Here is a 72,089-nt window from a genome sequence, read left to right on the forward strand (position 1 = left end):
TTTATCTGGCTCCAGCTAAAGATGAAAGGCTGTTCACCTATAGCCTTTATTCTACCCTTTCTAAGAAACAGGTGAATGTGTTTTTCCTAAGTTCTGAGGTGTTACAGCAAATTACCAAACCCGAGGAAGAGGTTGTGAGAACCCCGACTTAGAGCCAGTCAAAAGTCCAGGTGACAGACAGCCTGGGACTTGTGACTGGCGTCTGAAGTGGTGGGACTGAGTCCTTACCCTGTGGGGTCTGCGCTGACTCTGGGGAGGTAGTGACAGAACTGAACTGCAGGACAACCAGTCTGCAGAGTTGGAGAATTGTTCAGTGGGGGAAGAAGCCCTACACGTTCGGTGTCAGAAGTGTTGTGAGTAGAGAAACAGAGGGTTCCCTTCGCTTCCTCAAATGGTTGTGATCATAACCTGCAACCCTGAATCGAACCCATCCTTTAAGTCTGTCCTTAGAGAGACCTCTTCGAGGTCTTCTTGACCCCAAGCCCCACAGCCTTCTTTAAGTGTAGGAACCACGGCCTGTCTCTCTTGGATCTGCACCCCCACCCCACCCCCAGGAGGTCCCTAGAATTAGTTTTGAGGCGCTGCGGGCTTTGCGAAATCAGGAATCATACCATTTCGTACAGGATGGTTACCACGCGAAGGGACTGGGGACGGGCAATGAGCGGGACTTCTGAATTGTATTCACGTATTATTATCTGAGTCTTTAATAATATGACTATTTTTTTTTTAATTTTTTTTCAACGTTTATTTATTTTTGGGACAGAGAGAGACAGAGCATGAACGGGGGAGGGGCAGAGAGAGAGGGAGACACAGAATCGGAAACAGGCTCCAGGCTCCGAGCCGTCAGCCCAGAGCCCGACGCGGGGCTCGAACTCACGGACCGCGAGATCGTGACCTGGCTGAAGTCGGACGCTTAACCGACTGCGCCACCCAGGCGCCCCATTGTTTTAAAACGTTTATCTTGCCAAGAAAGCCGGCAATGTGAATAATTGAAGAGGGGTGGTGAGCTGGCCAACACTTCTGCACGGCTTTCCTCCTCCCCTCGAACCCGCCATCTTCTGTGGGAACCCCACGCTCGCTGCTTCCAGGAGAAGACCAAAGCACCGAACCAGGGCCTTGACCTCGTGTGGGAAGAACTGAGCAGTGAGACGCAGGCACAGACAAACTGCCTCATGAACACTTTATCCCCCAGAAAATCCCCCGCCCCAGCATCCCGGGTGCTGCCCAGACTCTTCAAATACAAGGGCAAATAAAATAAATAAGAGTAAATATTGTCCTTCTAAGCAATAGAATGCCTAGCAACCAAGAACAAAGGAGGGTTGAAAGGAGAGGGTTGACTTTCTCAGGTTCCTTGTGTGTAAACGGCAATAAAAGTCTTTTCTGTGCGAATAATGCATTTTTGAGTGTTAAATTACAGAAGGTATACAGGACACCAAGGCCAACAACGGCCACCAGTTGATGTGTGTAGGCCCCACCCTAGAGGAGAGGTCAGGGGTTACCTTGGCCTGCCTGGCATTGGTGAGGGGAGGTCTCCCCAGTAGCTTGGGGACTGGGAGGTTGGGACCAGGGCTCTTAAATGACAGTGGCCCAACACAACCCCACATATGATTCAAAAGAAAATGCGAAATCACAGAATAAATGTAAGAGCTCTGATGCTTCTCTCTCATGACCGTTTCAACGCTTTGTTGGAAATAATGAGGAGAAAGCACGTGACCTTGTTCTTATTAAATTTCTTTGATACGAAACTGTTCTAACACGCTCCCTGGCTGACTCAAGGGGGTCATTTTCATCTGGTCTTTGTTCTCTTGTTTTAATGCCCCTTCTCCATCAGTGCCCTAGGCCTGTGTTTAGATTGACTTTTGGAAATCTAGGATTATCTAGGATAGATTGAAAGCAGGGGAGAGGCCAGAAAAAAAAAGAAAAAAAAAACAACCCAGCAGTGGTATCTTTATAAGATCCGTGAGAAATCTTGCGGGCCATTAGCTTTGCCCACACGGGACCCCCAGTTGGATGGGACAGGATGAAACTGCCCCTCCGAGGAAACAGGCTTTTCTCTAGCGTCTGACGTCCCTGGAGAGCTTCTAAAGATTTAAGGTGGACGGTGGATAAAGGGTTGTTGTCATTGTCTGTCACCATGGCAACTCCAGCCAGGACTTGGCATTGCTAGGATTTTTCCAGCAGATTTTGAAGACTCCTAGCCCTGGGTCAGCATGAACGGGAATGTGGATTCACAGGTATACAGCTGCTCCCTGGCACGGATCCCTGCCTCCCCAAAGAAGAAGGAAAGGGGATCCTCAGAGCCAAAGCCAGTAACAAATGTGAGGGAACGGGAGAGGGGGCCACTGACAACTCACTTGACTCAATAGGCTTCCCTGCCATGGCGGCCGCGGGACGCATCTCACTCCCGAGAACTGATGGGTCTAAGAACAAGAGTGAAAAGCATTCATACTTTATGACCTGCAACCCCACCTCCAGAAATTCCTTCTAAGAAAAAGCCAAAGTGTGCACAAAGATTTATTTTGTTGGAGGGTGTCCCCGCAGCATTATTTATAGCAATAAAAAGGGCAGGGAGGATTACCTTAAAGTTCAACAATACAGGATGGGTTTAATAAAGTATAGCTCGGCCCTAGAGGGGAATACGAAGCATCCATTCAAAACATGTTGTGGAAAAATAGCCAAAGATATAGGAACTTTACGGATGGCCACAAAACACTAAGTGGGGGGGAAAAAAAAGAGGTTGTAACATTGGTATGTTGTCCATCTCATGTTTAAAGAAAAGAAAAAAAGGGCGCCTGGGTGGCTCAGTTGGTTGAGCGTCCGCCTCTTGGCTTCAGCTCAGGTCATGATCTCATGATTTGTAAGTTTCTCTCTCTCTCTCTCTCTCTCTTCCTGTGCATACTCTCTTTCTCTCAAAAATAAATAAATAAACTTAAAAAAAAGAAAAGAAAAAGAAGGAAGGGAGAGAATGAGAATTCTACACATTAAAATGTTTTTTAGAATACATACATATATAGTTTTCTCAACGAGGGATTGGATTTTTGCCTTTTTTCCCCAAATTTCTTACAATGAGCTTCCGTCGATTTATGGAAAACAGAATTTCCGGAAACAGAACTCCAAGCAAGGAAACAGCAAGTGCAAAGGCACTGGGGCGGCTTGTTCCTGGCACAAACCAGATTTAGGCAGTGTTTCTCACCATTAAAAAAAAAATTATTATAAATTTCATCAGAAGAATGGTAAATATAACAGAGAGGCAGAGGAAAGGGAGGAAGAATGGCATGGGGGTGGAGAGGACGAGAAAGCAATGGTCTCGAAAGAGACAAAGAGAAGGGAAGAGAAAGAAGGACAGCTGATTGGGACTGGTGGGACGTGAAACCACTGTTTCAAGGTTCACTAGGGATAAACACGATTCTTGTACGAGAGAGGAAAAGGAAACAAAGACTTAGAGGGTCTAAGTAATTATCGACGAAGTTGCTGGCCTACACACGTTGACTGAACAACTTCGGGTCCGAAATGTCTTCGGAGAGCGTGTGACTCCCTTCCTTGGTAAGACGAACTTAATAATGAACCCTGGCTTTTGAGGTTGTGAAGGATTATAAATAATTCATAATACGGTAGAAAGAAATTGGCGTAGTTGTACCGAAGGACCATGAATCAGTCCGAGCCCGGCCTCGAGTTTCCCAGAATTTGATCAGCTCACAGGGGCCCGGCTCGAGGCTTCCTCTTGCTCGTTACAAACATGACGACAAAGTTGAGCCACAGGAAGTTTTCACGACAGTCAGGGAGTGGGCTCTGTGCTCAGCTTACAGAGGAAGACGTCCAGGTCCTGACGACAAGGACTGGCTGGCGAGGGGTGAACCTTAAAGGCACACGTGTCTTGGGGGAAAGTTGGCCAGCGTGGTCTGTCAGCAGGGGCGGTGGGGACCTCCTGCCTGTAACCTCTGTCCCCAGTTCTGCGCTATTGCTGGGCTTCGTGGGTGGGGATGCAGGAGTGGGCCATTACCAGGGCCGGGGGGAGTCTCCCAGACCCTTCCCGCAGCCCCTGTTGCCCACTCCCAGCACAGCCAATGGCGGGGGGGGGGGGGGGCGCGCAGGCATCGAGAACACGGCACCCAGCATCCATCACACCTTAGGCGACAGGACGCACTCGGTTAATTCTCAATTGGCCAGGGCTGCTTGTGTTTTCAGAAATCTCCACCCGTCTTCCTCTCTCTGACCTCAGGTCACCTGTGCTGCCTGCTTTCCAGCATTTCCCCAGGTCACAGCTGGGGAGAACTTTGAAACAGGCACGAGGACGGGCCTTTCCGGTCACTGGTACCCTAAGTACCCATCCCACGCCTGCCCCGTCCCGGTGGTCGTGGAGCAACCACTGGCTGAGTGCCCGCTCTGCCCCAGAGCTCATTCTAGGCACTGGGGACAGAGCTGTGAACAAAACGGTTTACCTCCCAGGTAATATACAAGAAAAATAAGTAAAATATAGCAAAATGCACGGTGTGCCAGATAGGCTAGGGCTACGGGGGACGAAAGTAGCAGATAGGAACAGGAAATGTGAGACACCGCTATTTAGCTGTGTGGCTGGGGAACATGCCCCCAAGATGGGATTTGTGTAAAGAAGTGAAGGAGGGGAGGGAGGGAGCCAGGCACGATTCTGAGCAAGGCGACAGCAACTGCAAAGGCCCTGGGGTGCTTTGTTCCTGGCATGCCTTAGGCAGTGTTTCTCAACATTTTTGTTTGTTTGTTTGTTTGAATTTTCACCCACCTAGGGAGCCATTTTAGACTTTTTAAAAATTGCTCCCCTAGTGAAATTTTAAAACCACAGCTATATTAGTGTTCTGTTTACATGCTGGGTGTATATATACACTTTTGTAAATCAAAACAGTGACATCTTTTTTGCTCTCAAGAACCAATTTTTGTGCCTTTGGGGGCGGTATCATCCCCACAGAGGGCGCGGGTGCTGCAAGGAAGCCAGTGGGTCTGGAGCAGAGGGAGGGAGAACATTCGAGAGGTGAGGGGCAAAGCCAGCTCAGGTGGGGCCTTGTCGGGAGACAGGGAGTCATTGGTGAGTTTTAACTGATGAGGTACATGGTCTGACTTAGGTTCTGTTAGGATTTCTCTGGCCGTGGTGGGGACATATTGTGGGAACGCATGACAACTGCCATGTGTTAATAAAAGCTACGGTAGCGGGGGAAAGGGACCTCTCTTTCTCCTTTTTCCTTCCCTCCCTCCCTCCCTTCTTCTCCCATTCCTTCTGTAAATATTCGCTGAGCACCAGTTCTGGGCAGGGAATGAAGACATCTGTCAGTGGGAATAAGGGTGGATGCAGGTCGTTGCTGGAGCACAGAGAAAGGAGAACCCGCTCCGTGGGAAATGGAGGCTGGAGACGGGTTCCTAGGGAACAAGGCATCTGAAGCCAAGTCCTGAAGGAGGCTTACGGCTTGTCCCGGAGAAGGACTCCAGGGAGAGAGGGCAGCAAGGCTGAATCCAGAGACGAGGTCAGGGGCAAAGGCGGGAAGTTCCAGGAGTTGTGCTTTGGCAGAGGGGGCACAGGGGGCAGGAAGGTGGCAGAGAAGCTTGACTGGATGCCAGGTGGGGGAAGATCTTGGGGGACCTTACTCCCCACATTCAAGATCTTGGACTTAGTCCCATAGCTGGGGATCATGGAAGGGTCTCGAGCCACACCGTCACATGAGCACTTCAGAGCACTTGCACGGGCAACCCCATGTAGAAAGTGGATCTGGGGGGAGTCCAGATGGGGGCAAGTGGAGACCAGGAGGCACTAAAGAGTTCAGGCGAGAGATGCAAAGGGCCTGGGGTAGGACCCTCAGAGTTCCTATGCCCTATTCTCTCCATCACTGTCATTATTCATCTGACTCTCAGGCCACAGGTTGGAGTTGGCGACTGCCCAGTATCTGGAAAACCCAAATCTGTTCCAATATGGATATAACTGGATAGACAGTTGACACAGACCATCACTGTCTGCCACTCTTCTCCTTTCTACTGTGGACACTGTGTCCAAAATTCCCCTGTAGAGTTTGAATAATGATAGAGCCAGCGAGAGGGAGGTCACAGACAGGACCCTCCCAGGGGCCTGGGCAGGCGGGTCAGGCCCATTTCCCAGCGGATCCTTATGAAGGGTCCCTTGGCACAGGCATGCTTCTCTCTGAGAATGCAATGTTCTATGTAGCCCTGTAACCTCCAGGGCAGGCAGTTCAGGAGCCCAGCCTGAACGCCTCCCAGTCTGTCTGCCTCTCCGCTCTCCTCTCTTCCATTAACTTTAACTACACTTGGGCAGATCGGCAAGGATAAATTAAGAACAGAACAGACAAGGACCTGCGTCCAAAGCGAGGACTGACAGTCCTTCTGGGGCCAGGGCTCATGAGGAAAATTGCTCTGCTCATCATTTTTCATTTTCTAGCAGCCCTGTCTTCTCCAGTTTCTAAATCCCAGGAGAAGCCAGTAGCAAGAATGTTCCAGGGTCCAAGTTTCAGTGTCGGAGGAAAACAGACCTAGTGGCCGACCCCTCCCCGCCTCATATTCCGTACCCGCCACCTACTACCTGGGGTTAAGGACGAGAATGCAGAAAGTTGACCCTCCCTCCAAGGAGAATGGAGTTTAAGTTACCAGAGACTCAGATGGCTGCTTTCAGCAAAGCTGATCGTGGACGAGAAAGGGCTTTGCAGAGGCCTGGCTGCCTGGGGAGATTTCTTAACACTTGCAACCTAAGGTCTGCCTGGCCGGCTCCCGCCTGAGCACTCCTGTTCGGTCGTCTTACCCAGACAGAGGTTGTCTTACCCACGGCAGAGAGGACGGTTGGCTGGAGGCCACACTATTATTTGAGATGCCAACCTCAGAGACGGGGGAGAATGTTCAGACAGCCCCAAATCGTTGTTAATGCCCATCTCTTGCCCAATTCCTGTTGCCTTCCTGGGGACTAACGCTATATATAGGAAAGGCAAACAATACTGTGGTCAAGGGGCCGGCTTTAGGGATAGATCGGTCCTGGGTCATATCTTGGCCTCCTCTAATGTTATACTATACCACATTATACTGCACTGTACCATATGGTACTACACTATACTATATATACTATATTATACTACACTATACTATACTTTACTATACCACATTATACTATGCTATGCTACACTGTACTGTACTATACAACATTAAGCTATACTAGGCTGTATATACTACACGATGTCATACTCTACTACACTATACTATACTGCACAGTACTGTACTGTACTATGCTATATATACTATACTATGCCATACTATATGCCACATTATACTAGACTACACTATACTGTACTATACTACATTATACTGTACTATACTATACTGTATTATATATACTATATTATGTCATACTAGACTACACTATACTGTATCGTACTCCATTGCACTATACTCCATTATACGACACTCTACTGTGCTGTACGATACCACATTGTCCTATACTATAGTATACTATACTGCCTTACGCTATACACTACACAACACTACACTGTACTACACTACACTATAAACTACAGTATACCGTACTATACTGTATTGTACTATACTATATTATACTGGACTATACTATCCCCTGTACCGTATTATACTATATTGTACTATGCTACACTCTACTGTATTGTATTATACTATTGTATTATACTGTATTGTATTATACAATATACTGTATTGTAGTATATATATTGTATATACTACAATACTACTGTATTGTATTGTATTGTATTGTATTATACTGTATTGTATTGTGTTATACTCTACTATACTGCACTACACTATACACTATACTACACAGTACTGTACTATACTATATTATATTATAGCACAAATACTGTAGCATGCTATACTATATGCTACGCTATGCTGTACTGCACTACACCATATACCACACTCTACTGTACTGTAGCATATACTACACTGTGCTCTACTCTACTGTACCACATACTATACTATGCTCTACTATACTGTACTATATATTACACTATACTCTACTGTACCGCATACTACATGATACTCTACTCTACTGTACCGTATGCTACACTGTGCTCTATTGTACCATATACTACACTATGCTCTACTCTACTGTACCATTTACTACACTATGCTCGACTGTACCATATACTACATGATACTCTACTCTACTGTACCACATACTACACTGTGCTCTACTGTACCATATACTATACTATGCTCTACTCTACTGTACCATATACTACATGATACTCTACTGTATCATACTACACTGTGCTCTATTGTACCATATACTACACTGTGCTCTACTCTACTGTACCATATACTACATGATACTCTACTCTACTGTACCATTTACTACACTATGCTCGACTGTACCATATACTACATGATACTCTACTCTACTGTACCACATACTATACTATGCTCTACTATACTGTACTATATATTACACTATACTCGACTGTACCGCATACTACATGATACTCTACTGTACCATATACTACACTGTGCTCTATTGTACCATATACTACACTATGCTCTACTCTACTGTACCATTTACTACACTATGCTCGACTGTACCATATACTACATGATACTCTACTGTACCATTTACTACACTATGCTCGACTGTACCATATACTACATGATACTCTACTCTACTGTACCATATACTACACTGTGCTCTACTGTACCATATACTACACGATACTCTACTGTACCATATACTATACTATGCTCTACTGTACTGTGCCATATACTACACTGTGCTATACTGCACTATACTGTACACTATCCTATAATACACTACATAACACCTCACTACACTATCCCGTACCATACTATACCGTATGCTACACTCTGCTGTGCTACACTACACAACACTACACCATACTATACCGGACTACGCAGTATTAAACCACATTGCTAGCGCAGTGCCTGGCACTAAGTAGATACGCAACCAAAGGTAGTTACTACCGTTACTTAATGAGCCCACCTCACTTGTCCATCCAGCAAACCTCCCCCCATGACTCTCTCTCTGATCTCCTGGTTCCATTCAGAGCGCCGTTCTCCTGTGCTCCCACTGGATCTTACACAAAACCCCACTGTAGCAATGACCGTAATGGATTTTGATCGTGTGCTAGCTCCTTGGTGGTAGGCACCGCGTGTAGCCTTCTGTCCCCGCTTTTGTCCCCAGCACTGACCACGGTGCCCTGCACAGAGGGGCACTCCATGATGCCGGCAGAAGGGAGAATGTCGCTCGTGGGCTTCCCCGCTCGGGTAGGACCTACTCACCGCGTCATCACGGACCCAGGACCTCCCACTGCTGAGGACCTCATCATTTCTTTTGGGAAGGTCCCAAACCTGACACGTCGTGGCACAAAGGCAGCTGTGTGAGTTCAGTCTCACAGTTGACCTCTTTCCAGCTTCGGGGACTGTTTCTTCTTCCTGGTAGAGATTTCTGGCATGTGAACACAGTCGTATTTCTCCCTTCACGCATTTACGGGCTTATATCTACATTCCCTGGGTCATCATCATTCCAGACTCAAAGACCCGATCCGTCTCGCCTGCTAGTCCTCACGCACACCTCAGCCTCTCAATTATTTTTATCCCTCCCTGGCCCTGCTCCAGCCCCGTCTGTCTTCCTGGAGGGGCAGCGAGCTGATTGGCCCGCTTGAGTCCAGGTGTGGGCCCCAACACCTACGGCGACTCGGCTGCCGGGTTGATGCTCCCGGCCGTCCCTCTCCTATGTTTCTCTTTCTCTCTCCTCCTCCTCCTTGCTGCCCTCCGGAGCCCAGCCCCACGTGGAACCTTAGAGTCAGGCGTTTCCAGTGATTTACAAGAACCATGGTTGGAAAAAGTCTTGCAACCATCCAACGGTGCTGATCTTATGAGAGCTAGCACAAATCCGAAATTAAACTAAGCAAACGGCGCTAATCCCATCATCGTCATCAGACCTAGGCCTGTTCCAGGAGGCAGCTCGGAGGGTGGGAGGCCGAGTTTCTGGCTTGTGTGAGCGACGCCTCAGCCATCAGGCTGCCCCAGGATCAGGTTCACTAGGGATAATAACAGTAGTTGCAATTACAGGTGCTGTTTACATACTTTGCGCCCTTGGACTTGACACAGTCCAGAAGGAGCCCCAGGCACCCAGCTCAATGCCTCTTGGGGTGAGCCACGAACTCTGGGGGAGAGAATTAAAGCCCCCCTCCACCCCTACCCCCACCAAAAGAGAGGGCCTGTGCGATGTCCGCTTTGGGCAGACCTGATGCCCTTGACAGCTTTTTTTTTTTTTTTTCCTTTTCCTCTTTCTTCCTTTCTTGTCTTTCTTTCTTTTCAATGCCATTATTCCGAGGAGGAATTCCTCCTCTGCATAGAGAAAGAAAAACAAGTCTCTGGCTGTTTTCAGCCTCTTAGAAACAGAGGTATTGGTACAATCCCAAGTCTTTGAAACAAATTTCCAGTAGTTTTTCCAGGTATTGCCGGAGAATTTGGAACAGAAGAAGTAGCCCTTTAATCTAGTACAGAAAAGCAAACAGGCTTTATCATTCCGTGCAGATGTCACACTTGCCCTCAGTACTTGTCACAGGCACAAAAGCCAGCTCCATCTCTATGCAGTACTGTGGGATCAGAGCCTCTTCCCCCAGGTGGGGTCCTGGGAGAGCCAACGCAGGGCCTGTGAACAACCTGTTAAGTACTACGCCAGGGGTGTGCAGATTAACGCTGTGAGCTTTCAGTTTCTGGGCGTTTGGGGGTGCTTTTTCTCCTGAAGTCATCATCACGAACAACCAAAAAGGAACAGGGCAACGAATGCGAGCCCAACGCGTTTAGAATTTACAATATCTTTCTCAGCGCAATAGAGCAATGGTGTCGGCAGAACCGGGGACAGCGAAGAGAAGGGCATCTGTGGTGCCTGAGCCCTGGGTATGCACAATAAGATGGTAGTTAAGAAAGGCGAGGAACAGCGTAATTTGCTGGATTCAGCCAGGGCTGTGCTCCCCGAGAGCCGGCAGGTTAACAGATTGCAGCCAAAGCCGCAGCCCTCACGTTTTCTGACTTGAGAGATAATGAAGCAATAAAAGCAGCAGAGGCAGCCAGCAAGGGTTCTGCCCCTTGGGGCTGTCTGTGCGAGAGCAGCTGCCTGCGGGTGCCTGCTCAGGGCGCAACCAAGGACTGCAGCCCTCCAACAGACCAGCAACGCGAGGACCAAATTCCCTCCTTCAGCGGCACCAGAACCTCGGCCCCCGGGGCTGTCACCGAGGCCGTCCTATGCCAGGCCGGCCCATATGGTCTAGCAGTTGTCGCCAGAGACACGGAGCATAAATAAACCCTGGGAGTACAGATGGGAGGCTGGCCAGGCTGGCTCCGCTTCCTGATCTCATCATGGGGGAGTCCGCGTGGAAGCCCTGGGGGGCACCTTCACCATTTTCCAGGCCAATGACTTCATTTGTCAGGCGAGGAACGGCCCCTCCCCTTCCAGAGGTTAAGGGACTTGCCAAAAGTCACATAGTGAGTCAACCGCAAAGCAAGAAAAGGCGGCGGCTAAGAACACCGCACGGCTCCGTTGCCCTTGGCTTTGGCAAGTTACTAAAGTTCTCAGGTTCCTCGTGGCACTGCGAGCCGTGAGGTCAGTGCCTTCCGCGTTAGGTTCTTGGGACAAAGCTCGCAAAGCCCACCGCGGGGTTCAGAGTAACTGTTTGGCGGATGTCGGTTTCCATTGTTCTCGTCACTGCTGGTAGCTGGAAATAGATCTCAGGGTCTCTCCTGCCCAGGCCAGGGGTGCCCTGTGATGGATGATATCTCACGAGCCGGAGCCTGAGTTCAGGCCTCTAGTTTGGCGACTTCGGACGAGGTACTTAACCTTCCTGACTTCTCGCTCATTGCTCTCGTCTGAAAAGCGGGAGCAGGGACACCCTCGCTCACAGGCTTGCCACGAAAGTGCCACGCAATGGGCTGGCAGAGCGTCCGTGGCCATAAACCGCACCTGTTGCCAGCCAGCCCGAAGCTCCTCCCCGCCCGGCAGTGAGGACGACTACTTTGCGACCGAAGAACTGGTTAACTTGATGCAGCGAAGGTGCTAAGTGTTTGGCTGAGGTAAAGGCTGGCAGGAGCGGAGCAGCCGGCTGGTGGATGGCATGATTTGAAATAAACCATATGTTTAAAATTAGGAACCCAGATGTTAGGCCTTGGCGCCTAAGGTTCACACCATTAGATGCAATCCTTTAGGTGTCTCTAATGGTCTTCGAGGCTCCAGGAAACCCGCATTAAAATGCAAATCCGTTCCCTTCAAAGGGAAACATATTAAGTTATCCTCTTTAGCAAATTGCTGAGCTGGGTTTATTTGGGGGAGGTTGGGGTGAGGAAGACGAGGCGGTTTGAAAGGACAGAGGCAGGAGGCAGTGTCTTTCCTATAGAAAGCCCCTCTCTTTCTACCGAGCTCAGGGGCGCAGCCCGGGCTGTGTGTAGCAGGTAGAGTGGGGGCTCCGAGGGTGACTGGGGTCCAGGAGGAGCAGGAATGCAGGCGCTGTGCACAGCCTTAGCATCCTCTCTGGGCCCACAGCACAGAGGTGTGAATCCCGTTCCCGGCCCCGCTGCGTGAGGCTGGGGGACTGAGGGTGGGCCGGGCCGGGTGACGGAGCTCAGCAGAGTCCTGGAGGATGCACAGGAAGAAGACAGGTGGGCCCAGAAACTCACCCTGAGAGAGGAAGGTCTGTTTCTTCCGCGTGTTGTGTCCCTTCACGCTCCACGCCCTGCCGGACGCACGCGGGGGTCCAGGTGGCGTTCGCACAGGGCATAGCAAGAGCTGCAAAGATGAAAAGGGTGTGTTTTGTGCACGAAAGTGACAAGAATTCGTTTCCTGGCATTTACAGGATCCGCCCCCAACAAAATCACTCTTACTGTCTTTGCATGGGCAGGACACAGCAGAAGGAAGCGTTCTTTTCAAGGGGCCTGGGGTTGAGTTTTTGTTTTTTTTTCTTTAAGGTCATAATTTCAAATTCTCTCACTGAGATTCAGAGTGTTGTGCTTTCAAGCAGGAATTACCTCCCGTGGACAAGATCTTCCTGCACCATGGAGACATCTGCCTATACGCCAGTCCTATTTTAAAGACCTAAAAAATTGTTCACAGATATACGAGTCGTGAAGCAGGGGTCCGTGACCAAATCCTCTCCGTATCAGGACAAGCCCCTTCTGAGCACCTCCCTGAGGTTTAAGAATTTCTGCTTTCTGGTCCTGAGTTGTACCACAGACTTAGTCTGCCCTGTGGTCTCCAATCTCTTATTTTGACGATAAACTCACAGTGGCTACCCCTTCTCAAGTCCTTGTTTGTCAGGCACGTTCTCCTCACTTTGCGTGTTAATTCTCCTACGCTTTGCACTAACTCGGCACCATCGCCATTCCCCGTTTCACAGATTTCAAACTGAGGCTTGGATGGCTGATCGATGTTCTTCACGTCACACGGGGTGAGAAACCAGCAGAAGCAGACTATGAACCCAGCACATCCTGGGTGGTCGAACCTGGTGGTCGAACACTTCACCCGCTTCTGAGGGGAAAGCATACGAGACCCTGTCTTCACATTGTTTTGTCTCTAAAATACTCTCCGAGCCAGGAGAAAGACCGCTGTTGAGAAAATGCCTCTAAACACACAGGATCCCCCAAAACGCCGACAAGGGAATTCTAGGAAAGTCATGGAATGAGGAAACCCGGATTCGGTTAGATAGTGAAAATAGTCTACACCTCCATCTCTCCGCAAAAAATACATCAAAGCACTTTAAAAACTCTAGCAAGAAGACCTAGCAAATCGACCTTTTTTGGACACATTATATATCTGTCTTTTATTAGATCTATGTCAATTTATTCACTGAGTGATAAGACTTTTCCAAAAGACTATTGTGTTCGAAGACCAGTATCTCCTTCAAAGATATATATATATATATATATATATATATATATATATATATTTTTTTTTTTTTTTTTTTTTTTTTTAAAGATCTTTAGATCGAGGAAGTGAGATAAAGTATTCCTTATAATGATTTCTGAGTAAGCTTTGTAGTTCAAGTTCCGGCTCCATTGCCCGGTAGCTATGTAACCTCAGGCAAGATGCTTGGCCACTCTGGGCCTCTTTATTCTTATCTGCAAAACGGGAGAATGCTTTGGGTGGCCAGGTTCGGTGAAGGTCAAGATGTTTGGCTCATAATCCCTAGGAAGTGGCCTCCTCCCTGGAGCCTCGTTTGCTGGTTCCCGAAAAAGGTTTCATATTTTTGGGAACGCAGGACAGCCTGCACCAGATAGAAAATCCAATCCTGCCCACTGCAAATGAAATGCCTCTCAGCCCTGGGAACGCACAGCATCCAGGTGACATGAGCCAGAATGCACTCGAGGGGACGGGAGCCAGCTTTAGTCTTAAACCCTGGCAGGCCCTCTCCGTGTTCAGCCAAAGGATTGGGGGCGGGGAGATTCTCTTCCCATTTATGACTTTCTAGATCCTTGCCTCTCCTATGGCTCTATCTGAAGATGATTCACATTCCTGTTGAGGTGCAGCAGGGGCGGGGTGAGCCAAGCAAAGTCTTAGAGCCTTTGTCTGGCACCGTGTGGCTTTTGAAGGACGTTCATTTTCAAGATGGGCTTTTGTTCTTTGAGAAAAGAAAAATCTCTCTTGCCTTTTGCGTGTGGCGACAGCAAGCTGCAAGTTACAAAGCTGCCAATTACGACACATGTGCGTGGGCACCCGCATGCACGCGCGCGCACACACACACACACACGCTCGTGCGCGGGCACACACGGGGATCCTGGTCCTGGCTCCCTCCGAAACAATTCATCTTCAGCCCTCACTGTTAATTATGACTCTGTGCATCAGTAACCAAATGACGCTGAGCCGGGAGTGGCCGTCCCTGTCTCTCCACATGACATTTATGCAGGTTGATGAAATCATTCTGGGCAAGGTTAAGGCAAGTCTCCACAGGGCAAAGGTTCCGTTTAAAACAAACGCTGCTTGCTTTCGGGACCTGGCAGGAAAATTAAAAAGAAACCCAAGATGCTCTAGGCTTCTGTCCTGGTTTCCAGGCAACAAGATGCTGGGTGCAGGAAGGGAGAGGGGCTTTCTTCTGGTGCCAGACAGTATTGATAGACAGTGGGCTAACTTTCCGAGCCAAGGGGCTGGGGAGGGACAGAGGAAGCCTGCATAAGCCTCATTACCCTAATCAAGCATAGAGTCGGCCTGTTGGCCGAGAGCACTGAAAAATGAGCCCATCTGCACGGGCTGAGCTGGGGAGAGATGTTTTTCTCTACTTTACAAAGATCGGGCTGCTGTAAGCGTTAGGATTCCCGGGGAATGGTTGTCTCGGCAGCTATAGATGGGTGTGTGGTTCGGGTAGGCTGAAAGAACCTGGCAATTGTCTCCTCGGGGAGCCCCAGGAATTACTCCCTGGGCATAGGCAGGAGAAGGCAGGAACGACGTCGGCCGTGTCTTTCTACACAATTCAACAAAGATCCCGAGACCCTACACATGCCAGTCCCGGTGCCAAGGCAGGACACGAGGCGGAGGAAGCCGCACAAGCCCCAAGCCATCACACCCCCTTTGCTATTTCTTTCTGCCACGTCCCGCACCCCGAGGGGGTCACGTGGGGTACTAGAACTATCGGAGCTCCTCAGACAGACCCAGGTTCGGATCTGCACTCTGCCCCTTTACAAACACAGCGAGCTTCCTTTCCCTTCTGTCCAAAGTGTGGCTGTGAACAAGCGTTCGGCACAATCGTGGTACTGCTCCTCAAAACACGAGAGTTTTACGTCTCAAGAGTTTCTACGGCGACACCGTAAAGCCAGCCCAGCCCAAACGGCAAGAATGCCTCTGGCGTGAACAGTGCGTTTATCTGGCATTTTCCTAGTCTCTGGATTTGCAGTTCCCATCCTGCCGCGTGGCGAACATGATGCATAATCCACGCACGTTACAAGAACACAGGGCCGGCCTGTGTTCCCATTTCGTGAAGGAAGAACCTGGATGGCAGAGTGGTGAGGAGGGCTGCTGGAGGTCACATGGTTCACAATGGAGCAGGGACTCTATTCCAGAACCTGCAGGAGGGAGGAATTTGCTGACCAAAGAAGTGGCCCAGTTCTGCTCACTGTCATGCTGTCTCTCCCCACCCCCGGAGGGGGAGTCAGGCTGCTCTGCCCACCTGAGCTGTACACCTGTCTAGAGGGCCGTGTCCCCACCCCCCCTGCCCCGAGTTTCGGTGTCCCCTCCTTGAGAACTTAAACAGTCTCATCTCATTGGTTTGGTGTGAGATTTAAATGACAAAGATGCAGGGACGCCTGGGTGGCTCGGTCGGTTAAGCGTCTGACTTCGGCTGAGGTCACGATTTCACAGTTTGTGAGTTCGAGCCCCACGTTGGTCTCTGCACTGACAGCGGGGAGCCTGCTTGGGATTCTCTCTCTATCCCTCTCTCTCTCTGCCCCTCCCCTGCTCGCGCTGTCTCTCAAGATAAATAAATAAACTTAAAAATAAAATAAATGACAAAAAGGCAGATCAAGTGCCCAGCAGAGAGCCCCTATAGCACACCCTTGTTAGCCAAGCAGTAGACGTTTGTCCTACAAGTTCTTCCCAAGGGTCTTCAGAAGATAGCCCTCCAGGTAGTTATGGGCGAATGCGGTGTGGCCTACTGTGGTGAGAAGTAGAAGAGTCCTTACCAGGTCTGCGGCAACAGTAGGGACAATTGCCAGAATTTACTGGGGACTCAATGAGCATATACTGGTGACTAGTCTCAGTGCTTCAGACGGTTTGCCTCCTGTATTTGTCACGCGGACCCTGTGCCGTAGACCCTCTTATCATCCACCTCATTTCACAAATGGAAAATTAAGGCCCAGAGAGGTTGGGAAACTTACTTCGGGCCACACAGCCTTCTAACCCAGTGTACTTTCCCCCAGTCTGCCTGACTTGCAGTGATATTTGGGACCAGGCTGCCATGAACCCTTCCCCCCCCCCCCCCCCCCCCCCCGGCCCCGAGCAACCCTGCTTGTGCCACCGCTGGGCTGCTTTCTGGTGTTTTGCGCCCATTCACCTATTTTCTACCAATTCCCCAAGCCAACAGCAGGCTTTGCTCTTCCTGGCCCTTCTAGAACAGGAAGGGGTTTGGACGAGAACAGGTGTTTTCTAAACTGGGCCTCTGGGAAGAGCTCTGGGCATTTTGAGGGCCTCCCTTCCGGAGGGGCCGGGGAGGGGGGGGGGATTCTGGGTCCCTGACCCACGTGTATCTGTTTCACAGTTTTGAAGTCTGCGTGAAATTTTGTTTCAAGAGAGGATTTGGTGGCCCAAACCCGTTAAGTAATTAAATAGTTAAGTACAGAAATCCATTAAATCAAACTGCTGAGTAACATAATTTCTCGGGCCCCATGTAGCATGGAAACCCTGAGCCGTCGGCAGAGACACAGGCAGTGGGAACTGCTGAGTGAAAATGAGGACTGTGCTGCCCGCACACTTGTGTGGTACTTTCCAGGGACACCGAGATACCAGGAAAGTGATTAATAAGGCCAAAGACAAGGCAAGATGGCAGAGACAGGGCCTGATGGCCTTGGTGTGGGGCCGGGAAGGGGGTGAGTCTGGCTCTGCAGCTGGGAGCCAGAGTCCACTTGAGTCCCCCCTACACTCAGACCCTGATGACCTCGGTCCTCAGCTCCTAGTGATTCAAAGTCCCAGGGACAATAGGTATTATGTGATGGAGAGGGGATGACAGCCGAATCCCATCAATGAGTTCTGGCCACAGAGCGATTTCTGCTAATGGGAAGAAATGTTACACAATCTGCACGCGCGCGCACACACACACACACACACACGCGCACATGGGCTATTCATTTTTTAAAAATCATGGTTTACTTAGCTGATACTTTATGTTTCTTTCTGCACTGAATTCAAATTGGCATAAAACCTTGTATCTGGCTCTTTCTGCTGGCCTCTCTTAATCTCATTATCTGATCTTCTTTTGAAGATTAAGGCATGCCTCTATCACAGCGAACAAAACTACCTAGGATTAGCAGCAAACAGCTTGGGTGGTTATAAAGATAAGCTTCCAGAATCACGGGACACTTGGCATCCAAGGCCTTGGGGCACTTGGGAGAGCATATTTGTTCCTTGAAGTCAGTGGGATCCAGCCTGTGTTTTAATATTACTGTTCTGAAGGAGGCCATGTCCCTTCTAAGTAATGGCCCTTGAACCTACTCCATGCTATTGCCTGTTTTAGATTATTCACAGCATTTATTCTTAGCTTATTCCTTATTGTTCGCCTATAGTCTCTTTTCTCTAGAAGAAGGAGGAGTTTGACAAGAGCAGGGACCTTATTTGTTTTCTTCGCCAACGTATCCCCACCTTGGAACAGTGGCTGGTGTATTACAGTCACTCAACAAATATTTACCGAACGAATGAATGAATGAATGGTGCACACGCACAGCCTTATCTGCACAGATCCTATAAGCCGGGGCAACCGTGGTGCGGCAGAGATGTGCATCCAGGAGACCCAGTCTGCTAGCCCGCAAAAATCCCCGAAACTAACTTTTCCTACCTGCACCTGCCTGATGGACATCATCTCCACCCAAAGGGACTGCATGGTGTGCAATGATTCACGTGTGTGAAAAGCTCCCGTGTGTTTTCTGGCACATGGTAGGAGTTTGCCCAAACATTCTTGAGTCCAAGATGGCTTTTATCAATTCCCTCCATTTCACAGAAGAATAAAACTGAGGTTCAGAGGTGGATCCAAGTGGTACAGCCAGGGCTCATGCCTGTATCTCTTGAATCTCAGATCCCAGCTCTTTCTGCCTCTTAATGCCACTTTTCTAGAACAATCTCTCTCTCTCTCTTTCTCTCTCTGTCACACACACACACACACACACACACACACACACACTCAGTGCATATTAGTGGTTTAACACTTTTTAAACGTTACATTAAATTTTTAAAAATTAACATTTTTGAAAACATACCCTTCATTTTTCTACTCAGCGAAGACATAGAATTTCCCAGGTAAAGGCTTCAAATGGACGGACAGATGGAAAGAGGGAACAAGGGTCGTTTTCTACAGAGGCTGAGCTCAGCCTTGAACCTTCCCTGCCTGGCCCAAAGGGCATCTTGCTGATGGCTCTGGTCTGTGAGTCTTTCCACAGGGAAACAAACACCTTTCTGGCAGGTCCGAGGGGACAAACCGCGAGCTGGGACACATGGTGGTCCCTGGGTTCTCCCCCAGTCCTCCCTCTCCTCCTAAGACCCTCTCCCCGCAACACACACACACACACACACACACACACACACACACACACACACACAAAGGGGTAGCTGGATTCTCCAGACAGGATACAGAGTGAGGATCATGTTTGCCTTCTCTCCACTCCAGCTCAGTCAGTGGGGGCACCGGGCAGGACAAGAAGAGCGGGGAGAGGTGTCTGGGCTGTCCAAATCAGCGTCTCATTTTGTTTCACGACGAGGAACAGCTATGCCCAAAGGGGAGGACCCGAGCCTCCTTGTTGATAACCGCTGCCATGGCATTGGGGAGTGTGGACAAGACAAAGAATCGATCTCCCCAGCAGCTTTGCGCACCAGGCCAAGGCTAATCTCCTCCCAGTAACAGACACCAGGGATGGACCTCCCACGGTCCCTGCCGTCTTCTGTCACGGTGGAGAGTGAGAGGGTCCAGAAAAGGTCAAAAGATACAGCCAGCCGCCTGAGCAGACAGACAGCAGTGGAAGTCTGTCGGAGAGAAGCACCATCCCGGGGGACAGGGAGGACCGCGGGGCCAAGCGTGGGGTCCGACAGATGGGGTTCAACGTCCACCTGCTCCTCCTTCGCTGCGACGTCAGAGGGTTGAGTTGGGTGGCCGGGCTGACAGGGCTTGTAGGAAAGAAAGCAGTCTGCCACAGGCCTTTGGTGGTCTCCAGCGATGTGAGCTGGGAGAGGGACTGAGCGTTTGGTCTTCAGAGGGGGCAGAAAGACGCACCTGCCAGGTTATCGTCCTGGTGCACAAGCTCACTGCGCCTCACTCCTCTGCCCTTTGGGTTGCACTGTGTCCGGACTGCTCAGCCTTCCCGCTCCGGCAACCGCTTTCAGCGAGCCTTCAGCCTTCTCTGCCGGCTTCTTACTTGTCAAACGCAGAGCTGCGTGCATGGAGGGCAGTGGCCCTGCGTCCACTGCCACGCTTGGTGGTGGCGAAGTGTCACCAGGGGTACCGGAGCTTTGAGAAATACATTTCAGGACATGGGTTCACCTTTTTTTTTTTTGGCCAAGACCCACGGTAAAAATACATTAATGAATACACTTGACATTGCAAACCAGCACACATGCAAATGACTGAAATTTTCACCAAACGCTACCCTTATTTTATCTGTGCGACACCGTTTTCCTTTCCGTTTGGCTCCACTCCGTTGCACTCTCTTGTACTCTGTTCCATCTTTAAAAGTGCTGGTTACCACCCAGTAATCAATTTCATTAACCAGCTCCCAGTGTGAAAAACACCGGTTTAGGGGCTGACTGTGATGTGATTCTTTCAGTCTGGCCACGGGCTGTTATCAGTGGCCCCCAGAAACCAGTCTTCCAACTCACGGGTTACGATTCTTCGGGGCCTGTGATAAATGAATGATAAATGTATGCATCTCCGGGCCCCAACACCAGAGGTTCGATACCCTCTCAGAGAGTGGTCAGCACCAGACGGGGGGGGTGGGGTCTCAGTACCCCTGGGAAGAAGATTCTGATCCCAGGGAAAGAGAGCTTCTGATTGGTCTAGATGGGTCTGAGGCCACCTCTTGGTCAGAAAAGGGAAGACACGTTGATGGGCAATCCCACCAACACTATAACCCTTGGGACAGGGAGCCCCCCAAAGTAAGTAGAGGAAAGGGGGGGATGGGCGCCGAAATTCATGTGTTGAAATTCTAGCCCTCGACGTGCTGGTACGTGGAGGTGATGAGGTCATGAGGGTGGGGTACTCATGAATGAGATTAGTGTCCTTTTAAAGAGATCCCAGAAAGGGGCACCTGGGTGGCTCCGTGGGTTACTACTACCGAGACTCTTGGTCTCGGCTCAGGTTATGACCTCGTGGTTGGCGAGATGGAGCCCCTCATCAGGCTCTTCACTGACGGCGTGGAACCTGCTTGGGATTCTCTCTTTTCCTCTCTCTCTGCCCTACATTCTCTCTTTCCCACTCTCTCAAAATAAATAAATAAACTTTTAAGAGACCCTAGAGAGCTCCCTTGGTCCCGCTACCAAGTGAAGACACAGCAAGAGGATGACCATCTAGGAACTAGAAAGCTGGTTCTTACCAGACTCTGAATCTGCCAGCACCTTGATCTGGGACTTTCCAGCCTCCAGAACTGTGAGAAATAAATACTTGCTGTTTATAAGCCACCGAGTCTGTGGTATTTTGTTATGGCAGTCCAAACAAACTACCGCTGAGTTGGCCTAGATTGTCCTGGAACACCCAGGTAGCGGTTTGCGAAGCTCTCCTTCTCTGGTGCTTACATCCTCCCCCGTGCTCTCCAGGATGCTTGGAGCAGTGCACACAGCAGGCATCCACTGCGTGGGGATGGCATGGAAACAGGGCACAGCCGCATTCTGCCCACTGGGCTTGGTCATAAATGATCAGGGTTTTGACTCTGCTTCATGTATACGACTGAAGGCAAACTCCTGGAGGCCCAGCATCTACTGATTACAACAGCATCTAGGAGATTTTTCTTTTATTTAACAAATTCTGACCACGTGCGAGCCAACATTTTCAGAGCGTTACAAGCATTAACTTATTAGGTTCACATAAAAGCCCTGTAAGACAAGTACCATCACCACCTGAGCTGTTGTACCCACACTGTCTCGGATACTCACACCTGTCCTATAAGGGGGAGGGATTTTCTCCACAGAGGAGATGCTGAGACTCAGAGAGGTTTTATAACTTGCCCAAGGGCCCACAGCAAGCAGCAGATCTGCTCTTTGAGCCCCAGTAAGGAAGAATGAGTAACACCAGGAGAACCCTTGAAACAGTTATTTAATCCTAGAGTTATCAGTGCCTGCGTGCTAAGAACGGCCTCGGGTTGAAATGGGTCAAGCCCTGGGTGGGGGAAGAAGCCCCCTTCTTACAAACAGAAACAGAGACACAAACCAAAATGACTCGCATAAGTTCTAGAGGTGGGCAGGATGCCAGTAAACACATGAACCGCCCCCCCCCCCCCCCCCCCCCCGCCCAGCGGCTGGCTGAACATTCCTATTGCTTTGATGTGCCCTCATTCTGTTAAAACGTAGTGACAAGGAAATTCATCACTACTTATGCATTTTTTTTTTCAATGAGAAGGAGAAAGCTCTAGTTACTAATGGAGACTTTTGTTCAAACGTCCATCTCTGTTTTAATTCTCTAGTAGCAAGTACTGTAGTCAGCCATGCTTAAAACAATGACCCCAAACTCCTCTTTGCCTTCGTCGCAGTGACAATATTGTTACAGCTGACTAGGATGCTTTCTCACTTTGTGTGGCTTAACCAGTATTTTCTAAGCTGAATACATCTCTCTAGGTTGTCCCAGGTAGGTTCTGAGATGGAAACTCTTGCTCCTAATTTGGAACAAAGGTCCCCGGAGTCATTTTTTAAACAATAAATATACGAGTATATATTTATTAACACAAATAAAATGGTTTGGCTTGTGGGCTTAGAACTGTTCTGTTTAGCTATTGGATCCAAATATGTTTTCACAATCTTAGATATACGTTTCATTGGAATAGTGCCTGTGGCTCTGATAGACTTTAACAGAAAGAAAGAGGTTATATTGGAATTATGCAATAATGACTGTTCCATAAGTGGCAAATGTAACCATACTGTCCTTTCTGAATTTCATTCAGTTGAATGTGAGCATGAAAATAATCAGTTGGAGAGTGTATCAGTTATTCCTTGCCGTGTAACAAGCCACCCCAAAATATAGTTGCTTAAAACCACAATTGATTGCTTCTTGTGGCTCTGTAGGTTGACTACTCAGTCAACCAGTTGACTACAATGGCCTAACTCATATGTCTGGGGCCTTGGTGCTGGTTGTTGGCCATGTCTCTCTCTTCATGAGGCCACTAATCATTCGGTATCTAGCTTGGGGTTTCTACCATGGAGTGGTGGTGTGCCAAGAGGGCAAAGGTGGAGGCTGCCAGGTCTCTGAAACTCATACGTGTCACTTCCAGCATATCCCATTGGCCAGAGGCAGTCACAACCAGTCTAAGGGGTGATGGGGTAAATTCCATCTTCTAATAGGAGGGACTCAAAAATTATTTTCATTGATCCCACACAAAAAAATGCATTCACCCCCTGCCTCGTGATCTTATCTTATGGCAATGTCAGTTTTGGCCTCAAAGTCCAGAGACTTGACCATCTAAATGCAAATACAGCTGAGATGCCCTGGAAGCAGTTCCTCAGGTGCAATTCTTCAGATGCAGCTCTTCTGGAATCAAAAATTGCAAACTAGGCAGCCTTCCTATCTGTCCCACGTTGGCAACATACTTGGCAGAGAGTGTTACCACGGTAGATGTTTCCATTCCGAAATAGGGAAGAATGGAAGGCACGTGCTAGTTGCTGACCCACAGCATTCTGAAATCTAGCCAGGCACAAATTTCTCATCTCCAATCAAGCGGTATTCCATTAGGGTCCGCTTCTCCCTTGGACCGCGTCTCAGTCAGTTAGGGCTGCTGTAACAGAATGCCGTAGACTGGGGGAGCTTAAACAGAAAACATTTGTTCACAGCCTCACAGCTCTGGAGGCTGGAAGTCCAAGATCAAGGCACTGGCAGATTCTGTGTCTGGTGAGAACCATCTCATGATTGCAGATGGCTGTCTTCTCATATCCTCACATGACAGAGAGAGGAGAGTGAGCCCTAGTCTCCTCATCCTCGTAAGAGGGCTCCGATCTCATCATGGGGGCTCCATCGCCATGACCTCACGCAAACCCAATTACCTCCCAAAGCCCCACCTTCAAACACTGTCCCACTGGGGATTAGGGCTTCCAGATAGGAATTTTGGAGGGACTCAAACATCCAGTCCATAGAAGAGCAGCTCCGTAACCTATTCTTCTCTTTGGCTCTTGGCTCCACTTCCTGGGTCTTGGCTCTGCCCTCTGAGTAGTCCTTCCTTCTCCGTAGGAAGTGCCACATGCTTGCAGTTGAATAGATTTTTTCCTCTGCTTGCTTCCTTCCCCTAGAAAGTTGGGGACCCAGAGACTGTTTTCATTTTCAAATGTGTCCTCCCATTTACATCCAAGTTGGGAGTGTTTTCACCAACACTAGGTCTTTAAAACTTAGCAAATTTCCCTTAAGTCTGATTGGGGTTGAATCTCAGTGGCCACACAATCACATCTGTTATTCTTTTTGGAGACATGTCTCTCTCTCCTTTGGGCTGTGGACCTGCTGTAGGATACTCCCTTAAAATTCTTAGAAGCCTGGTGCGTCTGGGTGGCTCGGGCCATTAAGTGTCCTACTCTTGATTTCAGTTCAGGTCATGATCTCAGTTCATGAGATCGAGCCCTGCGTAAGCCCAAGCTGGGTGTGGAGGCTGCTTAAGATTTTCTCTTTCCCACCTTGCCCTCTGCCTCTCCCCTATTCACGTGTGTGTGTGTGTGTGTGTATGTGTGTTCGCACACATGCATGCACATGCACTGTCTCTCTCAAAAAAAAATCTTAGAAGCCCTTTGTCTAGCTAAAGCGTCCTTTAGGCATAAGCTTAAAGCTTTCCGAGATCCTAATAAGGGATCTCATAGCCATACCCTTGATGGATTTGGGCTCCATGCCTTGTTTCACTTGGACACAATGTTTTATTGGCTGGGGTTGGGGGGGCATGTGTTGGAAATGAGAGACAGTCATGTTTTCTAATCAAGCACATCTTGAGCCTTTTACATTGCCTCTACATTCTGCCTGTAAACTTAGCGGGTCTTTAGCTCATCTCTCTCTTGATGTACACTATCACACACAGCTCGGAGTAGCCAACTAGCACTCTCAATGTTCTGTCTAGAGACTTCCTTGGCTAGACCTGTGAATTCAACAGGTAATTTCCTACCTCCCAAGTCACCTTGGGTGATAGTTTGCACCATCTGGGACTATTGTCCCACCATCGAATAGCCTGGGCTTCTCTTTTCTCCAAGTGCCAATAGCAGTTTCCTCCCCTTCTTTCCAGACCCCACTGATGGCATCCTTCCCATCTCTTGCCCACCTCCTTGTCCAGAGCCAACACCGTTAATTTAGATTTTTGTTGCTGAAACACCTCACTTTTAGTTACCGACTGTGGTGGTTAATTTTATGGGTAAACTTGACTGTGTCATGAGGTGCCCAGATATTTGGCCAAACATATTCTGGGTGTGTCTACAAGGGTGTTTGAGATGAGATTAACATTTGGGTTGATAGACTGAGGAAAACAGATTGCCCTCTCTATTTGAGTAAACCCCAAATAGGCCTGGCCCTCCCGAGAATAGGGGGATTCTTCATTTATCTGCCTATTTATATTTATCTGACTATGAGCTGGGACATGAGTCTTTTCCGGGCTTTAGACCGGAACTGAAACATGGGCTCTTCTTGGGTTTTGAGACTGCTGACTTTGGGACCAAAAATTACACTATTGGGTCTGCTGGTTCTCAAGCGGCTGGACTCAGATTGGAACTACATCATCAGCAATCTCGGGTCTCCATCTCTCACTGACTATAGATCTTAGGACTCCTCAGCCTCCGTAATCATGTAAGCCAACCGCTACTGGTTCGGTTTCTGTAGAGAATACCGACGGATACACCCAATCTCTATGTTATTTGTTGTTGCAACCCCCAGAACTTAGGGGCTTAAAACATGGGTGGGCAAACCTTTGCAAAGAGCAAGAGAGCACATAGTTTAGGCTTTGTGGACCATATGGTCTCTGTCACAAGCATGCGACTGCTGTGGAGCTCCAAAGCAGCCGTAGACAATATGTAATAAGTGAGGGTCGTGGTGTTCCCAATAAAACTTTATTTACACAAACATGTGCCTGCTCAGATTTGGCCTGCAGACCCTGACTTCAAACCATAATTTCTTGTTTCTCCTGACTCTGTGGGTTGACTGACGAGTTCAACCACTCTTACCTGGGCTCACATTTCATTGCAGGGCAACTTCAGTCATCCAGTGGCTTAGCTGGATCTGGGGAGACTAAGGCGACCCCACTCACATGCCCAGGGCCTTGGTGCCGGCTTCAGCTTGGCCTTTCTTTCCGCACAGTCTCTCCACATTCAGTAATCTAGTCTGGGTTTTCTTATGCAGTGACTGGAACATTCCAAGAAGGAAAAGGCAGAAGCTGCTGCAAGGCTTCTTGAGGCTTAGACTCCAGAACGTACACAACTTTTACCACATTGCATTCGTCAAAGCAAGCCACAGGCTGGGCCAGGTTCTAGGGGTCAGGGAAGGAGACTCTGCCTCTGGAGTCTCTAGAGGGAGCTGCTCAGTTTCATCGTCGCTACTCTTCAACCTGTCCAGGAAGCGGCCAGGCTACCTTAGCTTTCTCATCGCTACTAGAAGATAGAAATCCACTAGGGCCTGTGAGCAGGTTATAGGCCCTTTGTGACCAGCATGAGTCCATGGAAGCCAATTCACCGGTCATGAAACTAAGCTCCCCGTCTAAATGCTTTTTGACAGCTTTTCTTAGACGCTGAGTCCTGTCGTGCAAGTAGTCCAAGGTCGGAAGATACACGTGTTGGACCCCGGAAAATGAAAAGTAAAAGGCTGCGAGCGATAGCCGTGTCTCTCCAGAAGGGGACAAGGAGTCTTTCCCAGGCCAGTCCTTCCATGACCTGTCCTGCTCACAATCCAAACGGCAGATAAACGAAGACGGAGTCCCATCATCTTCCCCCCTCCTCGTCACCTTCACCCAGACCCCATACAGAAGCATTAATGTGTGATAGTCAACACACATTAATGGGGAGTTTTTTGAGCATTTCCGGCAGGTGTTTCAAACTCTCAGCCTTCCCTTGGAAACTTTTCTGCGCATACTCATGTCTCCGTTTCTCTCCAAGGTTGAAATCAGAGCAATCATTTTCTTTTCAAGAAAATATTAAAATTCTTTGCTGATCCTGGCCCTTGGATACTTCCCGTGGGATATTGATCCCGTTATTTTTAAATAAAATGCTTTTGGATCCGTCTGCTAACAGAAGCCTAGTTAGCTGTAGGATGTCTTTGATGCATACCCAAAAGACAAAACGTGGACTGATTTTGTATATAACACATCTTTATCTTTGAAATAAAATTCTGTATAAAAATATAGATGAACTAAATATATACCTCTAGACTCTAAGAAAGTAGCCTCTCAAAAGTCTCTCCTTCCCCTGCTTAAACCTTCCTTCTCTAAGGTAGTCATTTCAGAAAGTCAGGATTAAAAGGCATGAAAATGAAACCTCTCAAGTCTCCAGTCACTCTTCCCCCAAGAACGCAAATGGGGCCGATTATGTGCCTTTTAAAAGTGTTGGTTTTTTATGGCTCTTTGTTTAAAGAATGTGTGTTGAAAAAGCCGTGCAAAGCCAGATACAGAATTCACTTTCAAAGAGCCTGCGGTGGTATTATCAGCCATGTGGGCTAAGAATGCTCGTTCTCTGAGGTTCTAAATCAAAAGTGTTAAGCAGAGTTTAAGCCCCATATCATTCTAAATTCCAAGCTTTAGATCCATGAAGCATGGATTTTTATGATGGAAATGACAACTGACCCTCCTCTGTAACAGATACAGAAAACTAACTTTGTGGCTTTCTCAGGAATTCTCAGCAAGCCGGTTGGCAGACAAGGTATACGAAAGACGGGGAGAGAAGGCACACGTAAAATCAGCTGGCCAACAAGGGGCTCCTGAGGGTTTACCAGCTGTCCCCTCAATGCTCAGCTTGCACTCCTGTCTGCTTCTGCTCCAACAAGGGCTTCCTGCTTCCTTGCCTTTCAGTACATCCTACCCCCAATCTCACAACAAACTTTGCAGAGATTACAAAATCCCAATGAAACAACTAGGTATTCATACAACATTCAGCATGTGCCACGCACCGGACAGCATTTGATACCGGTCATAACCCTGAGAAGCACTGAGGATGCTTCTTCCAATTTTCCAGACAAAGAAACAGGGACTCTTTCGGAGAGGTTGGGGAGGGGGGTGGAAATCACAAAGAGCAAAGCTGACATTCCCGCCCAGGTCTGTCTGCCCCAGAGCCTGAACCCTGGTCTGTTGCAATAGTCTAGCTTCCTAACTACCACGTTAGCTTCTCAAGCAGAGACACACGTTAGAGGAGTCTCTGGTATCTTCCAGGATGACTGGCACAAACATCCAGTAAAAGGAATTTATCTGCTAGTAAAAAAAAAAAAAAAAAAAAAAAAAAAATCTGTATCTTTATTTTCCCCATAATTCACCAGTTTACAACATTCACCTGACAAGTTTACATCTTTCAGGAAAATTTTCGGTACCAAGGCACAAAATATTTTTCTCCGGCTTTCGATTTCAATCGAATCAACTTAAGCCTTTCAAACTAGCCGGCCGTATTTCCAACAAAACTCCGACGAGGCTGAAACTATACAGGGGCTGAGGGGCTGGTGTCCATGAGAAAGCAGAGGAATCCACCGAAATGCATCAATCATCCAATGCTTCGGATAACCAATGTCTCCTTCGATGTGCCGTGAGGCTCTGGACTTGAGAGGCGCGTTAGCATTGAAGCTTGATAAAGTCCTAGTCATCTACCAAATTCCACTGTCACCTCATTAGATGTGAAAAATAGAATGCTTTAGGACACTTGGAGATATTTTCAGTAAAAATAACATTTTTTCTCTTTATAAGGGAACTGAAAAACATCGCCTAATTGCATGGTAAGCAGTCACGACAAGCTGCCCAGCCCATGGGGTCAGGACCGGCAGTCCAGCATTGTAAACTGTCCTCCATACCACGAGCCTTTCCTCCCCAAAGAGAAGCTGTTAAAACCTTAATTGAGAGGTCAGCAGTCTCAGGACAGACCGGAGATAAGCCACTAGCTATGTGAAGTCATGTCAACTTTGATCGGCCAGGCCTTTTGGCATCGAAAGAAAGCCAGCGATGAGCCAAAGGCCCTCTAATCTTCTCCGAGATAAGCTGAAGCTGTTTGGCTGGGGCCGGGGGTCTAGGGCAGGGAAAGAGCTTTTCTCTGTGCGCTGTGGCCACGCTTATGGATGAATCCGTTTTGGCCCGACATGCCTGCCGAGCTCTGTAACCACACTCCCAAATGGGGAGGCAACCTGTTCGAGGGGGGCTGGTTCCAAGCAAGAGTCTATGGGGGTTACCACCATCACTTTCTCAGGGACTGCTTTGGAAGATGTCCAGTGGATGGCTTCCCCAAAGGAGCCAGGGTCAGCAGGAAGAGCTGGTCAGAACACTACAAGACAGGAAGCGAGGGAGGGAGGGAGGAGGGAGGGAGAAAACGAGGGGAGAGAAGGAATTGAAGAATTGAGTTATTCCGAATCTCTGTGTGATGCCCAGTGTATGAAAATAGAAACAATGTTACCTTGAAAAGACAGGTCAAAATGAAAAGGCAATGCGGGGCGGGAGTGGGTCTTGAAACATCCAAAATTTACGTAGGGTTAAAAAATGTACTTACGGGGGCGCCTGGGTGGCGCAGTCGGTTAAGCGTCCGACTTCAGCCAGGTCACGATCTCGCGGTCCGTGAGTTCGAGCCCCGCGTCGGGCTCTGGGCGGATGGCTCGGAGCCTGGAGCCTGTTTCCGATTCTGTGTCTCCCTCTCTCTCTGCCCCTCCCCCGTTCATGCTCTGTCTCTCTCTGTCCCAAAAATAAATAAAAAACATTGAAAAAAAATTAAAAAAAAAAATGTACTTACGGTAAGAGACTCTTAAATATAAAGAACAGACTGAGGGCTGCTGGAGGGGTTGTGGGTGGGGGGGATGGGCTAAATGGGCAGGGGGGCATTAAGGAGGACACTTGCTGGGATGAGCACTGGGTGTTATATGGAGGGGATGAATCACTGGAATCTACTCCTGAAATCATTATTGCACTATATGCTAATTAACTTGGATGTAAATTTTAAAAAATAAAATAAAATAAATTTACTTAGGGTCGAAGCTCAGGATCTACTCCACAGCAAAAGATTGAAAAGAAAAATTAGTGAGAATATAACCAAGAAAAGGAATCTATCTACTGAGAAAGACAGGTATTCAAATTTATTTATTTATTTTTAATGTCTATTTATATTTGAGAGAGATAGAGGCAGAGTGCGAGCAGGGGAGGGGCAGAGAGAGGGGGAGACACAGAATCCGAAGCAGGCTCCAGGCTCCACAGAGCCCAATGCGGGGCTCGAACTCACGAACCGCGAGGTCACGACCTGAGCCCGCTTCGGGCGATCGACCGACTGAGCCACCCAGGTGCCCCAGGAAAGACAGGTATTCAGAAGTTGGAAAATGCTTTGCTCTCACTGACTAGGAAATGGCCAAAGTGACAGATTCCTGGGGTTGGACCCTTCACAGACAGGACACGCTGGCACCAATGACTGAAGGGGATCGTGAACGCTCTGAGATAGAAAAAGGACCAATGCTCTCTTAGGACCTTCCGTGTGACCCTTGTGGCCTTACAATGTTCCTTCAGATGTCATTGGGCACTTTGCAAATGGTTGAGCCAAGGTGCATCACCTGTAATTAGTAAAAAAGAGCCCAAGTACAGACAGCACTGGTCAGAGGAGATGGGGGACTCCAGTTCTTGGGTGCAGAAAGAGTCTATTTCATCCCGTGAGGAAGCAGAGCCCCGGACCCAACGAGGATGTGTGCACCACATACACCAGCCCTTGGACCGCCCATCCCAGCAAACAGGAGCCGGTGGACTGCACCTCTGTAGCATGGAATGATGATACCGCTTTCCACCTGTGGAGGGCTGGACTGGCCCTCCACCGTGCCATCTTGCTTTGGCTTTGAGAGTCCTCAAAGGCGCCGTAGGACAGGCAGACCTTGTTGCTACCGCACGTTTGGACTTTCGGAGCCGGGGTTCGGGAAGACGAAATGATTTGGGCAAGGTTTGGAAAGGTCACTGTTCGGCTCGTTGAGGTTACTAATTGGCTAAGAATAGCTAAGAAGAGGCGGTAATCAAATCCGCACCAGAATCGTTGCGTATAAGTCAGAAAAAATACTATGGAGCCCCTAAAGTTAACTTGCAACTTGGAGTTTCACAGTGATTGGGAGCTTAGAATAGAAAGGAACCTCAGGAGGCAACCCTCATCTGGCCAAGAAATTCCCACGGGTGGACATCTGGGCCTAGTTCCCCACCCACTGAGTACTTATTCCATAGAGGATGTGCCACCACAGATGACCAGGCATCTCCGACTGATGGAGCCTTCACTGAAACACTGTTGGTTGCTACCACGGAGGCAAAGAGAACGTGGCAGATTGCCCTCTGGCTCCTGGCTCCGCCACTGACATTTCGTTGGCCAAATCGAGCCACAAGGTCACGCCTGACTTCAAAGGGGGTGGGGAAGTGCAACCCTACTATGTTCCAGGAAAGAAAGGAGAGGTAGCGAATGTCTTAAAGACCCTTCCAGTGCCCCATCTGAACCGAGGGTGAACGGTTGTCAAAACCGATGACTGACACACAACGTCTGAGTCTGTGGGTCACGGATTTGAATTTGTGGGTGTCTTTCTTGAAGCACTTAGGCCAAAATGTTCAACTGGAGAGTTGGAGCTATCTTAATGTTGCGAGAGAGAAGCAAGCCATTATGACCCAGGGCTTCCTCCTGGAAAGAGACATCTTTCAAAGGCAGCAGACCCAGAGAGGATGCCCAGATAGGACTGTTTCTCCCTTTGAAAGCACTGGGGTCATAAACCATGAAAAACATGCTCCTCCTTTCCCCCCACCAGCCTCTCAATCTACCTTTCCCACGCAGAGAAGAGAGAGAAAGGGAAAAGGAAAAGGAGAACAGAAACAACAAGGAAGAAATCTGGAAGTACAGAACTGGGCTTAGAAAAAACAAAGAACGCCCCTTGCCAAAAGTTCTCAGTTTTCCAGAAGGCACACGGTTTCCAAATAAACCAAAAAATTTCATGACCGGTCCCCGTCTCCCATCTCGAATTCCTGAGCGCATGCCTCAGAGCATGCCGAGAAATGGATCTCTAAGGATACAGATGTTTAATGACAATTTCTACGCATCCCAAATCCCCTGCAAGAGACCAAAGCTACCCATTTTGATATTATTTATCTCCAAAATATGCATTGCCTCATTATCATCATCAATTGGATATTTTCCCAAAGGGAAAAAAAATTAATTGCCCACCAGAAATGTTTTGAAATGTTTACATGTGTTTCTTTGTATAAGCATGAAAGTGAGCGTGTGGGAGCCTGTTTATAAGTGAGCAAAGTGTTAGTAAACTCTGGTTTGACACTGATAAGGTTCATATGAAAGTCAGCACTGAAACTGTTGGCTGAATAATAAACAGGATCTCTTGGCCTATGCTCTTTCAAGCATGCCTCACTAGATTATATATATATATATATATATATATATATATATATATATATATATATATATGTATACACACACACACATAATAACCAGGAAAGAAAAAGGCAAAGTGTGCAGAAAACATGGCTTGATTATTACTGTGTTCAGTGCAGTCTTAAGGGAGAAGCAGCTTTTGGTGAGATCCCGGGTTTCTCCAGCCGGGATCTCAAGGAGTCACTGAGGATCAGTCTTCCTCATTTGCAAGACAATGATAACAGTGCTTCTCCTGAAGAACTTCTGCCTGGATTAAATGAGACAAAGCTTGAAAGGCACCTAGAACAATCCTGGCATACAATAAGTCCTCAGCAGATAGATTAGTGGTTACTGTTAGGAAAGACAGCTTGTTTTTCTCAAGAGAAGGATGCTTGGGTGTTTCTGCAGCCATACCTCACCAAGAGGAGGCCTCGCAGTCTGGTGCTTAGAAGGGAAGGGTGGAATGCAGGAAAGCCCAGACTTGTCCCCCGTGATGCGGGGTGCGATTCTGGATCTGCCACTAACCGCTGGGTGGTCTTGGGCGGGTCCCGGCAAGTCACCTGGTCCTCCGCTTCCGCATCCCCTAAACCGAGAAGACTGATTATATTTTAGACCACAGCGTCTACTCTTCAAATGATATCCTACCAAGAGCTGACACAGAAGAAAGGGACAAATGGAGCACTGACCTGGCTTTCACAGAGTGTGGTGATGGAGACCTTCAGGTAGGACCCTCTTCCACCTTTACTCTACACCCTTCTGCTGTGAGTGGTGCCTCCTAGGCCGGTGCCCCACAGATGCCCCGTCTGTCTCCCACTGTGGCTCCCAACGTGGCACTTTCCCACATCAGGAGATCAGTAAATGCGGACATCTCAGCTACTGGATTGTAGCATCTGCATGGGAGGGTCCCGGGCTCCTTCTCTGCTACGCCTGGCCTAAGATCATGGCTACGAGCAGGTCTTTGATCATCAGCAAATACCTAAGGAGAACGGATGCTGGGCTAAGCACAGAGGGAACAACAATGAAAACAATGAACCCGGTCTCTGAGCTCACGGAGGATTATTCTAGAAAAGAGCATATGAAAATGGCGTTAGTCTGGCGCGTCTGAGTGGGGACCAGGCTCTTCTACCGGGCTTGTTCATGCAACCGCTCCAGGCAACTTTCTTAACCTCTGAGCGTTTGCTTCACCTACATAATGGAAATAATAATACCCACTTTCTACATCGTTAGGAGCCTGGATCAGGCAACTCACTGAAAGTCTCGTGTAGAGCCGGCAACCTGCTGGCACTCAAACAATGCAAGTCCCTTTTCCTTAATGGTTGAGTGAGAAGCTTGTGGGGCTGTTACCGGCTCGGGCTTTTATTTGTCCCAGTGTTTTAACAAGGCCTGTCTCCATTTGGGGCTGCCCTGCCCTGACCCAGTTTTAGGAGAAAGGCTGCCCAGGTCCAATTCTGTTCGTGTTGGCGCATTAATTATAGGGCTCCTGAGCGAAAGACTCACACCAACTGTCATTACCCCTGGACCAGACGCTGGCAACCACACCGTGGATCATCGCTTCAACTGAGCCATTGTTCCAGCCTTTTCCTCCACGTGGGGCTTGGATGCAGCCAAATCTTCTCTAGCCAACCAGGCTGCTCGGTGCAGCTTCAGGAAAGACAAAGGGCTGGCTGGACTGCGCGTTCAGCAGCCACCCGACAAGCCGGTGCTCCCCGCCAGCTCTCGGGCTCCCAGGTCGAGGCCCAGCCCTGCCAGACGAAGGAGGCGAGATAACGCTGCCCTCCAAAGGGCAGGCAGCACCTGGGCACAGAGGCCATTAGTCACTGACTTCCTTGTTCCCGCCATAAGGAAGGAAAGCATCTAGTTCTCTTCTTTAAGGGCAACAGTTCTTCAAGGAAGAAAGGAACCTGGCACTCTTGCGTGCCCGTATATGACGCTGATGCCTGGTAGTGTTTGTTTGTGCAAGAAAAGCTGAACTGGAATTATCCCTAGCCAGGGAACATATGCATTTGATAGAGGCTCATGTCTCAACTTCTTGGTAATCAGTGCAGGCACACCCTTATAATTTCTCTTGCTCCCTGGGAAGGCACCAAGAAATGGCTTTGTGTTCCCAGGAGCCAAACCTGCTAAAAAAAAAAAAAAATTGGTTTTTTTTCCTGCACCATCCTAGATGTGTTAAGGTAGAGTGGCAGAAATTTCTGGGGGGAGGGAAGGGAGCTGCTAAGCATCACAACAGTATCCATTTTGGCTCAACACAATCACCTACCTGTTCCCCTCCCCTGCAAATCCCACACCATGGAACTTTTTCTGCCTTTCTATGTAGGTCTTGTCCACACTTAGCCATAGTGGAATTCCTCAGGTTTGTGTCTCTTTTCCCTATTAGTGGGGAGCTTCCAGGAGAGCGTGTCTCATATGCCGGGTTTGTTTCCATTTTTCTTCTGACACCCCAGCAGGACGCATAGCAGAAAACCCGCTGCTCGATAATGCTTTCTGAGTCTCTAAGAGCCGGAAAAGCGCTCCACTGTTGCGTCCTATAGAGGAAGATTTGCTTCCATTCATTGAGCGTCTGCAGGCTAGGTGCTTTCATACAGTCTCCAGTCCTAATACTACGCCCATTTCATAGACGAACAAATGGAGGCTCACTCTGAAATTCCAGGGACACCTGCGATCTTTGCAAGGAGCAGGTTCCCAGATGATTTTACCCATGGTAGCCCCATCTCTCCTGCTGCATATCTCTATCTTCCCCCACCCCCCCCCACACGGGCGATCCTCATCTGCAGGGTCACAACCCACTGGTGGGTCAAATTCATGTGTGAACTACATGGCAGGTAATTTTTGCTTAAGTTTATGTTTCAATAGTTGTGTTGTTAAAGACTTTAAAAAAAAACTATGGCAGATTTCCGGTTAGTTGCTAATGACCCACTTGTACCCATTTGCACATCCATCTGTAAGGGAGAAAGGAGTGGAGACGTGGAGTGTGTTGGGGGGGAGGGCAGAAGATTCCGTCACTCTCCACCTGCTCCTGTCCAAGCCAGACCTCAGGCCAGAGGAGCCACTGGTGCTGATACCCCATTCCTGCTTTTGGCAACATAGCCACGGAAGGCTTCACATTCTAGAAAATTTGGAGCGTGGAGGTGTTAGGAATCTGGGCTTCGCCACAGGTTGTGATCGTCCTCCATGCTGTGGTGGGGAAGGACGGAGACCTCCTGCCCTGGACTAGGTCCCCACCCCACCCACCCCCCACCCCCGCCCCAGGAGACTTTAGACCACCCCCTGCCTAGAATGGTTTTAGATTAAAGAGGTCCTCATCACTCAGCCCCATTAGAACCGCCTCCCCCAACCCATGCTGCAAAGAATAACACAGAATGACTACCCTGGAGAGTGTTTTAACGTACTTTTTCATATCTTGTATGTAAGGTTATTCTCAAAATTGCCTTAGAAAGTAAACTGAGAATACACTGACTGTCCCATTTTATGGATCATAGAATCTGAGCTATGGGCTTGTTCGAAGCGTCTTTATAGTTTTGTAAGCCCAGATTGCAGTATTGTCTCTATGCTCTAAGGATGCATCAAACCGTCGGGTAGGTATAGCAGGTACACATCAGTTTAAGCAGCGCACACTTTTTAATGAACAAGAAACAGTGAAGGAGAGGTCGTGGGCCAGAAGCGAGGTATACTGTTCTACTGTGAGATGGTGTTAGCTAGGAAAGGTGCTCATCCCTGGAGTTGGTGGGTGAGAACGGGCCACAGAAACCAAGAGCAAGGGAGGAAGAATCCCCAAAAGGAGAGTCAGGGTGCTGCTACCCGGACGCAGAAAGAGATAGTGACACGTTAAACCAGATGCCCATTATAGGGCCATGACCCAGTTGCTGGACTTGACAGTGACCTTGGTTAGCTTTGGCTCCAGAAAAGCTAGGATGCAAACCACCAAAGTGCCACTTAGCTGGAATCTTGGACAACACACTTTGCCAAATTTCCACTTCCTCATCCATACAGGGAGAACACTATTTAGACTAGACGCTGGATGTACGCGCCTAGCAAAGTACCTGGCAGGTACTCAATATTCAATAACCGGTCACTAATCTTATCCTATAAGACATGAATGCTAAATAACAGTGGCCTAGTTCTTTTAGCTGTAAAATCCATTCAAGCTGGCAGCTCTCAACTCTTCTATATCCCCAAGATACCCAAAGAATATCATGGAACCCAATGGAACTTGTTCACACTGGCAAGAAGTGATGTGAACGGTCCCCTTAAGCTATATCAGAATCTCCTGGGGACCTTGCATCGAACCAGTCCCCCTGCTAATTCTGATGTGCAGCTCACCCTCCCACACACCTTGGGAATCACTGATAAGCTATTCAGCGGGCTTCTTAGAGCACGCCACAGCAAAGTTATCTTTAAATTCTGTCTCCAGCCAAAAAAATAATTTCAGAAAGGAAAAAGATCAGGTCAGAATCAATGTGTACCCCTCCCCCCTGCCCCCCAAACAGCAGAAGGAAGATAATTCACAGTTACTCTCAAGGTTCTAATCATAACCCATCTCCATTATAACCATGGTGGTTAAGAATGTGCTGCTATTTTAAGCCCATAATTATTTTTTAATAGTACTATCATTTCTTTCCATTAAGTCTGTGTCAGTGAACCAGAGGTTGGCCAAGAAGAGTGAAAATACATGTCGTCAAAAGTTGACTGATAACAGAAGTGTGCCTTTTTTCTTAATCTCTGATACCAAAATGAAAGGGATAAGAGAAACCAGGAAACACAACACATGACAGCTATTAATTTCGTGGTAGTGCGATTTGCATAGTAATGCAGGAAATGTGCTGCTGATTATTGCATTTGCTCTATCATTAGAACCCTGAGAAACGTTCTGAACTTGACTGCATTCTCCACCGGTTAACACTTTTTTTGGTGACTGAGCCATCTTCATGATATGAATTATCCCATCGGTCCACACTGGCAGCCCTCATTCAGGAGAGTTCTATTTTTTAAAAGCAGTGTATCTTTGCCTCGTAAATATTCCTTTGAAAATGTACATAGAGAAGTCACATGAAATCATATCAAATGCACTTTGGTTTTGCTCCATATATTTTGAAGCACTTTTTTTTTCCACCCATTTGCATCACATCTCCTTCAGATGGTGGACTCAGTTCACCTCAGTCACCGAGAACCACCGCCCTCCCCCCCATTTTAGGAATTATACCACCCGCACCCCTCCTTAGTGCCTACCTAGGAACATTCAACCAATAGATTTCTAACCCATGGAGAATCCTGTAAAGGGAAGCCTAACACGTAACTGAGAAGTCAGAGAGGGGAGGTGAGGGGAAAAAAAGCAGAATTATCAAAGACACAGACCAAAAAGTTTGGAAATTTATGATTTCACTGCAATTTAGTCCAACTTTTTGGTTCATTGTATACTTTTTCTACTTTTGCTTTACTAGCTTTCTTAGTTAACTGGTCTACCCAGAATTCTAGGACCGCTCCTTATAATTTCCTGTCTCTGCTTGTTCAGTCTTTGTATCCTTCAGGCCCCATCTTCAATCCTACTGTCAGAGGCTAGTTCAAATTCCACGCACTCCAGGAAGCTCTCCTTAGTCAAGTTCAGCTGATGAATTTACTCCCTCAGCTACTAAATCGATTTCACCCATGTAACGCCATTCAGAACAATTACTCTCATCATTTTCATTTCTCATGTAATCTCTTCCTAAATATTTCAGTTCGTGTCACAGATGGTTACAGAAAATAGTGTAGGCATGGACAGTACGGGAGTAATTGAAGCAGACCGAAACACTCAATTGTTGGTGAGACGTGCAGGGCACGGGAGTGAAGCAGAGTGGATTATGGGAGACAAGGAAGAGTAGGGTTACTCTCCCTCAGTGAACAAGTGCCTGAGTCAATGTGAACTGGGAGAGCAGCATCCATCTGGCTTTCTCTGCGTTGCGTCTCTCTTCCCATCCCTCCCTCCCTTTTTATTGTGGGGTTCACAGAATGGACACCTCTCATATTTAGGATGTATTTTCGAACATGGCTCCTAGAGGCACATCAACTATTTCATTTAGTGCTCAACACAAGGAAGCAGCGATTAACTACCACATCAGGAGGAAAATGGAGTGTTGGACACTTTGGAAGACAAATGTCGATGCATATCAGTCTCCATCACAGTGCTTCCCCTAGACGCCACCACAGGCAGTGTTGAACACGGAAGATTTTCATCTGAGGGGCTTCTGTTCCTGAACCTATCGTCTGAGTGAGATGGTCTTCTCTGGGGAAGCCTCCTGAGGACATTTCTTTTGGTCATTCCCTCCCTCAAGGTCTAAGAGGGCCTAGTGGTAGCTTTTGCCTAAAAATTCCCAGGCTCACAACAGCTTGAAGACCGGACCGATCAGACCAACAGGTAAGACAAACCTGGACCCTCCTGAGAGTCCACAAGGAGAGGAATTGGGATCACTGCGGTCTCCGGATCCTGGAGCCTGGGTGGATTGTTTTGCAAGAAGAGCAGGGGAGTTATTGGGCTGAGCTCCAAGCCCGCCCCCCCTCCTTCCCTCCCTCCTTTCCACAAAGAGCTCCTTTCAATAAGAAGAATTCTCACAATCTAACTTTGCTGGAATAGTTTCTCCACTTGATGCAGGTCCAGCACATTTCCCCCAGGGACCTCTGGTCATGTCAGAGGTGGCTCAGAGTTGGTGAAAAGAGATCTAGGTTTAGTGGTGAGATATTCATTTTATTACAAGTTTTCCATTCAACTGGCCAGGGGCTTATCTTCTCTTTAACTGCATTGTGCTCCAGCATTGGCAAAGAAAGAGCAGAAAAGTGTGAGCCACATGTGAATTTCATGCAAGCCTAGGATTCTGAACCCAGACTAAGCTCCTGCAAGATCGATTTTTATGTTTGGGTAAGTAGCAGGTCATATGGCCATTACCGTATCAAAGAGTCCTGTGAGTTCACGACCCTGACCCAGGTGGTCCTGCCCTGGGGCTCTAAGCCAGCGAGGGAAAGACAACTGGGAGGCTCTTCAGACACTCAGAAGATCCTCTCGCTAGCACTATTGAATTTTAACACCTTAGCCATAAAAGGGAGGTTCCGAGAGCAGTTCTGCTACTTACAGAAATGAAAGTCAAAATGGATCTATTCCTATACGGTAAAATATCTTTCAAATAAAGTCCCAAAGACAAAACTCAGCTTTGAACAGAAACCAAGACTTAAACCTGAGCTCAGCAAAACAGCATGGAAATCAATCAATCATCTACGCTACATGTTTCAGTAAATATGCCAACAGTAATAAAAATGTAGGTGTGGTCTTCAAAAGCCAGTGCTGCTTATATTAAATTCCCTGTGGCACTTGTGAGTTGAGTTGGATAACAAAATGAAGCAGTTTGTATATTTATGGGATTCTTTTCTTCAGAAACTTTTTGACTCAAGTAAAATGCATCCCATATGGGTGATAACTACACCGTATTTCTATAAGGCAGATATTTTCCTTTGACACCATTTCTCAGTTAATGACTGTTTCAAGGGACCGTTTTCCAAGTTCTCCTCCACTTCCCTCAGCCAAGATGTTCTAAGAGAAAGAAAAAAAAAAAGAAACTAGAAGAAAATACTTCATCACTATTTATAAACAGGTGAGAAGTCCATTCAGTCATTTCCACCACGTCAAATTCGAATGAACTGTTCCCAGGACTTTTTATTCTCTGACGTTCCATCCTGAGATCTTGATTCACAGATCAAGAGAGACCCTTTTTAAAGTGGCAGACATTGAAGGATGTTAAACACGCACACACACACACACACACACACACACACACACACACAGATTCTTAAATGATAACACTTTCAGAAACAACTCTTTTAAAAGGAAACGAAACAGCTCTCAACTGTTTTTGCTCTGTCTCCCAGCCCTACCTGTGAAAGGATTGTAAACTATGTTCAGATTCGCTCAACAAATGTTTCCTGGGCATCTACCACACGCCAGGCCCACTCCAGGGGCCCCAGGGAGGCGGCACTGAAGATGGTTCTGTACAGTAGCTGTCAGTCCAGAGAGAGAGCTGGGTGAGGCACTCTGGTTCAAGTTTTAGGGAGGGGAGATACCCTGGAGAGCTAGTATCTGAGCTTCAAGATGGGTGGGAGGGTGGGGAGAGGGAGGCGGGGGGAGCGGGGCAGGCATTGGGCCAGTGGAGCAGACAAGAGAGGAGAGGACAAGGTGCATTCCCCATCCCCAGCCCCCCTGTTGGAGGGGGCCAGGCCAAGAAGAGGCTGGAAAGCCCAGGGGGCCAGACCACCAGGGTCTCATGAGGCATGCACACAACTTAGGGCTTCCTCCTGAAGGCAGTAGGCACCACCACTGGAGTGCTGTTATTGTGCAGTACAAGGTGACTTCTGAGTTCTCATCAGGGGAGTGATAAGGTCAAGGTTGTGCTTTTTCTTTTTTTTTTTAATTTTTTTTTCAACGTTTTTTATTTATTTTTGGGACAGAGAGAGACAGAGCATGAACGGGGGAGGGGCAGAGAGAGAGGGAGACACAGAATCGGAAACAGGCTCCAGGCTCTGAGCCATCAGCCCAGAGCCTGACGCGGGGCTCAAACTCACGGACCGCGAGATCGTGACCTGGCTGATGTCGGACACTTAACCGACTGCGCCACCCAGGCGCCCCAAGGTTGTGCTTTTTCAAAAGCACATGAGCTGTGGTTCAGAGACTGGATCAGAGGGGAGCAAACCCAGAGGTTGAAAGGGCCCTTAGCAAGGCAGCCATACTCAAGATCTTGGTGTGAAAGCTCCTGACCATCTTGCAATGCCTGCTTCCTCATCATGTGGCATCATTAGTTTCCCAGAAAGCAAGTGGGTCATGTGGTAGGATACCCTCAAAATGGCACCGTCCTGGGACAGAAACCATAGCAGGTTCATCAGACACCTTCAGACCCCCCCACCGTGGTAGGCAACCCTTTTCACCCCCAAAAGTCTGGTGAACCACTGAATCTTGGGCAGCTGGCAAGAGGTTATTTTTAAATTTTTAGGTTCCCATCTCCTTATCTGCTACAAATGTGAAATATTTGTCTTTTAAACAAAACTGAGTACAAATAATATTTAGGAAACAGTGGGAATTTCATAGCATGCAGCGAGAGCCCCAGATCTGCCCCTCCCTCTATGGTGAGGGACCCCCAAACCCAAGACTTTTTGCTATAAAGGCTTGTAAAGATAATAATTAGTCATTGGGTTTCTTCTTGACCTCTAGGACAGAGGCTAGTGTGCCAGTTAAGGATATTATGGAAATATCCCAGAAACATGAGTCAGAGGCTCAAGAAGAAAAAGCATTTCTGAAGGTCTCTAACCTGTTCTTAATCCTAAAATTCTCAGATTAAGCCAGGCCTCGATACATTAAATTGGGATACTCTTCAGATGTGGAATTTTTGTTTTTAATTTTATTTTTAACTTCTGGAGGTTAGATGTGAGCATAACATGATGATAACCTCTTTATCTACCAGGACAGTACAATCCAGGCTAAGGATGAAAGGATGATTAAGAGAAACTAGCCAGTCTACACATTTGCTTTAAAAGTTCCCAGATAACCTGAGAAGTGACAAGATGCAGAGACCATAAAGTGAAGTGCCCCGAAGAAAGAACACAGCCAAACCAGCTTTGTTCTGTCCTACAGAGAATTTCATTTTCATGCTAGATAGCAAGAGTTCAATCTATTCTTTCTAATTCTGTCCGGTTTACCAAAAACAAATTCCAGATAGGGTTCTCAGGTCCTTTTCTCTTGCATATTTCTCTAAAGATTTAAAGTTTTGCACAAACAGACTGTATCAGAATACAGTCTCATTTCCTTTGAAAACCAGAGATAAATAAGAAAGAATGATCTGAGATAACCAGAGGGGCTTTGTAGCCTCCATGGGCCCTCACCCTGTATCTCTGCTTAGAATATTAAATGTTTTTAAATGCATGTTTGATCCCAATGCCCAGAAGAAATACTTTTCTATTTAATTTTATAAAATTCAAAGACTTAAATCCTGGAATGGTTCATCTTTGCAGAAAATAAATGGAAGTTGGGTCACACGAGCATCTCGCCTTTCTGTGATTATCTCAGGTTTCCTGCTTGGGAGACTCATGTGGCTTCTTCCAGGGTGGTTCTTAAATAAGTCTTGACACACACCCTTAAATCAACTGATGAGCATAGAAGTTAGCATTCAGGACCTTTGAATTTTAAAATAATACTTGGAACCAATCAACCACCCAACACACTACTCTGTCATAGAGAACACCTGTTGTTCTGTGGTCTTCCAGAGTTCAATGACCTTTCTCTTGTTGACACTATGATAGTTTACCTTTGGGAAATCACTTCCTGCACCATCAGTCCACGTGGTTCAGTGGAGCTGACTCTAACTGTGCATCCGGAGGAGGCTACTTACTCAAGCCTATCAATGAGAGGATCACATTTTCCTGGCACAGTGATTGGTTCAGGGTTAAGTGACTTTGTGGTCAGAGCCAGTGAGAGTTCATGGCTCCTGCTGAGAGGCATTCAGTACCTCCTACTCCCACTGGACTCAAATCCAGGCCAAAATGAGGCATGGGTGGCCCATCTTTCCACCTTGAGGTGACAATCTGCTGAGAATGGAGCTCACATTGTACCAAAGGCATAGTTGAGAAAAAGAGAAAGAGACTGGGTCTTGGGGACAACACTTGAGCTCCAGGATCAGATTTCGTGTGAAATGACATATCCCTGGAGTTTTCAGTCATGTACATCAATCATTTTCCTTTTCAAGCTCAAGCCGACCTGAGATAGATTTTGCGCCATTTGCAACGAAGGGAGTTCTAATTGATACAATTGTGTATAGAAGGAGGAACTGATGATAACACAACTTTGGGGAATATGACATTGGAAATGACTGGAAACAACCCAGCCATGCTGCCAAGTTGGGCTAATTCTCTTGCTAACACCATCTTAATGTGGCAGACCCTCTTGGTGTTGCAGTGCTCCCGAATAAATGAAATGTCTAGCATTTTTTAAAAAGTAATAATCCTAAAAAAATAGAAAACCCACCAAGTGAGATAAAAGTGGAGGTTCAGGCTTAAAAATAAACCAAAATGAGGACAGTAACAATTTATTATCGATGGCGTTTCAAGTCCAGTAGTGGTGGAGCAGCTTGTACTGCACCTACTCTGGGCAAAATATAAAAAGGAACAATTTATCTATCTATCTATTCATTTGAAGTTTATTTATTAATTTTGAGAGAGACAGAGACAGTACGAGTCGGGGAGGGGCAGAGAGAGAGGGAGAGAGAAAGATTCCCAAGCAGGCTCGGTGCTGACAGCACAGAGCCCAAAGTGGGGCTTGAACTCATGAAACCATGAGATCGTGAGCTGAGCCGAAACCATGAGTTGGAGGCTTAACTAATTGAGCCACCCAGGCACCCCTAAAAAGCAACAATTTAAGGATGCTGGAGGGCAACCCGAATCAGACAGAACTGGGAATCAATTCTTGAAAGATGGAGGTGCACTGGGTAAGGTCTATGCTTGTATGACTTCTTCCTTGATGGAACTCTTGGGTCCACAGAGCACAGAGTGGCTAAAGCTCAAGCAGAAAACCACAAACTTACTGACTTGAGGTGTTTGGAGATGGAACTTTGAGCTGCCAGAGCATCCAAAAATTGAGAACACCTTAATGGAGAGCCCCCAAATATGCATATAATAGTTCCCCAAATCTTTGGCTGACCCCTGAACTGCACACGGGGAGAGATACTTCAAAGGTTAGCAGAAAGAAACAGCTAGAAGACTGAAAAAGCTGAGCATAGATTTCAGCTGCTGACCATAGCAGGGTAGACAGAGTGTTGAGCTTGGATCCTGACAAACTACAGAGTCCTGGCAAATACTTCAGGTTTTTCACTGAAATCCCAGAAAGGCCATTCTTAGGAATAAAGACTATGTCCTAGAACTAAAGATTCACCCTTAGATAAAAGGCAAAACCAAAACAGACCCACCTTAAAAAGTATAAAAGTATAAACACTGAGCCTCCACAAGTTCAAGATGATTAACTAGTGATTTAATTCCTTACTAGAACAAAACTCCACAGGGTACCTGGGTGGCTCAGTTGGTTAAGTGTCCGACTCTTGATTTATGGTCAGGTCATGATCTCATGACTCATGAGGTCAAGCCACACGTCAGGCTCCATGCTGGCAGCCTGCTTGGGATTTTCTGTCTCCCCCTCTCTCTCTGCCCCTGTCTTGTTCATGTGTGTGCATATGCTTGTGTGCATTCTCCCTATGTCTTTCTCAAAACAAACAAACAAACAAACAAACAAAGTTAAAAAAAAAAAAACCTCCACACTCTTCAGAAGAAGAGAGCAGAATCTCGGGTCTCTACAATATATCATTCACAATGTTCAGGCTAGAATAAAAACAAAACAAGGCAAAACTAAATGTGAAAAGACATAGGAAAATGTGACCCATATCCAGGAGTCAAAACAGGTGTTGAAACTGATCACAATTTAACACAAATGTTGGAATTAGTAGACAAAGACTTTAAAGCATCTAGTAAAAGTATGTTTAAGGATTTAAAAAATATATACAGTCTTAGTAAAATGAAAAAAGATGAGGAATCTCAGCAGAGAAGTGGAACCAAATGAAAATCCTAGAATCTAAAGTACAGTACAATCTATTAAGTGAAAATACAGGAAATGCTGAAGAAAGGTCTTTAAGCTAAAAGAAAAAGAGACAATAGATGGAAACTTGGAACCTCAAGATAAAGAATACCAGAAATGGCAAACATGAACTAAAATACGAATTCAGATTACTGTTAGAGAGGTTTGAAATAATCAAGCTAAATACAGAGTTTTACAAAATTCAAAGATGGGAAACAATGAATAAAGCTAATAAGTTAGAAGGCAGAAAAAATAAAACCATCCAACATAAAAAGAATTGGTGCCCCATAATAAGATGCATTTAAACATATAGCATATGAGGACATCCCTCTATTAAGAAAGACCCAACTCCTCTGACTGAAAGAGGATACAGTATTCCAGGAAAATGTGAAAGAGAATGCTTAACATTAAGACATATCCTTTTTAAGTTATTCAACGTAAATGGTAAGGAAATAATTCCTCAGGCAAAAAAGTGCCTGTAAGTATTGGGGGTGGGGGCGGGGAGAGGACCAAGTTGGTCTCAGAATTCTTGGCAAAATTTAAAGCTCGAAGACATTGGCAAAATCGCAAATACCCAAAGAAAATAAAGTATGTCCCAAGAAAATTTTGTGTAGGTACGATACCACCCAAGTATAAACGCAACATGGAGACAGTCTCAAACATGAAAAACCATGGGGTATACCGTCATAATGAACAGTTTTGAAAAAGCTGCTTGACAACGAAATCCAACTAATTATGATGAGGCCAAATCATGCCATCAGGAATGGAGAACCATATTAAAATGACTCATAGTGAACACTGAATTTGTTTTTGTGTCAAAGCAACACCAAACAGCTACAGGAATTACGATGATAAAGGTTAATGCTATAAACCTGGATGATGTAAACATAGTAATTAGCAAAATTGGCGTCTAGTAGAAAGAGACGAGGCAGAAGTGTGATGCTAGTGTTCTATCTCATCGAGCAGGAAGCCAGTGAATATTGACGACGATTGAAACGAAGAGTTAAACAAAGAAGTTGCAATGACTCCAGTCTCTTGGTTCAGCATCATGTAAGTGCAGAGTGGCATCGTGATGTGTGCAGCCCTGTGGAGGAAGCTGGTCGGAGCACGAAGCAAAGCCAAAGGGAACAGCAAGAGACATGGGTGAAGGGAGACTTAGAGACCCAGCTATCTCACTGCCATTCCTGGATCTGGCTGCATCTAGAATAACACCCTCTCCTTGGACTTCCCAGTGACATGAGCCAATACATTTTCCAAAACACCACAATTACATTTTTAGCCTTAAAGAATTCTTTTAGAAAATAATCTTTCATAGGTACAACCCCCCCCCCAAAAACCCCACATGTGGTTCCAACAAAATCTTCTGTTTCAGTTCAGAATTTCTTTTATTATACTCACACTTCAGTCTAACCACTTGTCACTGAAAGAATACGTACAGATTAAAATTATCTTTATCAATGACATCTATCGATCCACCTAATACATCTATCAATATGTGTGTGTGTGTGTATGGAAGAAATGATGTTCACTTTATATTCGGAATATTTGTTCCTGAGGGTAGGATTTCATGCACTTTTTAAAACTTTCCTCTTGGTACTATTCTGCATCCAGTGTATGAGTTTTTGTTTAATCTGAGCATATATCATATTTAGTATATCAACAGCATGATTTTTAAAAGAGGGCAAGAGGACAGAAAGAAATTCTGGATTCATAATGCCAGCCTATCCATTTAAGGTGCCAGAAATAAAATGGTTGTTACTTTCTCCTTTTATTTTGTTTTATAAATCTCCACAAATGGAAAAAAAAAAAAAAAAAAAAGAAGGCAAGTAAGCCAATAAGGAAAACGTAAGGAAAGGACAACAGTGGCATGGTGTTGTAATTCAGATGTATTACGGGTGGAGGGGATCCACCCCCGATCCAGATCGTTCAGTCCAATGTCACAGCTGAGCAAACAGGACCCAGAGAGGCAACAACCCCTGCGGCAAGGGGGGCACTGCTGGTTTCAGAGCCTTGATCTGTTAACCACCAGCCTCATGCCCTTTACATTCTCTTAATAAAACAAGAGTTAATTATATTTTTCTACACACTTCCTATGGATGAAGCTGGCTGTGAAGTGCCCACATTGTGCTTGGGGTGTGTGTGTGTGTGTGTGTGTGTGTGTGTGTGTTATTTTTTAAGTGTGCTTGGAACATGGTTGAAAGCTTTCTGACAGAGCCCTGATTGTTTGGGGGGAGGCAGGGCTAGCAAAATCGGAAGAATGTGTAACATAAAAATGAGGTGAAAAGGGGCTATTGTTCCTATAACTAATCTTTACATTGAATCTTTTCTAGCAAAGGGGCGGATGTAGCATCAGTTACAGCTCTATCAAAAAGACCTGATGTTTTTGTGAGGAGGCCAAAAAATACACAGGTTACAGAAACCCTACCTGCAACCTGGGCACACAGAATATGTCCTCTACAGTCCCTAGAAACCAGCAGATCTCCTGGAAGCCAGTTTTCCTACTGGTATGAAGAGAATGGCTAATAAGAAGGGATGATAATGACCACCTCCCTCCCACGCACACACACACTCTCACACTCACACACTTTGTACACCCAAAGCCGAGAACTACAACCAAACTCCAGCTTCAAAAACTCAAGAGTTAGACTGTCCCATTACTAGAGAAGAGAGAAAGTGACATGAATATTTTAGATTTAAAATACTGGGAGGACATAGTTTCTATTTGACATTTTGATGGTCTAGAAAAGCTGTTTATCCCAGCCAGCCTCCTAGGTGGCCATTTTGTCTCACCACATGGGCTTTCTCTCCAAGGGTTCCAGCTCCTGAAATCAAACACGAGTGGAGAATGTCAGTCGGGTTCAGAACAACCCCATGTTGAATACAGACCCAAAGGACTCCAGTGGTTGGCTTTGAGGAAGCTGAGATAAATCCCGACTCCCCTCTCCCAGACGCCTTTGGATGAACCAAGGCTCCGAACATCACCACACCACCTAAGTCTCGAGCGTTGATTCAGCACAACTGAGAGAGGGCTGGGTCTTTCTTGGGCAGGAGGGGGTCTTCGCCTTCCTCCCTGTGGGACGCTGCTTACGTCTTCCAGGAGGGAGTCACTTTCTCTGATGACGTTCTTATTTTAGATGATGCCTTGTCCAGGAGAGTCGTCTCTGAGCATCTCTGAGTGCAGGTAAAGAAAGTAAAGGTCAGAGGTGGCCGAGATGAAGAGGTCATAGAAACAAACTCTGGAGAGCAGTGAATAACACTGATGTGGACGTCTTCATACACCAGAGCTTAACGACCTCTTGTCGGTCGCTGTGCCAAATGCCTTCCACATACTACTTTATGAGTCCTCACGGACACCCTAAGGGGTGGATAGTCTAATTATCCCCATTTTAGAGATGAGGAAACGGAGGCTTGATAGAATCAGGGAGTTTGTCCAAAGTGGCAACACTAGGGAGGAGAGGACCAGAGCTGGTCGCTGCAGACCGCGTGCTCCTGCTTGTGCTTCTCCCCCACATTCACGTGTTGGATCCTAATGTCCGGTGGGATGGCATTAGGAGGCGGGGCCTTTGGGAGGTGATTAGGCCATGAGGGCTCCACCCTCATGAATGGGATTAGTGCCCTGATAAAAGGAACCCCAGAGAGATCCCTCACTGCTTCTGCCAGGTGAGGATCGGGTGAAGAGATGGCCATTTCTGAAGCAGGAAATGGGCCCTCGCTAGACACCCAATCTGCCAGCACCTTGATTTTGGGCTTGCAGAATCCAGAACTGTGAGATAGAAATGGTGTTTATATTTATATGGTGTTGAAGCCACGCAGTCCATGATTTTTTTTTTCTAGCAGCCTGAACAGACTAACGCCATTAGCCTTCACGTCTTGCCCTCCCCTTGCCTGCCCTCTCTTTCCCTCACCCCAAAAGAAAGGCCCTCCCTCTTAGGAAGGATCTGCTATCAATCATTCATATCTCACACTCATACCCTCGGAGTCAATAAAGGGATGCCTTGCCTCCTCCAGGAGACAGACATTTCAGAAATTCTCTCAATGATCAAAAAGGACGTTTTGCTACCTCCGTTGGGAGAGTTTCCAGTATTGGAAACATCACTGAGGTGAGGTGTGCGGGCAAATTCTGCCTACAGAGGATCTATGTTCCCAAGAGCAGTGGATGATGAGGCAGGTATTGTACCTCCACTTCTGCTCACCAAAGAGTCAAGTAATTGGTCTGATGTCGCTCACCAGGAGCGGTGGCTCCACAGGTGTGAAGGCCTGTGTTGGCCCTACATTGGCTCGGCTGCTGGTTCTGCACTGGCAGGGGGCAGGTCAGGGGTGGTGCTGCGGGGACCGGAAGAAGGCATTCCTTCCTCAACTGAAAAACTGAGAAAATTGGACCAAACGATGTCTCAGGAGTGTTGAAGGCCCACGATGTTGTAATATCTATGGCAAAGCTATATAAAGGGTTTCTGTCTTCAAAAGCATTCACGTTGACTGGCATTTCTCATTCATCAAACTGGCAAAGACTAAGGTTTGAAACGCACCGAGCTTATGAAGGGAAGAGCAAAACAGGTGCTCTCAGCCCCACTGATGGGTGAGGAAACTGGCTTAACCTCTTTGGATGTCTATAGAAAGCAGTGATGCAACAAGAGCAGTCGTAATAAATTGCAGAGCATGTGCCCATTAACACTGATGAACCACATCTAGGAGATTCTCCTAGAGATAAGTTCGTACGTGGAAGATCCATAACACTGCTGTCTATCATAACAGAAAGCTAACAAGGGACTGTGTGCCCTTGGCTGAGGGCTGGTACATTAAATTGTGGGACATCTGATTTTGAATACCACCCTGTCATTAAAAAGAATAAGGTGAGGGGCGCCTGGGTGGCTCAGTCGGTTGAGCGTCCGACTTCAGCTCAGGTCACGATCTCGCGGTCTGTGAGTTCGAGCCCCGCGTCAGGCTCTGGGCTGATGGCTCAGAGCCTGGAGCCTGCTTCCGATTCTGTGTCTCCCTCTCTCTCTGCCCCTCCCCCGTTCATGCTCTGTCTCTGTCTTAAAAATAAATAAATGTTGGGGCGCCTGGGTGGCGCAGTCGGTTAAGCGTCCGACTTCAGCCAGGTCACGATCTCGCGGTCCGTGAGTTCGAGCCCCGCGTCGGGCTCTGGGCTGATGGCTCGGAGCCTGGAGCCTGTTTCCGATTCTGTGTCTCCCTCTCTCTATGCCCCTCCCCCGTTCATGCTCTGTCTCTCTCTGTCCCAAAAATAAATAAACGTTGAAAAAAAAATTAAAAAAAAAATAAATAAATGTTAAAAATAAAGAAAGAAAGAAAGAAAGAAAGAAAGAAAGAAAGAAAGAAAAAGGTGAGTGAACACGTGCATTGGAGAAGGATCTCCAAAATGTATCATTAAGAGGAAAAAGTGGGGAATAATACAGTATGCTCCCATTTGGTCTGGCTGTATGGTTTGAAGGGGTGTGTGTGTGTGTGTGTGTGTGTGTGTGTGTGTGCACAGACATACTCTAGAAAGATTCATTTAAAAGAAAAGTGTTAACAGTGGTTGCCATGGGGAAGGGACTTGGGGACCCAGGATGAAAGGGAGAGTTATTTTTTATGGCAGAGGTTTTTGTACTCTTTGAATGTTTACCTTTACAGGTGCAATTCCTTTTTCATAAAAAAAAAAAACTGTTTCCAAAATGTTTTTCAGTCTATCAGGGATCATGACAAAAACATAAAAATATACCAGAGAAATTATGTCAACTCTGCTGTGTAAAGTATTACATATCCATGTGCCTATATAGTATTACACGTTGTATATATGTAATTAATATGTCAACTATATTACATATATACATGCCATGTATGTATTTGTTGGCCCAGTTGGTTGGAAGAAGCAAGCTCGTGAAATTCCAGTCACTAGTTCCACAGTGTGGAGACGCAGCTTCCGTCTCCCATCATCACAGACCACGCGTGAAGACTCGGTCAGCCGTCTTGCGCAATGGACTCTCCAGAAGGAAAGATCACACTCCTTTCCCTCCCATCCGACGGCCAGACCTCTCCCCCACATCCCCGAGAAGCGAAGTGCACACACTGAGCATCTGTCCCCGCTGTGGCCAGAGGACACGGGCAGAAAGAGGCCCCATCGTAAGGCACATGCCTGGCAAATCGGCCAACGCTTGTTGGCCATGACCTGAAGTCTCCGATGTGCACACAAAACAATAAAACATCTCTGATTCACGTTTATTGAATGTTCTCAAGCTCTGAGAGAAAGAGTCAAAAATAGCTAAGAGTTTTGAAACCCTTTAGGAAAAGGCACTCTGGCATACTTGTTTTTTCAGCATTCAATGAACAAAAAGGTTCACTGTTTCGACCACCAAGAGCACAGCCAAGTTTTTAGAAATGCAGTCACACTTTTGGCTGACATAAGGAGATTTTCCAACTGGGCTTTCATACGCATACTTATGGGTGGTCTGTCCTACCTACCACAGGCTTTCCTGTGCCAACAATTTTGTTTGTAAATCTAAGTGTAATAACAAAGCTTGTATACTCACCGAAAGCTAGATGTTCAAGACTCTTTGTAAAAGGGATAAACGAAGGTGCTTTTAGATGCCTCCACTGGGAAGAAAACCTTGATTCTTTGAAAGATGGAAAAGTTGCTTTAAGCAGATCACTTCCCTCTTTACGGAGAAGTGTAGCTGACTTGCAATTCCTTCTACAGAAACTCGAGATTGATTTATTTCCACCGGGCAGATTAAAATACACAATGTTTTCATGTGGATGACGGGACTTCATAAATTTGTCACTGCCTGGCCATGTGCAGGCTTTGATCCTTTGAGTCGGGCCTTGTTTGGAGCTGGGAGCGTTTAGCCGCCTGGGAGTGACACGTGTGTCTTTGCTTCTATCCCTTCTGCATGTTGAGTGTGGCCATCCTCAGCAGAAAGAGAGAAATGGGGCCAGCTCTCGTGGGAGGGCCGCCCTGCGAGGGTGAGCCATTTACATTCTGCCCCCGAAAGGCCAAGGCGGTCTGGCTACTGTGTGTGTCTTCCTCTTAATCGCTAGGGCAGATTCTGCTGCTTTCCCTAGCTGCTCATCATTTCTGTGCTCCCACCGTCAGCACTCCATGTCAAAAGGATCCCCCAGGAGAGAAATACCCTCTAAGCCAGTCCATGCCACTCATTGGAGAGCAACAAATGGCTCCTGAGCTTTTAGGGGCCAGGCACAGTACTGGTGCAAGGCAACGGAAGAGAGTAAGACACAGCCCTCACCTTCAAGATGCTCACCGTCTAGCAAGGAAGACAGACAACCCAACCACGAAGCGGCCGACGTGCATGTAGAGACATGCCCTGTGGACTGTGAGTGATTACCAACCAGGAGCTGTCACAGCCTTAGCGGGGCCGTGGGTCCCGAAGGAGGGCAGGGCAATCGTGGGGAGCTTCCTGAGGAGGTGGCTTCTAAGGTGGCTCTTAGAAGATGTGTAGGAGTGTGGCCAGGGCGAGATGGGAGGGAAGGGCCTCTCTGGGCAAAAGGGAGAGAACAGGCGAAGGCACAGCTGCGGGGAACAGCCCAGAACAGTAGACGGTATTTGTGTGGCTGGAGTGTGAAGTTCAAGGGAAGGGAGGGCAAGAGGAAATAGCTGTATTTCACAGCATGGACTGACCTCTTCATCATGTGCTAAAAATAATAACGATCACATTTGGAGTTTGATTCCATCTTACAGATGAAGAAGCTAGGGGTCCACAAAGGTTATAATTTGCTCCAGGCTCTGTGGCTAGTGCTCAGCAACCAGTGCTCAAGTCCAGGTGTAGGGGTGCTAAAGCCCTTGCCCTTGCCTGCTACATACAGGTTAAAGGGAAAATGAAACCTGATGGAGTCTCTCTGTAATCCCAAGGTAATCGGAGAGGTCAAGGCCCTGCTTCCCAGAAGCGGTGAGAGCACAGAAATGATCACAGTGTCAAGGGACCACGGTGGCTGGCAGAGGGGGCGGTAGTCAGTGAAGGAGGCAGCAGAGACCCCGGAAAATGAGCCCACGACAGGCAGTGGACCAGGATGTGCTGGTCCCCAGTGAAGGTGCAGTGGACAGCTAAGGTTCCCCGAGGGAAGGCCAGGAACCACCTTCAATGGTAGCACAGCGGTTGAATGTAGGGGTGCCCGTGAGCAGAGGAGGAGACAACAACAAACTCATCACCAGAGCAATAGAGAAGGGGAGGGGAGGAGGATCTGGACAGGAACGAGAGAGACAATGTGCTCTCTGTCAAGGTAAGGACACGGGGTCTCGTATTCTGTGAAAAAGATCAATAAGTAATCCAACAGCAAACTAAATACTTTTAGTAAGAACCCACTAATTCACCTACTCAACCATGTTTTTACTGATCACCTACTATGTTCCAAGCACCTTGCTCGGCTTTGGTGTTGTAGATACGACTGGCACGTCGCCTCTGTCTCTCTAGAGCTCACATCCTAATGGTGGAGATCAACCAATAAACAAATGGATATATGACGTAATATCACCATATACTGGATATTAAGATAAAGGTCAGTGTTAGGAAGAAAAATATAGCAGGATGAGGGGCTGAAAATAAGACTAGTAGGCTATTTAAATAGGGTCGTCCAGGAAAACCTCTCTGAGAAGACAGGATATAGCGATACAGTGTATTTCCATAACGTTTATTTTCAAATGTATATCAGTTTTACGAAAAAAGACTGGAAAAGTAAACACCACAATGTTAGCAGTGACTATTGCCCTGGCAGAGGCAACAAAGACGATTTTTATTTTCGTATGTGTACTTCTTTATATTTTCCAAATGTTCTCTAATGCAAATTGTTTTGCTCTCATATTTAGAAAAATAAATAAGGGACATTACTTTTTCAAAGCAAAGCGGAGAATATTTGATCTAGAGTCACTCACGGGTGGTAAGAAATTTCTCTGCAGGTTTAGAAATGTTCCACAAATTCCTCTCAAAATCCTCTTTGAGGTAAGATTTCTCTAACCACATTTCAAAAGCACTTGAAGCTGTTATTTTAGATCCTCTAGATATGTCAAATGAGGTTACTCTGGCCACAATTCAATGCAGTTTTATTTTTTAATAATTTTTTCAACATTGACTTATTTTCGAAAGAGGGAGAGAGACGGAGTGCAAGCAGGGGAGGGGCAGAGAGAGAGCGAGACACAGAATCCGAAGCGGGCTCCAGGCTCTGAGCCGTCAGCACAGAGCCCGACGTGGGGCTCGAACTCACGGACCGCGAGATCATGACCTGAGCCGAAGTCGGACGCCTAACCGACTGAGCCACCAGGCACCCCTCAATAAATTTTTAAATAATGATTATTTAGGAGAAGAGAAAGTGAAGCAATACACTCGAAATCGGGGTTTTGGGGGGGACTCTTTAAGGAGCCGTGTGGTCTCAGCAAGCCTGTGAGCCGTCTGCAGAGATCTTCAAGGGACAGGCAAAGCGCCACTTGCCGTGGAAACGAAGAGAAATGCAGGAGCATCCAGACGCGGCCTCGTGTCTCGTGCAGAGGAAGCATTGTACCTGTGGGGCACCTCCTGTCCCACGAGCGTCCCCATAGCTGCTTTGGGGCGAAGGGGGTGGTTACTGCTCCAGAACCACTTTGACAGGATGGGACCCCACCAGAGCTCATGTACCGGCAGGAGAAGAGACTCACACACCCTGGGAGGTGCTTTGAAGGGTCATGGTTTTACCCTGGATGGCAAAGGCGTGCCACACACTTCGAGACTCCACTCTCCCGAGACCTTGGCAGACAGCGGTAATCAGACGGGATGCTTTCCTGGCCGGTACGGATTCTTCCTCAAAACCATCTGTGCCCCAAGGGCCCAGAACTGGCCTGGGAGTAGAAACCAATGTGACAGCTTGCCCAGACGCAGAACAGACTGACTCCGGCAAAACAAACAACCAACCAACCAACCAAACCAACAACAACCAAAAACCCAAACACACACACACACACACACACACACACACACACACACACACACACCAAACCAACCAAACGAAACCTTCCCTAATGTTCCCAACCAAGTCTGCCAATGGATTGCCAGATCTTATGTAAGACATTTTAAATGGACTGTTGATTTCGCGCCCATATTCTACTGAATCGCATAGCTTGCTGGGATTCCAAGAAAATTAGCACAGTGCCCAACTCCTCCTGGGGACCTCACCTTGCTGCTACCCACCTCTACCTTACGTCCCACCTCCAACACCCCATATCTTTTGTTTCACAAACGAGTGGGGCCCCCGTGTGTCTTACGCACAGTCCTCGTGGGAGGCTCCGTGAGAGCGCGTGTATGTGTTTGTAACCTCGTTCCTGTTCTCAACGCCACCCCTCCTGGGCATCTCCAGCATCCAGTGCATGGTCAAGAACATGGTAGGCATTCAAGAAACATTAAAACGGGGGCACCCGGGTGGCTCAGTCGGTTAAGCGTTCTACTCTTGACTTTGGCTCAGGTCGTGATCTCAGGGTTGTGAGAGTGAGCCCCGCATTGGGCTCCATGCTAGGTGTGGAGCGTGCTTGAGAGCCCCTCTCTTTCTTCCTCTACTGCTCTCTCTCTCCCTTGCTCTCTCGCTCTTAAAAAAATAAAAAAAGAAGAGAAACATTAAAATAAATCAATGATTGAAAAAAAATGTTGACACTTTTACTAATCTAAGTGACCAGACTGGATTAAGATGCAGGTTGGCCCATAGGGCCTTCTATGGTTTTCCTAGGCTCTACCCACATGCGTGGGTGACATGAGGTCTTTGCCTGGCACGGGGTGCCTTGTACAAGCTTTAGGGCCTCTTTGACATGCAGGAGGTGTGGCGACCATCAGTGCAGGGTGGCTGACTCTGGCTGCATTTCTCTTGGACCAGCTACGTCGGAAATGCCCTGCAGCTGAAGACGGAATTGAAGAGTCCTTACAGCCGGGCACAAGGGAGCTGTCTGGAAGCAGGAGAACTTAAAACAGTCACTCGAGCAAGACCCATCTCGACAAGAAGCCTGCACGGCATCCGATGGCCCCGGAATGCCCAGCCGCCTCAAAAGGGGAGGCGTTGCCAGGTACCCGCAAAGGGGCAAAGGCTCCCAGGCCACTTGCTTCGCGAGTGCTGCGTGGGGAGCAGTGGCCCAGACCGCCCGGGACCCCGAAGCGGAGCAGGTGTTTTACCGCAGCCGCGGCCCAGATCCTCTGCCGAGAGAGCTGCCTGCCGTCCGGGGCCAGGCCTCCAAATCAATTAGCGTCATCCGTGCCTCCTGGGAGGAGGACATCCTGTTTATTTTGAACTCTGCTTGCTTGTTGCTGCTGGGAGGGGGGAGACCTATTTATAATTGCCAGGCGCTTTTCCGCTCCACCCGCCACAGCTCCCGAGCCGTCCTGTCCGGCCGTTTGACGGCGGGATCTCTCCCGCTGCCGTCAGAGGGTGATTTGTGCGTGGGCCTCGGCTGCACCGTGGACGCTGTCTCCAGGCTTCACCAACATCTTCGTGGGTCTGTTTCCCAGGCACCTCCTGTTACAAACTAGATCCAAAACTGTCCTTCCTGGGTAATGGACTTGACCAGCAAATCAAATTTCAATAGAGTGGAGTCTAAAGTGATATCTTCCTTCATTCCCTCCTTAGAGGCTTGAAAAATACCGCAGAGCGTTTCCCTTTCACACCCTACCCACCTCTCTTGCTCTTTGCCAGCCCCCCCCCCCGACCCAACCCCTTTACTTTTCTTTTCCTTTTTTTTAAAAAAAAATTTTTTTTTTTAATGTTTATTTATTTTTGAGACAGAGACAGAGCACGAACAGGGGAGGGTCAGAGAGAGAAGGAGGCACAGAATCTGAAACAGGCTCCAGGCTCCGAGCTGTCAGCACAGAGCCTGACGCGGGGTTCGAACTCACGGGCTGTGAGATCGTGACCTGAGCCAAAGTCGGCCGCTTAACCGACTGAGCCACCCAGGCGCCCCATTAAGTTTCTTTATTTATTTTGAGAGAGAGAGCATGAGGGAGGGAAGGGGCAGCGAGAGAGACGGAGAGAAAGAATCCCAACTAGGCTCCACGCTGTCAACGCAGAGCCTGATGCAGGGCTCGAACTCACAAACTCTGAGCCGAAGTCGGACGCTTAACCGACTGAGCCACCCGGATGCCCCAACACACCCCTTACTTTTCGTTCTCTTAGAACAGAGTCTCGACCTCAGCACCGTTCACATTTTGGAAATGAGAAGATAATTGTTTGTGACGGGGGTTGCCCTGGACCCTATAGGATGCTCAGCAGTGTCCCTGGTGTCTGTCACACTGGGTGCCCGTGTCACACACACCCCTCAAATGTCTCCAGATGCCCCCAAGGAGCAAAATCGACCCCCACTGTTGCCTCGGACCTAAAAGCAGCATACAGAACACCATTTCTAGCTTCTCACGGAGCCAAGAGATACTAGCAATTGAGTAAGAACGTTCCCCTTTTATGATTTATTTCCGAGATTAAACAAATCAAAAAGTTTAAGTACTTGGGAGAAAGTCCAAGAGTCCATCTGAATAAGTGGAGCTCTTGGGAGGGGTCAGCCAGCCCTTCCTGGCTTTCCGGGGACTTGCTGTCCAGCACAGGGGACCCTGTGACCCCCTCCACGGCACCTTCCAGTCTTGGGGATGGGAAGATGGCATGATCCATAGCCCCTGCCTTTCCCCCGTGGCCTGCGTGCTCCCCCCGTGTCCTGGGTCCTCTGCCGTAGCCAGCCTCCTCCATCATGCCACAGTAGGGATTGAAGGGACAGAGTTTTCACCAAACTAAACATTTTTTATCAGAAGACAGAGGAAGCTCGTGGCTGGGGAGCCGCTGCCATGTGCCTGCTCTCCTGGACCCCCCTGAGCCCCCTGCAGACCTCGCTCTCACTCAGCACCTTGCACTGGGGTCACTGGCCCACCGTCGCCTCTCCCCCTAGACCCTGACCTTCCCAAGGGCAAAGGCTGCATCTTCTTCAAACGATCACACGTTGAGCTTAGCACGGGGCTCGGCCCACGCTGTTACTCTAATAATGGCCGATACATATTGGACGCCTGTCTGTGCCCGTGTTACCCACTGAACACCTCACATACGTCACCTGCTTCGAATGTTCCCCCCGAATCCTAAGAGGTAGACACCAGATTATCCTCATCTTACAGGAGTGGAGATGGAGATACAGGGGGAGCTGAATGCTGTGTGCAAAGCCTTCCAGCCTGTGGCAAACACTGAGCCAAGCCCGGGGCCCAAGCTCTTCAGACAAAGCCTCCTAATCCCTGAACACGACCAGGCACTTGATACTTGATGAACTAACGGGTGTAAGAAAAAAATTAACGTGCCCCCTCCTCCCCCCCCCCACCCCCACCCCCTGTGATCTTGCCAAGCAGAGAATGTTTGCTAGACCATGGTGACTGCCAGGTGACCTTATTCTCTCATCAGAGGGAAATTTGGGGAACGGAGATTCTATCTCACCTCCGCCCGCTCTGCTGAACACACCCTGAGAGGAACTGGGAAGGTTTTCTTTGCAGCTTGCTAGATTTTCCCACTTCGGGAAGGAACAGTCATCCCCTCCGGACTGCCCTCTTTGGGCTCACTCCACCACGGTGCCCACCTGCTCCTAGACGGGGAACGCTCTGGCCTGCGACTTGGGAGACGTTCAAGCAGCAGTTGGAGAGTCAACAACTCGGGCCAGCACCTGGCCCGTGTATTTCAGCAGACATTCACTGACACGGCCCAGCCACTGCCTGGGCTGGAAACTTCTTACTCCAAGCACGGCCCTTGCCCTCCAGGCTCCCGGGGCAGCGACGGAGGGTCACAAACCCAAGAAGAGCGAATACAGGCTGCATCGCAGCAAATGTCATAACCATGGTCCAAAACAGTCACCGAAACAGGGAGGAAGAGGTTCGTTGTGCCCAGAGAGACCAGGACCTGCCTCGGAGAGGAGGCTGGATACAAATTAGGACTAAGGAAATGATGGAAGATTGAGAGGCTCCCGTGGGGCGATGCCAGGCGCCGAAGGACCGTGTGGTGGTGGGTGGAGAAGACGTCAGAGGAAGGCGCCGGGCTCTGGTGGCGAGCGAGGCTGAACGCGAGGCTGGGACCAGACCACCAGCACACGCACCTTGTCCCTTCGGTGCAGAATTCTGCCCACTTGGCTCAAAGAACAACAAATGATGAGTATTATCTCGTTCTAGTTTAGATCCCTCCAGGAGCCGATTCCGAAAGAAGCATTTCGGTGCAAGTTGTTTATTCGGGAGGTGATCCAAAGAAGCGTTGGGAGGCTGTGGGGGATGGAGACAGGGAAGGGAAGGACGCCAGTGCGGGCCGCGTTAATGAGCAGGTTAGCGCCAGGGGCAGCTGGGCCTCCGTCCCGCTGGCAGGACCGTGCTGGAGCGGCTGCGACTGACTCATAGGAGCCAACTGTGTGCATCTTTCCGCAGCTCTGAGCTCAGTGACATCTGTTAGTAACCTGGATTCCTCCACAGTGGGAGAATTTACACCACGGAAATTGGCAGGTGCTACAGACTAAGGCCTTCTCTGGGCTTAGTCCCCTCCCAAGAGCTGCTTAACGGCATACAGGTGCCTGCTGGGGCCTCTGAAGGATGTTCCCCCAGGGTGGAGGGCCCTGGGGAGCTGGGGTATTTATCTGAGAGCTGCCCCTGGAAGGTCACCTGCCAGGCATTCAGCGGGCCCTAGAATGGGACAAGCACACGTCCAGCTGAAGAATGCCCTCAGGTGGGTCTCGGGCCACTCACACTACATGATACGAATACCATCGAGAGGGCGGTTTTAACAAACATTTATTTCTCACCGTTCTGGAGGCTGAAAGTCCAAGATCAAAGTGTCTGCGGGGGCAGCTGGGTGGCTCAGTCAGTTAAGCCTCCAACTCCTGATTTCAGCTCAGGACGTGATCTCACAGTTCATGGGCTTGAGCCGTGAATCACTGTGTGCGCTGACAGCTCAGAGCCTGCTTGGGATTCTCTCTCTCCCTTGCTCTCTGCCCCTCCCCTGCTCACACACACACACACACACACACACACACACACACACTCTCTCTCTCTCTCTCTCTCTCTGAATAAATAAATAAACTTTAAAAAAAAAATAGGGGCGCCTGGGTGGCGCAGTCGGTTAAGCGTCCGACTTCAGCCAGGTCACGATCTCGAGGTCCGTGAGTTCGAGCCCCGCGTCAGGCTCTGGGCTGATGGCTCGGAGCCTGGAGCCTGTTTCCGATTCTGTGTCTCCCTCTCTCTCTGCCCCTCCCCCGTTCATGCTCTGTCTCTCTCTGTCCCAAAAATAAATAAACGTTGAAAAAAAAAAAAAGGTGCCCGCAGATTTGGGCCCGTTTCCTGGGTCATAAATGACTATCTTCTTGCTGTGTCCTCACTGGCACAGGGCACCGAGGGTCTGTCTCTCTGGGGACTCTTTTATAAAGGCACTAATCCCATTCACGAGGGCTCTACCCTCATGAGCTAATCACCCTCCAAAGTCCTCACGTCCGCATATCATCACATTGGGGGTTAGAATGTCGACCCGTGAATTCCAGGGGGACACATTCAATCAGTCTGGAGCAGGCTGGGAACCCGAGTCACTTGCAGTAGAAAACCATTAGCACGTAAGAGAATAGGGAGGGCTGAGTGGTCATGGCCAGGACCCTAACAGTACGGGCTATGGGTCTGCACTGCCCATGGGCTCTATTGAATAAGATGCCGCCCTGCCCTGGGAAAAATCGCCAAGTGAGAGGAGAGGAACCCACACACCGTCTCCACCAGCTAGCTCCCTTGCTTTCCCCCCGAATGCACATCTGTGACCCTTCTCCTGAAGGCAGGCAACTAATTCCCACAGCCTTAGCAGGTTCACAGAGTACTCTTCACTCAGGAGCTCACACACGTCCTGGGGATATTTTCACTCAGGGCTCCAGAAAGACGGAAAAGCCTTCAAGACCTCTGAAGGTGTAAAAATGGCATTTGTGGGGTAGGTATTTTAGGCTAACAAGCCCCATTCCCACCCCCGCCCCACGCGCCCACATGCCTAATAACTGAAGTTAGCTCCGCTCCCCCCTCCAAAAATAAAAATTCAAAATGCATAAAGCTTAGGGCTCGGCAGAGGACAACTTCCTTGAATAAGTAAGGACATATCTTCCCAAGAGCAGACTACTGCCTGGATCCTCCGGAGAACCGAGCCTTGTTAATAAGCTCTCCTTGTCTGTGCCCCAATTTTGCCACTTGGGAAAGCTCCCGAGAGGTGACGGTAACAATGTAAAGATTTGAGATTCGCCTCTTGTTTTCATCCCGTGAACTCTGACCGGCTCCGTTCTCCCTCCCGCTGCTTGGGGACTTTGCCGGCGAAGAAGATATTCTGTCTCCCGCGTGCTGAGAGCCCCTTGGAGGCAAAGCTTTGCAGCAAGATAAGGTGGGCCGGGCAGCACATCTCCTGTCGTGGGGCTTGGCAGGGGGGGGGGCGGGTGCCAGCTCCTCGGAGCCCCTGTCGAGGGGACGACCATAGAGGTCACAGTGTTTCACTTCTAGCTCCCTTGGCCCAAAGAAATGGACCATTACCTTCACTGGTCGCCCCGCCCCCCCAAACATCCTTTTCCAGCGTGCGACCAAATAGCTAATATAATAAACAATGTCTCCTTGACTCAGCCCTCCAAAAACAATCTTTTTGTTTAACCACAATCCGCAAAAACAATTTCTCCATTGTAAATAAATCCCCGGACTCTACAATATGCCCCGATCCAGGAAAACACAGGAGCATATTTTATAAGCTCCGCGTATTTCCAAACAAGGGACGTTGTTTCACCATAGAAACGCGGTGAGCCTTCGAGCTCCGCTGCTGGGAGGGAAGGCAGCGCAGAAGGGAGGTGCGTTGCAGAAGGTGACGCTGGTGGCGAACTGGGGGCCATTTGTTCCATCCGTTCAGCCCGCTGCCCAGGGCTCCTAGAGCCTGACAGAAGCTCTGAGGCCCCGTGGGAAAGGGTCTCCCCGGGAGGGGCTGGACGGACAGCTTCCAGGGGGGCCGAGGCGACCATGCAGCAGGGCCTCCGGGAGTCGGGATCCGAAGGGGTGCTGGCCCCCCATGTGCCAACACCCTCAAGCACGGACCTTGCAAACAAGACCAAAGCCCCGGTGCTACCAGCGAGGGACACACGCAAAGCGACATCTCTCCTAACTGGCAGTGGGGGGGTTGGTGGGATAACCACGGAGCTTTCTCTGTTCCCTCCCCAGAGCCTGTCTGCCAGCACACCACTGCCCGGGGGGGGGGGGGGGGGGGGGGGGGACTCTGCAAGATGATATCCTCCCGGAAGCAGAGGCCACTGTGGAGCACCCCCCCCCCACCCCTGCCAACAGCCCAGTCATTGGCCAACGGCTGCCCTTGGACAGTCACCTGCCAGACATTCCAGCCTGCCCTAGCAGGGGACAGACACTCCAGCCACAGAGTGCCCTCAGCCGGGAGCCTCCGTGGCTTGCTGTAGCAAACTCTTAGCGTGTTGGGAAACGGCGAGGTCTGAGGGGCTCTGGTCATGGCTGTAATAGCATCTGCTATGGGCCCAAACTACCCAGGAGCTATCCTGCCTAAAATGTCTCTTGCCCAGGCTCCAAGGTTTTAACTGTGTTTTTGTTAGAACCTCTTAGATGGGACGCACACTTCAGCGCTCCGCAGAGAACCTTCAGACCTAAGCGGTGCCTTTGTCAGTTGCTCAGTTACTGGGCTCACCCGAAGCTGGTAGGGCCAAGATGGGTCCCGCTGTGATTTTAGCCCCTCAAGCAATGTCTGCTCAAACCATGCAGCCCTCTGAGGCTGATCAAAGTTCTCCATGCCCTCCCTAAAAGAGGGGCGGGGGGGGGGAGTTGGAAGTTGCCACTTAAGCTCAAGGGACAAAGTGCCTGGGGGAGAAAGGACCCCCATCCATTGGGACACTGCTCTTCGGCAACAAGGGAAAGAGCGACAGGGCCAGTGAGATGTGGCCAGCACTCAGGATGCCAAGCCCGGTGATGCCCACAGAATATTCTGCTGCCCCTACACTCAGTGGTCTCAGACACTTTTTTTTTAAGTTTATTTGTTGAGAGAGAGAGAGAGAGAGAGAGAGAGAGAGCAGGAGAGGGGCAGAGAAAGAGAGAGAGAGAGAGAGAGAGAGAGAGAGAGAGAGAATCTCATCCCAAACCCATGAACCGTGAGATCATGACATGAGCTGAAATCAAGAGTCGGACGCTCACCCGCCTGAGCCACCAGGTGCCCCTGCCACTTGCTTTTCCCCATCCCGTTTTCCTGGTCCCTCTAACCCCATATTTCCGTTTTGCCTGTTGTGAATGTGAATCGCAACCAACAGCCCGGGAAGGAGACAACCAATCCCAGTGACTCAGTGCTCTGTTTTACACGTACTTCTCAGTCAACATGCCCTATGTTTGGGGGCTACACACGTTTTTGCTATGAATCAGTATTTACCCAGGGATTGTGGATGTGTCGATGGGGTGGCGGTGGGGTCAGCTGCGCTGGGCCTACCCGCCCCTTTTCCTGACCTGTATTTACACCTACACGTCTCCTTCTCTCAAACCACAGCTAAGCAGTGGAACTCAGGACCCAAGCCAGGCCATTCAGCTCCTTCCCTGCCCCTGTCCCACGGCTTTCTTAGCGGGAGGGTGGGGGCGGTTGATTTAGGCTGGTCCACTCAGAATCACCAGAATAGTTTTTCTGGGCATCCCGGGGGCAAGGACACTTGCTGTCCTCTTCTGGGGGAGGGGCTGCTGGCAGACAGGGGTGGAGGATGAAGCCCCACAGAGGAAGTGAGGCCAGGAGATGGAACCCTGAATCCAGCTACGATTAAGCCAGATGTGACCCCCTGAACTTTCAGCTTAAAAATAAGCAAATTCTCTTCAGGCTTAAGACATTGGGACCTGGTCTTTCTAACACTCGCATCTTCCAAAGGAGTCCCAACCCGTGGGCTTTGTAACAGCCATTCTCCTTGCCTTTCAGAGGATTTTCTGTCGACCTCAGAGATGACAGATGCTTCCCAATGATCAGCTTTGCTAGTGGTAGGTGGGGCCATCTGTGCGGTGGCCGGGGCTGGTGGGGCCCTGCTTGTCTCCTTCCCAGCTTCCCTCGACCTACGCTCCGAGTCTCTGTGCAAGCCAGAAACCTGGGGTCATCCCTGATCCCCCTCCTCTCTTGCCCCTCGAATCCAATCAACCATCCTGTGTGGTTAATTCCACCTCCGGAGAGTTGGCCAACCCGTCCACTATTTCTCCTCTTCTCTGCAGTCCCCCAAGTCTGAGCTCCCACCATCTTTTGTGAGGGCTGCTCAACCAGCCTCTGACTCGTCTCCCCCGCCCAACACCGACACCTGCCCTCTAACGCTTTCTCCGCCCAACACGCAAGTGAAGTCGCAACATGTGCAGTCACACCGTTGTGTCCGCCCTCCCCTGCGTAAATCACCTAAATGGTGTGTGTGTGTGTCTCACATACACGGTCTGGCCACACCAGCCCCCTATTGGTCTCTGCAGTGGACCAAGCTCACTCCTGCTTCTGGCCTGCATGGGTTTCCTATAAGGGAGCTAGAAACAACACAGACGTGGGGCACCTGGCTGGCTCGGTCTGTTAAGCATCCGACTCTTGATTTCGGCTCAGGCCATGACCTCACGGTTTGTAGGATCGAGCCCCACGTCCGGCTCCACACCGACAGTGCCTGCTTGGCATTCTCCCTCTCTCTGCCCACTCACACTTGCTGTCTCTCAAAATCGATAAATAAACTAAAAAAAAAAACCCCACAAATGTATCACCACGGAGTTCTGGGGGTCAGAAGCCCCACACGGGTCTCACCGGGCTGAAGTCCACGTTTGGCAGGACTGTGTGGCTTTCTGGAGGTTCTGGGAAGAATCTGTTTCCTTGCCCCTCAAACTTGTAGAGGCTACCCGCATTCCTCAGGTTATGGCCCCTCCTCCACCTCCGAACACCGCATCTCCTTGACCTTCCTTCTATTGTCAAACCTTTCTCTGTGGCTGCGAACGTTTCTCTGCCTTGAAGGATTCTTATGATTAAATTGAGGTGACCTGGATCTTCAGCCTATTTCCCCCACCTCAAGGTCTGTAGCCTAAATCTGCAAAGTTCCTTTTGACATGTTAGGTAAGACAGTCACAGGTTCTGGAAATTAGGGTGTGAACATCTGTGGGGGAGGGGGGATCATCATTCTGCAGACCACAGGCCCTTTGCATGTGTTGTTTGCCCAGAATGCTCATCTGTGCACTCTACCCCAGGCCAGTTGCTCCAGGCAAATGTCAAATCCTCCGAGAGACCTCCCTAGAAGGCACCTTAAGTTGGCTAGACCTCTTGGTTACTCTACCAGGCTCCTGTTTCTTTCCCTGGTGGCACTTCCAGCAGTCGATAATCAGATAAATCGGTCTAAAGTACGAGTTGCTTGTTTTCTTCGTTAGACTACAAGCTCTGTGAGAGCAGAAACTGCGCTGATTTTGCTGGGGAACTGTAACAGTCTCAGTCATGTGGTAGACGCACCATAAACATCTGACGGACGAGCAAATGAATGAATGTGGCCTGAACTTTAAGGTCAGCCCTGTCTCCCTCAGCATCAATCCCGACTCGAGGAAGGATGCATTTAGGGAGCTCCAGCCTGGATTTCCGGGTTCAATACCCAGCCTCCTTTGCAACTCCATCCCTGCCTTGCCCCCACTCCTGACCCACCCGTGCCCCCCGATACGCTGAGCCAAAGCCCTGGCCTGGACCTCCTGCCCCGTCTGCTCCTATTCCCAGGAGCCCTGCATTAGGGTCCACCCTTGACTCCAGCTGGGGCAGGGGGAGGTGCGTTTCTTTCCTAGCACTTCTCAGAATTATTAATTTTACATATTATCGTCTGTCTCCCTCAGTGGGCAGCATGTACCAGGAGGACAGCGTCTGCTTCTCTTTTGTTCCTTCTTGGATCCACAGGACCCCACCCAGTGTCTGGGCCTCTGCCCCAGATAGTCCTTGCGTGCCGGAATGAATGATGCCACACAATTCCACCCGGTCTGGGTCTCCCAGGACTGCCCACGGATCACCACTCTCCTCCACACCGGAGCTCCCCCCCGGGGCTGACCGCTCTGCTGCCTGACCCCACACCCTCCAAAGGCTATATCTAGATTTCAGCTTCCCGTTCCCAGCCCGGTCCTTTCGTAGGAATTTTATCCTTAATGCCAATTCCGGGATTAATACCAATCTCAGAAATAGGCACAAGTCCAGAGAGAAGATAGGATTCGTTCAAACGATGTTTCCCGAGCACCTGCCCTGTGCCACGTCTTCTGTTTTGGGACTTTTGCTCAAAACCGAGCAACCACAGAAACTCCTCTCGAGAAGCCACCTCACAAAATGGCAAAGAAACAAACAACTACCTTAAGATGACAAGGGCCCCGCTTCCGCCACTAGAGCTGCGGGAAGGGGGGTGCAGGGGAAAGAGAAGACGGGGGGGGGGGGGCTCCAGGTGCCTCCCCACCAGACCATCCTACTAAGGGGGCTCCTCGACGGGCTGCCCTACCCTTGGCTCGGGTGGAGGGGCGGCAGGGATCCCGTGCAGGAAGCGTCAGCAAGATTTCACGTCTAACTGAAACGTAATTAATGTCTGATTCCAGCGAAGCCGAGCCTCAGGCGCAGAGGTTGCAAAGACCTGAGAAACCGGAAGGTCTGTCCTCCAAACGGGCACTCGTGTCTCGAGTGAGGATCCGCTTGGCCACGGAAGGGCCGGACGGAAGAGTGGAAGCAGTAGGGCTGGAGCAGGGACAGAGCTAGCCGGCCAGGAGGGAGGATACAGTCCCCCTGGGCCCCACTTCTCAGAGACGTGCGTCTCAGACGCCAAAATGGCCAGTTGGGAAATTCGCAAAACGGTAGTAAAACGATTTTCCAGTTGGAACGATTGTAGCCCCGACGTTAATTGAGAGGCACCAGCCAGGTCATGAAGCTCCGTGATTTGTCAGCGGAGGTGCGGAGATCCTGGGGCGGCCGGAGGACCAGCAGGCAGGTGACACATGGAGGCAGGGTGCCGTCCGTCCCGCTGCTCTTGCTCGCCCCCGGAATCCCAAAAGAAGGCGGCCGGGAAGCCGGTCGTAAGGTTCGGTACGTTTCTCCGACTTGCAAGCTGACGTTAGTCCTTCACTCTGGACCTCAGTTGTGGCTGACACAGAGTTTTACTAATGCAAAGTGACCTGCCAAACCATTCTGGCTGTGTTTTGCTGGAAGCCAGAGAGAAGACAAAGAACACTATAAAAAATAACAAGCGAAGCAGAATGCGTTCTCTCCCTGAGGTGACACCAGCTACTTTCCCATGAAAATAAAGACAGCAAGGAATAATTAAGGGAGGGGGGAGAGGAGAATCGGATACCCCTCCGTAAAAACAGGCGGGTTTTCAGTGACTTTTCAGCAGCAAAAGAACACATTGCAGTATTCTGAGGGGCTTCAAAACTCTCGAAAACTGGGGGAGCTCGAAAGTGAGCCGGTATTGTTGTTGTTGTTTGTTTGGTTTTTTTAGCCAGCATTTTGAGATGTTGGGAGAGCCTCAAAATGAGTTTTAAGAACGGCCACTCTGTGCTGTGATGCGAAGGGGGGTTCCGTGGGGCTTCTAGCCGAAATCCGGGTAAGTAAAGAGTGGATTAAGGCAGTCATTTTCAGTAGCTAAACCTGAACTACGAAGGCAGGAGTGCTACCAATTACATCTCAACGCAAAACAGTGCCTCCTTAAGCCCGACGCAGGGAAGGCAAACAATTTCATTGTCAACCAGGGTGTTCTCTGGAAAGCCTGGGAACATGCTGGGCGCATTAAAGGGGGAGATATCTCGCATGTGCAATTACTCAACACATCTTTAAAACTGTAAACACTTGTTCACATGTGGAGAAGTTTAGAGCCGCGCGGGCTTGGAAAGCCCACCTGGCAGGCGGGCTCCCTCCATGTCTCTCTAGCTGAGTAACAGTCTCGGCTCCCGCTGTTCCTCCCAGAGCCAAACACTAGTCAGCGGAGAGAGAGATCGTTAAGGAGTGGGGGGCAGGAGTTCATGTGCATGCTATTTTTATCCAGAGGACTCCCTCCCCCGCTCCCCCGACCCCTGCATCCCGGATTGATCTGCTCCCATAAACCTTGCTTCCACGTCTCCCCGCCCCTTCTCACTGCATCTGTGTGCGGGCGAGGATGCCACCTGGCTTGGGCTAGCTGCTTTCTCCGTCTTTGATTCGGTAAGTGGAACCGAGGATGCCGACATTTCCAACTAAACCCTGCAGAGGCACGCTGCCCAGCGTTGGTTTCTGAAACGGCAGACTGTGTGGCCTCAAAGGGAATACCCACCACGCATGGAAAAATAATCTCTCCCCACATGCTCCACAAAAGAATGTTTAGAACCCAAGGACCCCCAGCCTAGAAAGACAGGAGTAAAACAGAGATAAGGCGAGGCCGGTCCTCCCCGGGTAGCCCCTGGCCCGGCTCACTGGAGAGCCACCCTCTTCTATATAGGACGAATCACACGCCAGACGTGGAAAAGACCCATGAGATCCCCCTGCTCAGCTGGCCGCCCAACGAAAGGGCACCGGCTGTTTCTCCTTTACTGGGGCTGATGTTCCATGTCTCCAGCAAGGAACTGACTGTTTTGTTTTTCTGATTTCATTTGCCATTGTGAAGCTGCCTGGGTGGGGGCAAAGCCTGTTGCCGGCTTTCTCCGATCCACACACACGTATCCCAGGTGGCGGAGGCAAGTTCAAAGGGACGGAGTGCTCTCAGTGCAGAGGGGAATACACGCAGCAGTGGAAAGATGGCCAGCAACGCCTGCGAAACCAACATGTCACTTGAAGTGGAAATTTCACCATCACCAAAATCTGCCAGAGTTTGGATTTGGGGATTGGGAAAGAGGTTTCCAAAATGAGATGGTGTCTACGGGTTGTTTTATTTTAAGGGACGTAATATATAGTAAAAAGGAAATAATCACCCCCCACCCCCACCCCCCGAAGTCAGAGTTACTTCTCTCCCAGCAGACCTTTTCCAGGCTCTAGTAATTCCACTGCTAATGGGCAGAGGGAAAGCAGTCGGCGGGGGAACGGCACCACCAGCCCGGAAGTCATTTCATCAGCGCCAGTAAATGAGAGCCAGCCAGGTGCTCTGTGCAATTAGCTGCGACCCAAGCATCTCCGACGTCGGCCAGCAATTAGAGCCTCGGGCAGGGGGCGAGGCGCCCTTGGAGAAGAATCCACCCCAGCTGAGGCCAGAGGTCCAGCTCTTCAGCAAGCCGAGCAAGGCCAGAGTCCCCGGATCCCCGGGAAGGCATCACGCTTGAGGGAGAGGCAAAGATACGATCTACGGAATCATGGGATGAAGTGTCACCTTCTAGTGGTTTCCAAGTAATGACAGACGTTATCTGGGTTCTGAAGCCATATCCTCTAGGCTTCCATTCTAGCCGATGCTTTGAGCTAGTCACTGAGATCTTTTTGTCTCCGTGTTTTTTTTTTTTTTTTTTTAATCTGCAAAATGGGGATGATGATGATAAAATGTGCCTGGGGCTCAAGTGAATGAACGCGCAGAATGTGCTCAGGGGAGCGGCGCCTGGGAAGCCTCTCTAAAGTCTTGTTTTTTTTCCTATATTGTTTATTCTTGGTATCGTATATGTGTCTTGCTGGATTCAAGCAATTCAGCCAAGGCCCTGTGGTTGCCCTACGGTCATCCCGCCACCCTGGCAGAATGAGCAGAGTAGCAACAGGGCTGATAATAATAACAGCTTCTACTTACTACCCACCACGCGCTACATTTTGATATAGACGCTCTAGATCAGCGGCAAAACCCACACACCAAATCCAGCCTGCCGCCTGCTTTTGTAAATAAAGTTTTATTGGAACGCAACCATTTGTTTCCACAGCTTCTGTGGTCCCTAGAGACCACACAGATTCCAGAGCCTAAAATAGTACCCTCTGGCCTTTCGATTGGCATCTATTGATTCTCACGATAACCGGCGACGTAGGTTTTGTTGCCTCTTTTCAGGTAAGGAGGTCAGGACTCAGAGAGGGTCAAGAAGATGCCGCGAGTCTCTCCTCCGGGGGCTCGACCCCCGCTGACTCCCAACACCCACCCCTTCTGGCCATACTGTGCCGGATGCAGGGGCAGAGCGCTCTCCCGAGGTTGTGTCTGTCACCACCCGCTGAGGCAGCAGACCTGAGGCCGATGTAACCCGTGGGCCGCTGCTGACAGAGGCGCTCACCTCTAGGGAGGGAACGGCCACCTGCAGAGACAAGTCTTTCAGGGCAGTGGCACTCCGAGTCAGACTCTGCCCCGCCTACACTCCTGCGGCGTATCGATAGTCCCTGCTGTGGCTGCTTGGTGGCAGGCGTGATGGGGGCAGAAGCAGGTGTCCCAAGAGGTCTGTCCCTAGCTCAGCTGGGGAGGGCGTCGGGGCCCTGACGAGGAGCCGGCGTTGAGTTACTCCTCCGAGACTGGTTGGAAATACTCGTTTATCAAACGATGTGGTAATTATCCAGAGATCTGTCAAATTTTTAAATGTGCTCAGAAAGTGGAGGTTATTGCTACCACATGTGGTGGGTGTTAAGAAGCATTTTCCTTGCTGGAAAAACGCCCCAGGTTTTTGTCTTTGAAGTCTTTGAAGATAAGAGGATCATCACAACATACCCTAGGCTGTCGCCCATTTAAGGGATAACCCAGCAGTCACGGGTTACAGGTGCAGCGGGAAGGCTCACGGCGCTGGGCTTGGAAGGGGGGACGTTGCCCTTTGTTAGCTGTCCCTGCATGAGCGGAGCTGCCCTGCTTGGGCTCCCGTCACCCTGGACTCCCGTCCTCCTAGAGACCCTCAGCTTTCTGGTACTGTGTTCCTTGTTAGACCCTAAGCATCCTGAGGACACGACCGTATCTTATTCCCCACTTTACCCCCAGAGCACATAGTAAGTGCTCAGTAAATATTTCCTAAAAATAAATGAAAGGATCAAATAAATGTAGAGGTACCACTTCCTTTTATAGAGCAGCCTCCTCACCACCCCCCCCCCCCCCCCAGGAAGAGCTGCATGTGACAATCGGCTGGACCACCAGCCAATCAAGGAGAAAACTGGGACGAGGGAAGGATCTCGGCCAGATCCAATGCCCCTCCGTAGGGATCCTCCTGGCCTTTTGAATGAAATCGCTCTTCTTACAAACTTGGTGTTCTAGACCCCAGTCAGGCCTGACTCATGCCCTGGGCCCTGTGAGGACTAAACACCACCGGTGGAGAGCCAAGGTTCCAGCCTCTTATTACAGTGGCCACCCCCATTTCTCCTGAAAGTGTCCTGCAGACTGAGAAAGGCAGTCATCAGTAACCAAGCCATGGGTTGGTTACACCCGTGGTTGTAACACAAATGTCACACACATCCTGTGGATTTTACTGATCAAAGTTTTTAGAAAGAGTAACATGGTCCATGACAAGGTGACCAGCTGTCCACAGTCACCCAGTACTCTCCAGGTGTGAGCAACCCAGAAAATCCCTCAGTCCCAGGCAGACCCAGATGGTTGGTCACCCCGGGCACCTGAATCTGAACCTCATGCCTCTTCCCAAAAGCTGATCTCCAGTCCCAGCGTGCACGGACCCTCCGAGCTGTAGATCAGAGGATCAAATCTCAGAGAGGCATGTGCCTCTACCAAGGTCGCCCAGCAAGGTTTTTCTCTGAGAGCCGTTGCCCACCGGCAACACAGATACCCAGAGTAAAATCCAAATTCAAGATAACCTACGATATCCTCCTGTCTCCTGAAGAGATTCGTGAACTCGTTTAGCCCTGATTCTAGGAGTCGATAGAGCATGGCAGAGGGCAGGGACGGCACAATGAGATGATAGCCAGGAATCCTGTGATCTGCACCCCACGACTTATCAGATCGACGGTGAACCCATAGGTGGGTATGACAAAGATGAACCAAATGATATTTAGGAGTTTTCGTTTCTTGCTTGCTACAAAACATATGTAGCTCCTTGCTAAATGGCACACTGAGATATTTAAGGAAGCAGGGGAAATTAGCCATGGCGGCGATTTTCATTTAGAAAGCAGGGATAAATGAATATAGGCCCGAGTCCAGGCTCCGGGCGTATCTGCCTATCAAGTTACCTTTAACTCGGC

Source organism: Prionailurus viverrinus, chromosome D2 (assembly GCF_022837055.1).
Source record: "Prionailurus viverrinus isolate Anna chromosome D2, UM_Priviv_1.0, whole genome shotgun sequence".
NCBI classification, from domain to species: domain Eukaryota; kingdom Metazoa; phylum Chordata; class Mammalia; order Carnivora; family Felidae; genus Prionailurus; species Prionailurus viverrinus.